General features: G+C 36.5%; 1 protein-coding gene across 2 annotated transcripts; it reads right to left on the minus strand.

Moving 5' to 3' along the window:
• Positions 1–2154: 2154 nt before the first annotated feature.
• On the minus strand, positions 2155–59582 carry MSR1 (macrophage scavenger receptor 1). Of its 2 annotated transcripts, XM_065899907.1 has the most exons (9): positions 59478–59582; positions 57894–58007; positions 51676–52088; positions 47191–47377; positions 37911–37991; positions 34889–34978; positions 29535–29588; positions 12352–12540; positions 2155–2502 (listed from the first exon to the last, which is right to left on the minus strand). In XM_065899907.1, the coding sequence occupies exons 1-9, from the start codon at positions 59578–59580 to the stop codon at positions 2369–2371; spliced, it is 1365 nt and encodes a 454-aa protein (XP_065755979.1). In that variant the 5' UTR covers positions 59581–59582; the 3' UTR covers positions 2155–2368. The 2 variants fall into 2 exon arrangements, with proteins under 2 accessions (XP_065755979.1, XP_065755980.1); XM_065899908.1 differs by lacking the exons at positions 2155–2502; positions 12352–12540 and adding an exon at positions 25845–25855 and having other exon boundaries at positions 59478–59580.
• Between the last annotated feature and the right edge of the window lie 12507 nt (positions 59583–72089).

Consider the following 72089-nt stretch of genomic DNA (forward strand, 5'->3'; position numbering starts at 1 on the left):
TTCCTCCATCCCTCCCTCCCTCCCATCCTTTTCTCCTCCTTCTCCTTCTCCTTCTTCTCCTTTCTCTCTCTCTCATTCTCTGCTATTTCTGGGACTCCTATAATGCATATTTGGGCAACCTACAGGTACCTTACTTTTCTTCATGTTTTCTTCATCCTCAGACTCAATAACTTCAATTGTCCAATCTTCAAATTAGCTAATTCTTCTTCTTTTTTTTTTAAATGTATTGTTAAATCCCTCACGTGAAGTTTTCATTTTTGTAATTGTAATTTTCAGATCCAGAATTTCACTTTGGCTTTGTAAAAAAATTTCTCTTTACTGATATTCTGATTTTGTTAGTACACTGTTTTCAGTTTCCTTTAATTGTTTGTCTTTTTTTTTTTTTTTTTTAGCATACTTTAGCAGTTGTTTTAAAGACTTTGTCAAGTAAGCCCAACACCTAAATTCCTCAGTGACTTTTTCGGTCAAGTTATATTGTTCCTTTGAATGGGTCATACTTCCCTGTTTATTTATATGCCTTGTGATTTTTTTCTTTAACTGCTGTTGTTGGACACTGGACATAAGAATATTATAATGCAGTAATTGTGAAAAGCAGATTCTCCCCCTTCCCAAAGATCTGCTGGGGATTATTCTGTTTGTTTATTTGTTTGCTGAAGGCTGTAGAGTCTATTTGTAAAGTTACTTCCCTGAACAATTTTGCAAAGACTATGTTCCTTGTTGTGGGTAGTCACTGAAGACTCTGTTCTTTAGCTTGTGTTCAGCTAGTGTTTTTGAACGTTAGGAGCTAAAACAACAAACAAACAGAACCCTACAAAAAACCAAACATACCCAAACAAAAACAACAACAATAACAACAAAACCCACCTCTCCCAGCATTTGTAGATTGGCTCTGTGCTGAGGCAGTCCTTCAACACTTAATCACAAAAATACACCACTGGAGAAAATCACCTACGTTCAACAAGTAGAAGAATGTACCACAATAAATGCATTTTCAGCAGACCATTTCCAATAGTCCCAATTCCAAGGTAACAATTTTGCCTTTGCAAGTGAGAGGGCAGGGAGTCTATAATCTGGTTACTATCTGTGAGCTGAGACTTCAGGGTATGAGAAAATGCTTAAGCCCATGCTTTTGCTTATCACCATTAAGGAAAGAACAGTAGAGCCATTCTGTACTAGTACTATTTTCTAATCACGAGTTTCTCTGAGTTGGGCTTAGGAAACTTGAAAATTATGTTTTTCAGGGCTGAGATTAGATTTAGTTGAATTTCAATAGCAATCACTGGTCTTTCTGCCTGTACACCTAGACAGCAGGGCACAATCACCGGGTTCCAGGGTGAACTTGGCACTATTTTGGCATGCTCAGGGTCATCAACCCTTTAGGGTTGAAGATGCCTCTCTCTCTCTCTGGTTGTAAATATTGACTCACTTCATGAAAGACTAGAGAGGAGGGTTGTTGAAACCTCCTTCTGCACTCAAGGCATTGCATGCTGTTAGTTAAAATGGAATAAGTAAATATATTTACTGTTTAAACACAGTGTCCTAAGTTGTAACAAAGTAATTATTCATGGAGCAAACTGAGCTCCATGCTGAAAATGACATTTTTGATCCACTAATTAGCTGGACACATATAGCAATGGTGGGCCTGTGCCTTTTCCCATATGTCCTGCTTTCAACTAACTTTATAGTGCAGTTAAAAAAAAAAAACCTGTCAATACATGACCATGTCAAATAAACATATTGTTGTTAATGACCATGCTATTAGCCACGTTATTAATGACCATCTCAATATATGAGCATGTAAAACATGATGAGTTTTTCATCATGGCCAAAACATATCATGAACATTGCTATCTAACAGCTAAGTTATTGCACAGAGATCTTGAGAGCTGGATAAGATTCTTCCTTTAGAAATGTGTATGGATTAGAGATTTTGCCACCTTGGCACAAAAGAAGACTTTCCAACCCTCTCATTATTCAGAAAGTAATTACATTAAAATGAACTAAATAGATTACAAAGGAGACAAAAATTGTAATCTTGTGAAGATATAAATTGTAGCCAGTGATTGGGATGTGTTTCCATTATCACTGGCATTTGTAATCTAGAAGTTTTAAACTTCAATATATTCAATACATAAGTCATTATATTAGAAAATTCCATTTGAAAACTTAGAGAAGTTAGAATGGTTCAGATATAGACATATAGTAATTATGAAGGTATTTTATATGTTTATCCACTGATTTTTAAATATTCCTTTTCCGTGGACAAAATTCTTAATCTCTTAAATATTCATTAAGCTGATTTTAATGAAGCAAAGTAATAAAAATCATTTTGCAGCAATTTCATAAATGTGAATGAAAATATGGTGCATTATGTATTGCAAGTGACCCCAGCATCTTCAGCATGTGAACAGACTCTCACACCCCATTGTCTAATTTTACACTCTTCAATAGATGATTCTCTCCCAAAACAAAATACTTCATTCAGCCATATTGGACCAGTACCTGCAAAAATCAGATACAACTGTATTAATAAGTATAGTTTAGTGTTTATGTTTGAGTGGGAAAGAGCCATTAATTTATTCACCAATTTAACAAAAAAAATGTGTTGATCATTATCCATATACAAGTTCTGTGCTCTGTATTAAGATCCAAAAATTAACCCCCTGCCCCAGAAAATTTTATTTTCTGTCACTGTGTAACCAACTAAAATACTAAGTAATAAGAGGTGTAACAAAGGTGTATACAGAGTTCTATGAAATCATAGATTAAAGAACTATTGGTTTCCTCTAATGATTTAATAGTTTTATTTTTAAAAATAAGGAAGGAAATAAACTTTAATAATAATGGATATATGTAATGATTTAATGATCTATATGTATCTGTACAAGGCATATCTAGAACATAAGCAATCCTGGAGTTCTTTTCTTAGGTTCCAGTGTATTTCAGTTTGCATGTGTCTGGTTTACCAGACATGTTATCTATTTTTAATTAAACCAAGAGTAATATGATCAGCAAAGGGCTTATAAAATATCCTGCAAGAACATCATAGATTATTAAGTGCAAACGCAAGCAAACAACAAGAAAATGGCACAGCTAACACTTATTCTTTTTGTCCGAATTCTTCCTCAGACACATTAGAAGGAAAAATGGCCTGTCAGCATAGGCTACCTAGAAGACAATTAACTAAATAAACGTAACCGCCACTTTCAAGATAAGGACATTATTTTATCAATGAATAAGAAAACAACTGTTTTTCTGAAAGGAATTCATGGCAGGAAAAGATTACTTTAAAATGAGTGTTTGGAAATGTTTTTCTGCTATTCTCTAAAGATTTTTTAAGTGTATCACTATAAAAGTTTGTTCTTTTATACTTAAGACATTTGGGAGAGAACCTTTGAAAAACTTCTAAATGAATGATTTCATTGGGTTTTGTTAAACATGTAATATTGCAAACCTCCTAATGAATTTTCAAGAACATTTCATGTTGTCAAGAAACTGATGATTTAGCAGCAAAATTTCAATAAACACCTTTGCAAAACTGGTGGATGGTAAATAAATATCTTAATACTGTGAGCATAATCAACAACGCATTTTTTTCCATTTGAATCAATATGTTAAAAGGTTCTCTTTCAGTCACAAGAGCTATATAAAGCATATTTGGAAATGTCTTCAAGACTTAGAAACATACCTTTGTGTAGTTCTAAAAGTTAAATAAAGACTTGTTTTAAACAGAGGCATAAATAATGGCACATATAATTACATTACTCTTAACTGATTTTTCAAATATTATGTCAGTTCAAGAAATAAAAATTAACAACATGTGCATGGTTAATAATGTGCATAATTGTATAGCAGTATGTGCCTATAATATATGAATAAATTTCCAAGATATTGGAAATTTTGTAATCACAATGTGGATAACATTTGACTGAACCCTAAAAAATGGAGGTTTTCTGTGTATGGAAAAGAAGTCATGCCATATAGTGGGGGCAGCATGAAAATGCTTGATGTATTAGAACAGTTAATGGTCTCCTGGAATCTAAAACACAAAGTATATTAATGAGGGGAGGAGGACTCTTTGGGAAGGTTGGATAGAGAGCTGGGACCATGCTATAAACATTTTTGAATTTTATGTTGTGAGTCACCAAAAGAAATATCATCAGAACTATATTTTAGAATTGTATGTTTGGCAGAAATGTGGAAGCTGGATTGAAGAAGAAAAAATCTATAAGCTAAAAGAACAGTTAATAGGATGTTTATATAGATATTTTCTGTGAAGACATGTTTCTTTTTACCCTTAGAACTAGGAAATTTTGATTTCCACATAGAAAATAAATAGGTTCATTCACTTAGTTCTTGAATAATTTGTACCTTCACCAGAAATATCCAAATACAAGAAAAGTTATATTTAGGTTTACATTATCAAGGTAACTGGAAATACTGTATTTTTCATTTCACATAATAGTAATTAAATCAATAGAATCCAAACAATGTTTCTATTAGACAAGCAAAGGTTTTCCTGGGCTGACCAATTATAAGAGTAGTAACTTGGACAGCTCAAGTGTTTTCTGAAATGTTTATAAGAGTATTAAGACTTTTCAACTTGAAATTTTAAGGCAGATAAAAAGGAAAAGATTAGGAGAATATGATCTCAAAGTCAGAAACCTTGCCAGGAATACTTTTTGGTTTCCAAATTGCTCTTACTAGGCATATCATGGTCCCTTTTCTGTTTGTGTTTGTATGTATGAGCATGTTTGTGAATGTGTGTTTATTTTAAATATATAAAGTCTATCTGAACTTTTTGGAAGTTGCTCCAAAGGGCTATTCAAAAAACACAGGCAAGGACTTCCTTGGTGGCTCCGTGGTTAAGAATCAATCCACCTGCCAATGCAGAAGACATGGGTTTGAGCCCTGGTCCAGGAAAATCCCACATGCTGCGGAGCAACTAAGCCTGTGTGCCACACCTACTGACTCTGCACTCTAGAGCCCACGAATCACAACTACTGAGCCCATGTGCCACAACTACTTAAGCCTGCATGCCTAGAGCCTGTGCTCCACAACAAGAGAAGCCACCGCAGTGAGAAGCCTGTGTACCACAATGAAGAGCAGTCCCCACTCACCACAACTAGAGAAAGCCTGCGCACAGCAATGAAGACCCAACACAGCTAAATAAATAAATAAATAAATAAATAAATAAATAAATAAAACCTTCATAAAAAAACATAGGCAAATAATAACAATTGCACAAATAATAAAACTACTTCCATTTTAACATGTAAAGGAACCAAAACAGTGGGACATTTATGTATTATATTTATTGCATTTATGAACATTTATAAATTGTATAAATAAACATAAATAAAACTTTTGGTGAAAGCCAAAAATCTGTTGTGTTTGGGAGCATGAGAACAGTATGGTTCCATGGTTTCTGTACCCAGGGGACAGTGATGCTTTCACTCTACATTTTGTAGATCTAGTCACCAGATTTATGTCTCAGCAGTGCAGAATTTTTACAATCCAGGAAAAGAGAATTAAGGGTGACAATCCTCTCAATGTCTGAAGTATCCAGAGGGCATCCCCATAGGGGAAGCACAAGATAGATATTATTCAGTCAATGTGCTGACATGTGAGCACAAGTTTTTAGAAACCATAGTAGAGAAAACCATGAATATTAGAATACCAAAGCTGTAGTAATAACAATGAACATTTAAGCCCACTTTTTAAAGAATTTACTATGGGGCAGAAAATATTCAAAGTACTTTTGAGTTGTTATCTCACTGAATTCTCAAACAACCTTAAAAAGTTAATAAATGCTATTATAGTGTTGTTGAGGAAAGTGAAAATCAGAGAGAAAAAGTAACTCCACCCAAGGTCACATAGCTAATGCCTAATGGAGCCAGTATTCCCACCCTGGATCTGCCTAGTGTCAGTGCCTTTAATCAAAGATTTACTGCAATCTCCTGCATTATTAGATTTGGTCATTTAACAAATCTCTTTTGAGCGCCTATGTGAGTGAACAAAAATCAGAATCCATTCTCTCTTGGACTGACCTTCTAGTGAAGGCTTCTGTTTTAGATAAATGCAGCAACTGAGGTCACATGTGTAATTAGTGGCAAAGCTGATTCTTGTATTGAGAACCCCTAACTCATATTTCAGTGTTTTTCTCACCAAGAGCATATGGATGTGATAAATATATTGTATTATTCAGTAACTCTGGTCTTACGCTATGTGGAAAAGATTCAGACACAGTGAACACGCTAGGTCTTTTCACATATAATTTAAAAAATTTACTTCTAATAACTTTGTAAAATATTGGCAATTATTTCCATTTCACAGGTAAATAAACTGAGACTCAGAAAGGATGCATGACTTTCTCAAAACAACAGAGAGAATAGAGCCAAGCAAGAGAACATGATGACATTTAAAACTTAGAGCTATTCATTGACTACAAAGAAGCCCAGATAGTTATAAAAATAATTTTCAAGGATTTGCTGTTTTATTTTTATATTAATATATTTGGGACTATCAAGCCTAAGGAAAAAAATTATTTAATACTCATGTCCCATCTCCTTCCAAATTGTTTTCTGCATTAAAAATTAATGCCAAGGTAGCATAAAATGCCTAAAATTTTATCTTCATGTGCACCTCAAAGATTAAAAAAGAGATCTGTTTTTATTTCTTTAGGTAATAACTGTTACTCAAGGATATTTTTTCTTGCTGCTGTCATTGTTATTTTTTGCCTCTGAGTTATCCTTTCTACTAGTGGAAACCTATGCAAAATTGATGTATATATTTTAGAAATGTTTTTATTCTCTAGTCCTGTTTATCATCTATTTATCTATCTACCTAACCATCTATATATCTACGATCCCCTTTACAATTTGAAGGCTGCATAAGGAGGACAGATTGACCAACTTTGTGTTTCCAAAAGCAGACAACAATAACCGTGTTGTCCATGGCTTCTGGAATTTTATGAGCTTGGTTTGTGATGCTTAAGAGTATGCTTGACAGATGATACCATTTCCTCTTAATCTCTCTTTTAAAAAGACAAATATTGATATTTCTTTGAGGGATTTGAGTTTCCTTAATCTTCGGTAACACTGCTTTTATTTTAAAAAATAATCATATTTCAAACATCAGCCAGATATACATTGACACGATGAGATTTGAGATTAGCTCCTGAATGGATAAGTGGGGAAGCAAAAATCACTAATGGTTAAAGTCTCCGAATGAATTTTAATTACATCCAGTCAAGGCTGCGTGACGTGCATTTATATCACTTTAAAACTTCTAGTTGGGAACTGCTTTGTCAACAGTTTCTTCTTTGAGAAAGCATTCTGGGTTTTTGTTTTTGGATCAATGTTAAAAATGAAATGGGGGGGCTTCCCTGGTGGTGCAGTGGTTGAGAGTCCGCCTGACGATGCAGGGGACACGGGTTCGTGCCCCGGTCCAGGAAGATCCCACATGCCGCGGAGCGGCTAGGCCCGTGAACCATGGCCGCTGAGCCTGAGCGTCTGGAGCCTGTGCTCCGCAATGGGAGAGGCCACAATGGTGAGAGGCCCACGTACCGCAAAAAAAAAAAGAAAAAAGAAAAAAAAAATGAAATGGGAATCAGAATAGAGAATGGGTAAACTTAGACTATAGTTCTGGATTCTAGTTTTGTGGTTCTGGAGAAGCCACTCATTTTCCCTGTTTTATTATATATGCAGAATAGAGAGGTGGGGGGTCGAAAGAGCTTTAAGATTTCATTTCCCTTTAAAATTCTGTGATCCTAAGATTCTGAAGAAGCAACCTCTTTAGAAATGAAGTTTTTAAGGTTAAAGAACTTAGGACAGTCTGCTTAGTGGAGAGACAGGGTGAGGGATGGATGTTGAGTGCTCTCCCCACGACTGCCACAATAGCTATGTAAATGGGGCATGTTTTGTGACAGTTCTGTCAGCTTTACTTAATTTTATATGAAAAGTGGGGCTGTAATATCTATTTCTCACAGGCACTGTAAGCACTGCATGAGATCGTATAGTAAACACCTGATAAACAGTATTATTCAATACTTAGTATTTATTGCCTTTGTTACTGTAAGTAACAGAACAGACATGTTAAGAACCCTATTATAACTCTATATCAGGTTCCATAATACCCAACATCTAAACATTTACATTTCAAAACTTTCAGTGCGCAGGGAGCAGTACATAAGAATTAGAGTTCTGACCTATTGATACATTTTATTCATCTTTGAGATTGTTTTTACTTCCAATCACTAACGGATAGTTCAGAGATGCAGAGTTATATTCTTGATCTCCTTCAGTTTATTCTTGTAATTTTTAAAAAATTCCACTCAGAAAATTGATTGTGGAATGTGAAAGGGGTAATGAATAAAAGATAGCATTTATGTTTAGAATTTTCTTTTGTTTCTGCTTTTAAGTTCAGAGCTTCAGCACCAACTCCTTTAAATTTAGGAGAAGATGAGATAGCTGCTCCAGATCCAGCTCTTACCTCCTGCATCAGCTGACAGGCTCAGATATGCCTGGAACAAACTCCCGGACTACCACTGTCCTCTGACAAAGCTCATCCAAGTTTGCTTCAGGGAGACCACCAGGATGAGAGATTGGAAAGCTTGCATAGGGAGAGAAGAGTCTCCCTCTCCCTTCCCTGCCCCGTGCAATGGCAAGCACCAGAAGCTTCTCAGTGCTTCCTTAATTTAACCTTTTTGTCTACACAGGAAAAAGAAAGAACATTCCACTTTATGCAAATGGTGCAACCAGATGAAAGAACCCATTTAAAGGAGTGTGCTTTAAGCTTTGTTCCTATAATTCATTTTCTTTGTAACTGCAAAACTCATTGTTCTTAAAGCTAATAAGGATTATCTCTGATAAGCCAGGTTTGCTATTTTAAAATGAGAAGAAAGAAAAAAAAAAGGAGAGGGGGAAACTGTGTCCAGAAAATTGTATTCTTTCCTTAATGGGAGGAGAGATACAAAGGAGATAAATTTAAACTTTTATCTTCTTGTTTCAATTTTGATAATAATGCAAAATATAGTATTAATCTGATTCTTCTTACTTTCCTATGAGAATGACACATAATTAAAACTCTAGTGCATTCCTCCTCCTCTCTCTACCCCTCCACTCACATTTCTAGGTTTCCTTTCCAGTCTCTGTTCTGCATTCAAAATTACTTTTTCTTTTCCTCCTGAATAAAACTGCAAATTTAAGGTGGAGGAGTGGAAAAAGGAGGCGTTGAAACAGCTTTACATGAAAAGGTGGTTTACCATGACTAATCCAACATCAGTTTACGATGCAAGCCTGTTTCTTAAAATACAATGTACAATGAAGCAGATCATGAACTTTATTTATTAGATTCTTTTTCTCCAGAACAAATCACCTCAGTTCTATTCTTTCTCCCAGCTCATCTTGCTTTATTATTTTAAAATTCTCATCATCATTCTTCAATTTTGGGGGACTGAATATGCAGAGAGCTGAAACAGAGCTGGATGTGTGTGGAGCAGAGTGGGAAGATTAGAAGAGAAGGTTACACAGAATGCTTCTTAAATCACACCTCTGTACTGTGGGAAAGACCACATTCAACTTTACCACCCTTGGAACATCGTGAATATCGCTCTACAGTATAACATGGATCTGACTTTCCTACCATTCAACTAGGATTGCAAATAAACTTGTAATTATACAGTTGGCAGTGCTGCTACCAGTGATCTCTGTCACTCTTGAGCAATGCTATGAGTCCGGCTTCGTAATGGGCACTTTCTATACGCAGCTCATTTCAGATTAAAATAAATCTGCTGGGTTGTTATTATTATTCTCATTTTATTGGAAAGGAAACTGAAAGTCTGAGATGTATCAGAGCTAAGGTTTCAACTCCTATCTCCTTAGTTTATATTATAAAACTTCTAGTCTTTCCAGTTCAGTTTGGTAGGTATTTGAGAATGTGAGAGGAAAAACAAAATTCTGATATATCTCATTGTTTTATTATAATAAAACTCTAGTTTAATGTATAGGATCACCAGCTACCATAAATACAAAGCCTCACTGAAAATGGATACTCATCTTAGAGAAATAGTCTGTTACCTGAAGAAAACTTGAGAGAATCGTCTCCATATAGCCAAATGACTCATTTCACATGAGACTAAACTCTATTGTTTCTTATATAAATAATGAACTTTCTTCTTTTTGGCCAGTACTTCAGAATATGTATTTTATTCCTTTCTTACCAGTGTTTTAGACTAGAAATCCCTAGAGGTATAAGCAAGAATGAATAAAAGCTGTGGGGAAAAGAATATTTTACTTGTGAGACTAGGCCTGCAAGTTAATGGAATCTTGAGATAATAGTCTCCAATTGTGTGTTTACCATCTAGGTTTAGAACCTCAATTGAAGAACAGCTTTGAAATCTATGGCAAGGCTTCATATTCGTAAAAAGAACAGAGCTGGCATATAATGTCTTATTCACTTTCCCACCACAGATTGTATTTGAAATGTTTTATACAATTATGTATTTTAAATAAATGGCCTTTCATGCTATGGATCTTAGTTACCATAGAAATGGATTTTTTCCTCACGGAACATTGTAGAAACCCAGATTGGCAGTTTAGTCTTCCTAAACAATTCACTGATTCATTTGATTTTCTAGTGACTAAGAGTTAGGGATTTTTTTCTTTTCCCCTTCTGTGGGGGAAAAAAAAAAAATCCAGCTTATTGCTGTTTAAAACAATTCATTTAAGAGGTAAATTTTACAGCTGCAAGGATGATTTTGGTCTGACACTTTTCAAGATGGGGAAGAAGTTCTGAAAATGTAGTAGAAATGGAAAATTTGGAAATTCCAAAGATCTATTGGATGATGGCAAATTATGGATATTTGCCATTTCCTTTGTTTCTTCTATTCAAAACTCTAAGGCACAAATTAAAAACTGACAGCTGGAGGCTTGAACCTGGGTGCAGAAACTTTCAACATCATCACTCTCTTCCGTCTTGTGCTTAGCCTCTTTATGAAATTAAATAAAGTTTCTGGTCTCTAAAGACTTTAGAACCTGGATCCCTGCTAAAATTCATCTCTTGAATTTGATAAAATGAATTCTTTTCGTAAAGGAATAAAGGATATAATTGTGATCTTATTATCTTATCTTATTATTAATACTATTTATGTGTTTAGCACAATGCCTGACACATATTTATTACTCAATAAACTGTAGCATAATAGTACTTAACAATCTATTTTATGAATTTAAGAACTCTATCTTATCTTGTTTAGTCTTTTGACATACTCCACTATTTTATCATCATACACAAGATTATCTGGTAATACTGTTATTTTATCTCTATTATTTTGCATACAATTTCCTATTGCCCATATCTATCTAGGAGAATAACACAAACTCAAGATGGGCAAATCTTTTTTTTTTTTTTTTTTTTGGTCAACATGAACTTCAGAGATACCAATTATCTATCACATATGGACAGTAGAATAAATAAAGAGGAAATATTGACTATAAAATTCTAGTTTACCTATATATGGCTATTTTTTCCTAATCTTTCCTTCAGAATTGAAGCACATATATATGTTTAATTATATATAAAACCTATTATTAGGTGCCAATTTAGAAAAAAAAATGAGGTAATAAAAATATCATGGGTAAACATGCAAACATTTTGTCCCCAGCAAATTTTCTTCCTAGCTCTTTCCATACATTCACAGAACAAGTTACTGAGTCATCCAGATGAAAATATGCAGATACACATGCAGCAAAAAAATTATTCGATTCGACCTCAAACAGAGGGGAAAGTAACATTTCTCTTCCCTTATTTCTCATCAAGTTCCTTAAAGGAGAAGTCACAATTAGTAGGCATAGAGAACCCCGTAAAATCGCCTCTTTCTCTTTCATGGTTTTTCACTGTCCTTTCAGAATAGAGGTGCTCCATCGTGGACTAAGGTTTGGGAAGTAAATGCAGAAGCTGGTACCCACCACCCACCCTCCAGTTCCACAGAAGAGAAAATGGGGGAGCACGTGGACTTGCCCAGCTGCCCGCAAGACCCAGATATGTAAATGAGTTTCCCAGGAAGTCATGCCTTGTCTATATAGTTCACTGGCTCCTGTTGATCTGCTTTACCAGTAATTTTCCATATTTTCCTCTATTGTCCAACTAACTGATTGAGTCTAAACGAAATTTAGACATTAAATGTTGTCTGAGAGCATCTTTTTTTTTTTTTTATCTCTATCTTTTCATTTCTACTTTCTAGGAAAGGCCTTAAAAAAAGAATCCTGCTTCCTATTCTACATGTTCCTGTCTCTACTTGATTGTATGTACTGGAGAATGCCTACATTTCATTAAAAAAAAAAAAATTACCTTGTCCAAAATAAGCTCCCTTATGCACATTTCGAGCACCTTGGTATCCCAAACTCCTACAGATGACCTGTCCTCCACGCAATTCCCAGCGGTCGTCACAAACTGTACCCCACTGGCCATCATGGAAAATTTCCACTCTGCCTTCGTGAGGGCCGCTACCACCAACCAGTCGAACTGTCTTAGACGGTGCTGTCACAGAAACAAGCAGGGCTTAATTTTACATATATGTACATATTGCTTTATGCTTTAAAAAAAAAAAGCATTTGAGCGCATTTTTCCAGCAAGTTCAATTATTGGAATAAATATTAAACTTTCTAGCACCACCTATTGGTAAAGAGTTTAATTGCAAACATTGTACATATTGGTCAGATCTGAAAAGTAAATCTACTCTTGCTTTTTAATAAGTTACATCTATGAAAACACTGCAATGATTTTGTTCCAGTGACTTTAAAATTTTACAGCTACAAGTCTGTGAATGTTATAGAGATTTTTCATACTATTTTTAAAAATTTTAAGAAGTGATTGCTTTCTTGACGCACTAACACACAATCTGGAACATACATTCAGTGACTTTCAGTGATACAGGAGGTTGAGGAGAAGATATTTTATAATATCATAAACATAAAAATAGACCAAACATCCTGTTCTTTACCAAGAAAAACAAGGTAACTATAATGACAAAATCAATTCAGAAATAGCAAAGATATTCCTTGATATAAACTCCCTGGATTTTGTCCCAAGGTGTTTTTCTTGTTTTGAAAAAGGATTAATGAGATAGAAATCAGACAAGTTTCATTTATTTTGAGAAATCGCTAAATCGGTAAACTTTGGGAAGAAATATACCATGTTTACAACAAAGTAACTTTGTTCTGCAATGCCTAAGTAATCAAAATTGCCATATATACGGTAAACTTTTATAAAACTTTGATCATGTGCAGTGATTTACATAAATATGAAATGTCTCTTTCCCATTTTTAAAACCAACATACACATTTTGAACCTAAGAACAGATAAAGTGCGTAAATAGTATCACAAAAAATTTCACTTAGAGTTAGAAAATTTCTTTAAACAGCCTGAACTACTCTAGTAAGTATTTGTTAAAAAATCATTTGGCTGAAGAACAGAAAAAGGCAAAGACAGAAAATAATGTTTAAAATTTGCTTAGTGCTAAATAAAATAAAAAATTCTCTAATAATTAGAAAAGCCAATGAATAAACACAGTTCTATTTAAATATATCTTTTCAAATATGAGTTTGAAGAACACCATAATATAAAAAAGCAAGATGCAATTCTTACAACAGAAATATCTCTGTAATGTGAAAATGGAGTTTTAGTGTATGGGTTTTCAGAACTCAGTTAACTAAAGAAATAGTAACTTTTGTTTTCTAATTTGAGCAAATTTTGTTGGAACAGTAATCCAACAATACGTAAACAAAATAAACAATTTCCTACAAGCCTGACTGAGCCACTCAGAAACATGAAAAGCAAACATTAACATGTAGTATTACAATTATAATTATTTTCTTGATTCGTCCAAAATATAATTCAGTGCTAAATACTGAATTAATGTAATAATGTCCAGGTGCATAAGCCCTTCCTCACTTAATAAACATGAGTTACAAACATTAAAAACATTTTTAAAAAGGAAAATAATTTGTTATTGCAGTAGTCAAACTTCCAATTACTAAGTAAAATACCTGGGTGACCCAATCATTCACTGTAAATGCCTAAGAAAATAGGAAATAATAATCCAGGAATAGATTGTGTAGTTTTAAAACATTACAGTCATGTAATAGTAACTAGTGCCACTCCCAATTATTTTACAGAAGTCAAAAATAAATCTCCCTGTGCTATGCTGCTACTTCCCATCAGCCAACTATTTTACATTCGGTAGTGTATATATGTGGATGCTACTCTCACTTTGCCCCAGCTTCGCCCTCCCACCCCGTATCCTCAAGTCCATTTTCTATGCCTACCTCTTTATTCCTGTCCTGCCCCTAGGTTCTTCAGAACCATTTTTTTTTTTTAGATTCCATATATATGCATTAGCATACAGTATTTATTTTTCTCTTTCTGACTTACTTTACTCTGTATGACAGACTCTAGGTCCATCCACCTCACTACAAATAACTCAATTTTATTTCTTTTTATGGCTGAGTAATATTCCATTGTATATATGTGCCACATCTTCTTTATGCATTCATTTGTTGATGGACATTTTGGTTGGTTCCACGTCCTGGCTATTGTAAATAGAGGACACAACCTTTAAAAGAATGACATAGCCATAGGACATGACATAAACTGGTTAGAACCAACTAGGTCTGAGATGGCAGACGAGCCTTCCACTGGACCTTGAGCCTCTGTATACGCTCACTGTAACACATCAGCATGCTAAATGACACACCCACAGGCTCGCTGACAGTTCCAAGGCTGACCATAAAAGGTCTACAAGTGGGTGGTGGCCCAGTTCCTGGAAATCCCCACCCTTTCCCCAAAATAGCTGGATCACTGTTCCCACTCATTAGCCTAAGAAATCACACCACGCCCCCCATAAAAACTGACAACCCTGTACCCTGGTGCTGCTCTCACCTTCTGAGATGGCCCACACTCTGTCTGTGGAGTGTGTTTCTCTCTAAATAAATCCACTTCTTACCTATCACTTTGTCTCTCACAGAATTCTTTCTGTGATGAGACATCAGGAACCTGAGCTTCATTAAGTTCTGAGACCAGGTGTGTGGTATCAGTTAAAAGACTGTGGGTTCAAGTCCCAAGCTGAGATGCACGGTTTAAGTTAGTCACCTGGAGCAGCTGAATCACCACTTGAATCTGCTCAGGATTCTCTCTCCAAATTTTATCCAAGAGCCTCTCTGTTAAGTTGCTTCATTCTTTCCTTTGATTGCAAGCTGGACATCTTTGTTCCCCAGTGAACATGTCTATTAACAACTCCTAAATTTATGTTTTACAGTCTCTTTCTCAGAGTCAGTTCTAAAATATCCAAGGAAGTCCTCCTATGACCTAGTTTGGGCGAGATGCCCATCTATGGACTAAACAGCTTGGGCCAAAGACAGGGTCAGTTACATTCACATGCCATTCCTGGAATGGGGGGAGGGGAGAGGCATTTCCTTGTTGAAGGTGAGTTTTGAGCAAAGACAGTAAGCCCAGTTCATCAGACATTTTAATAATCTTCGTGTATTTATGAATATTTATTATACTATATGTTTAGCCTGGTGTTCTTTTAATATCCCTGACTGTAGAATATAACTGAAATTAAAAATCCACGAGTTAGATAATCTGGGTTTTACTTATTCCTCTGACACTGTTTATGTGAGCTTATTAAACTATTCAATCTCTCTAGGACCAAATTTCCCAACTGTTAAAAAAGAGAAAATGATATTTGCTCTCAGTTAAAGCATCTAAACACAACTTCTCTGTGCCAGGCATTTTCCTTGGTTTCAGAAATTATTTGAATAAAGCATGTATCCTGCCCTCAAGATTCAAGTATTTCTGAGGTTATTTTGAAGGTTAAATAGTTAATTCTTTAAAATGAAGTACAAATGTAAAGGTTTTACTTTTACAAGTTTTGAAAACTTTGAGGTTTACGTTTTGTGGAGAAAGCATTAGAATGAATATATTATCTTGATATTAATCACCTTATTAATTTTTTAACTACTTTCCTATTTAATACTTATCCTTCTCAAAGAGGAGATCTTAACCAAGTAGGATGACATTTTACAGATAGACAAAACCTACCCTATGGTTTCAGATGTGAGTGTATTTGACCTTTGTTATTTCCAAACATGATAAATCTTGAAGAGACTCTTGGAGACCAGTAATGAGTAAATTATGGCCTTAAGCCAATCTCAGTTTGCTATCTATTTTGTAAATAAAGTTTTGGTGGAATGCAGCCATGCCCATTAGTTTACATACTGTGTAGGGCTGCTTTCAGGCTACACAGCAGAGTTGAATAGTGTGACAGAGACCTTCTGGCATGCAAACCAAAAATATTTACTAGCTGGTCCTTTTCTGAAAAAGCTTGCCAACCCCTGATATAATTGAAAACACAAGACTAGTATGATAGAGAATTTCAGTAGGGAAAATCCTGCCATGTGACCCCTGGAACAAATAAGGTCATGATTAATCTCTACTTACTTCTCCAGTTTAACCCTTTGAAAACCTCTCCACCCCCTCTCCTTGCTCCCTTTAGTTCAATTATATAATTACTCACATTCCCAAATAAGCCTTGCTCTCCTTTATTTCTGGGGCTTTTGTTCCTCAATTCCCCCCCACCCTTTCCTCCCCTCCCCACCACTGGCACCTCCCATTTCTTCACCCTCAGCCCCCAGTTTGGATTGGTATCCCTTCTCAGGCTCTCATAGCACTACTGCCCTACAAAGCACCGTAAACTAGGTAATTTTCTCTCCCAGGCTGAGGTCCTTCCCATTATCTTTTCAATACCTGACCAAATATCACTTGATGAAGTCACTTGATGAAGAGTTTATGGTGTGAATGAATGAATTTTGACCTCTTCTTGATACGCCATCTCTATTACCTGAGTGGATTAAATTGGAAAATGCTTCAAACAGTAGTATTAGAAGTAGAATTTAGTATGTCACCAGTCTCTAGAGAGAATATAGTTTCTATGTGTAGAAGCAGTAAAGGAAGTTGTGAAGGAGAGGTTGATTTAAACATGAGTCTATTATAGGAAAAAACCATGTGTCTGTCCACGAAGAGCCCTCCAAGGTGGACCGGTCTGGTGGCAGGGTCTGATCAGAAACCTCACATATTCCAAAACCTGATTATTTGTAGGTTTAGAGGATTTATCTCTTAGTGGCAGACTAATGTTAAACAGACTCTCGGGACTAAATGTCAATTCAATTTACAACCAGAAAAGTAGTTGCCTCAAAAACGGGAATATTTTTAACTACTTGACAAGGCCATTTTCTCTCTGTGGGCAATCTGCACAAGAAGTCAAATCACAATCAGTGAATTACTCGTTTAGTTAATTTATTAATTTACAATGAGACACGGCTGTGAGATTTTGCCTCTGGGTTTGGCCAGCGCTCTTTACTTAACACGTTCTCTTTATATACGTTAATATATTCCATCAGGTTAGGTGGTTGGACATACCTCTGCTCTGATTCACTGCAGTTTAACTTTCTAAAGGCAATCTTACTCTTATTCCCTAGATTTGGAGGAAAGTGTAGAGTACGGATAATTTCTATATATTTTTAAAAGCCTGTGTGTAATATTAAAATATATAAAATATTTATTACACAAATAGCTCATTCATATTTTTATAAGATACCAGACAAAAAATAAATAATAGAGTAGATAATTTACAAAGGTTTTCTAATCTAATCTGAGAAAATAACTTCAAATATAGTGAAAGTTAACAAGTTCACTAGTTATTATTGTTTTGTTTATTGAAGGCTTATTTTTAAAGGAGGAAGTAAAACATATATTAATGTCAGAATAGAGGAATAGCTAAATTAATTATAGTATACATTAGATGGATAGTTTTAGACTCATTAAACATTCCTGTCAAAAGAATCATACAGAAAATAGAGAAAAATTATAATATAAAATTTAAGTGACTATATTAACATTAATGTTTCATTTTAATATGCCAAAAAAATTGATATATAAAAAGATTAGAAGGAAGTATCCAAGCATATTGACAGTAATTTTGTACAGGGGACAGAAATTGAATATAAAATCTTTTTATTATTTTATGAAATTATACTATTTTTAAAACTAAGATTAATTTAATTAAAATAAGTGGTGGCCAGATAGTCACTGATGTCCTTACTGTTTTAAAGGGTCTATGATTCAAGTTAAGCTGAAATTCATAAAATTGAGGGAAAGAACAAGCTCAGAATGAGAGATATAGTATAATGTCCTTTATATAAAACACAGAAAATAATACCATCTATCATTTATGCAAACATACATATGTAGTAAATATATAAAAACACGAATAGAAAGACACATGTAAACTCCATGATAGAAGTTTAACCTGGAAAAGCAAGGGAGGCAGGTATAAATGGGGCTTCATCTGTGCTAGTTAACATGACATTTCTTAAAAGAGAAATATGTGTAGTCCGTATGGTAAAAGGACAACACCTCTAAAATGCGGGTGGTGTGTACATGACTATGTATTAGCTATTTGTTGTAAATGTTCTTCCTTCTTTTCTTTATATTTGAAATCTATTTTATTTAAAGAAGAAATCTATTTTATTTAAAGTCCCATGTTCATGGGGACATTGATGGAGCCATCTATGAGCCCAAAATAAATTATAAAAATGCTTCATATACAAGTCTTTTCTTGAAAGTTAGGAAAAAATATTATGAACCTACTATGTTTGAGACAGGAAGGGGTCAGGGCACAACCCTTAAAAGAATGACATAGCCATTGAAGACACAACAAACTGGTTAGAACAACTAGGTCCAAGATGGCGGACAAGTTGACTTCTACTAGACCTTGAGCCTCATTATACACTCATTGTAATCCATCAGCATACTAAATGACATACCCACAGGCACCATGACGGTTCTGAGGCCAACCATAAAAGGCCAACCATAAAAGGCCAAAAAGTAGGCGATGACCCAATTCCTGGAAATCTCCGCTCCGTCCCCAAAACAGTTGGAATAATCCTCCCACTCATTAGCCTATGAAATTGCCCAGCCTATAAAAACTAACCACCCATATTTTGGGGACTCTTGCCTTCTGAGATGCCCCATACCCTGTCTATGAAGCGTGTATCTCCCTGAATAAAACTCCTTTTACTTTACTATGGCTCGCTCTTGCATTCTTTCCTGCGCAAAGCCAAGAACCCACACTTGGCGGTAGTCCCACGGACTCACGCGAGACCTGGGACGTGACCATCCTCTCGTGCCCCACTTTCTTTCTTGCAACAAGCTCTAGTAGACAAAATTTTAATTTGAAAGGTGAAGTCAGGAAGAATGTGGACTATGGGGTGTCTTTGCATTGTGCCCATCACTGCTACTTGAGTGGAAGTAAAGAACTGAGGTTAAAATGTAAAATGACTTTTGAGGAGTGTAGCCATTTCATTTCAATTATTATCATATTGTTTACCTCACGGTCATGCTTTCTTTTTTTTGTATCATTTATTGGAATTAGGATTTAGGGTTAAATTTATTACTCAATAGTAATTATTATATTTGAGTTTCAAATGTAACAAACATTTTTTTAAAAGTCTGGTTGCAAGTTGACCCAGAAGTCCTTGCAATATGGCAAAATTCCTCTAGAAAGGGAATTGATTTTTAAATTTAAGATAATTAGCTTAATGAGGTATTTAACTATGAAAGGCACATCCTGGTGTGAAATAAAACTCATTTTATGGCAAGACAAGAAAAATTTAAACATAAAAAAATTTTCTCTGCCCTTTGGATTCCACTCTCCCTTCTACTGTGCATTGTGTATCTGACTTATGCATCGACCAGACCTCCCCCATCAGCAGAAATACCTGCTCAACCATAAAGAACAACATTCTCCTAGCATTAGCAAGACAACTCCTTCAAAGATAACATTCCTTCTTGATCATGTACGGGATCACATGACTTACCACGATGACCCTTAGATCTGGATTATGTAAACCGTCAATAATACATCATTTGATGTACAGCCCTCTGCCTCAAAAAACTTATATAACTGTGCCTTGACTTCTAATGGGCAGAACAGTTCTCAGACCTGAGATGCTCTTGCTGAGTTATAATCCTCCAATTTGGCCCAAATAAAATTTTCCATTTCTTTCTTAGATTGACTGATTATTATTATTTTTTTACACTGGATATCAGATGTTTGGAGAAATAGGCTGAATTTCTTGGAAAAATAATTTAACAGATTTTGAATCTTACTCCAGCAGTCAAAGAAAACAAGTATTCTGTAAGCCCCCAAACAGGGTAAAGAGGAGAAACCAGAGGGAGAAGATTTCAGTGGAGCGCGAGTACACACAGTATTTTGATGGCAGGGGAGAGACCGAGGAGAGTAGCCAGTGAGGAAAATATGGAGTCTAATCTAGCCAGGAATTTTGACAAAGTAAAGTCTAAGGTTCAACTTGAAAGTTGTAGACTCTTCTGCTCACTTTTTCCTGTTATGAATAAGTCTTCAGTAAAATTCTCTTAGATGCCCAGGTGGACCTAGGGAACATCCTGAAATGAAGGGAGAGGTGTGGTGCTGTGCTGGAATGAGTGATGTGGGGGAAAGGAGCGATCACAGATGCACAGGCATGTGAGTTTCCTAGGGCTACGATATTAAATGGTCACAATTTATGCAGCAAATTAAAACAACAGAAATTTATTCTCACAGTTCTGGAGATCAGAAGTCTGAAATCAAGATGTCTGCAGGGCTGTTTTCTCTTTGAAGGCTCTGGGGAGAAATCCTTCCTTGCCTTGTCTCAGGTTCTCATGACTCCAGCCAGTCTCAGTGTTCTTTGGCTTGTAACCGACTCACTCTAATCCCTGCCTCTGTCTCCAGCTTTTCACCATGTCTCTGTGGCCTCCTCTTATAAAAACGCCAGTTGTTAGCTTTAGGGACCACCTGAATCCAACATGACCTCATCTTAGCCTAACTATACCTGCAAAGACCCTACTTCCAAATAAGGTCACATCCTGAGGTTTCAGGAGCACATGAACTTCTAGAAACCCTACTAAACCCACTATCACAGCCGTGGCAGGGATTTGAATGAGGAGACATGGGGAATATAATTTTTCCATATTTTCGTCAATCTACTTCAGACAGGAGGCACTGGAATTGCCTTAGAATGTGAGGTTGGTGCTCAAACAATTTTATTTCAATATTAAAGAACTGACCCCCAAGATTTGAGGACTGCAGAATAGCTGGGTAGTAGACATTTGGTTACACTGGAAATTAGTGACTTAGCAAAGTTAACCATGATGACACTGAACACCCATAGTTCAGCGACTTGAATAATTAAAAGACTGAGAATGTGTTGCATCAAAATAAACTGTACTAAACCTCAGATGATATTGAGTAAATCTATTATAACTTAAAAGTTCTTACTTCACAGTGGATTAAGCAGGATATGAGTGACAATTCAGGTGAAGCAGGGGATGAAAATAACTGTAGTACCCCAGGAAAGGGTCAGGACCTGTAGGTTAAGCCACAGTGGGAGATATTTCTGGGACACTTCATGTGCAAGCAAGTAACTGCTGTTCTAGGGAATCTCGTCTTGAGACTCACATTGTAGGGCAATGCATGGCCAGAGAAGCCAGGTTAAGGGAGCAAATGATAGGTTGTGAACTGGGAATACTTTGGTGGTCCAGTGGTTAGGACTCCATGCACTCACTGCCGAGGGCCCGGGTTCAATCCCTGGTCAGGGAACTAAGGTCCCACAAGTCACCTGGTGTGGCCAAAAAAAAGGCTGGAACCTATAACCTATGTTCGGAAAGTGCTTGAATTGGAACAAAAGAAACAATCTTGTATTAGTGTAAGACTACATGTACTGCAGAACAGGAAGCCAGGACCTGGTTCTCTGAAAAAAGCCATTTGGTCCTCCGAGGTCATGGAGGCATGGGGAGTGGCGTGTTGGGTCTCTCTACTCTATCTGAATTCCGGCACATAACTGAAGGAATTTCAAATTTTGCTAATGCAAAAGACCTGGCTGGAATCGTATTGTTTTTTTTTTTTTCTTCTATCTCATTAGCTCTTGTGAGAATCAGGCTGTAAGTCAGCTGGGATAACTCTTAACCAGGACCAGTGCTAACCACTGGATTCACTGCTGATTTAAATCTCTATTTCAATTTACAAGACATATTAGTTATACGTACTACAAAGGAACACATGTACTGTGTTAATGGAATACTATATGTTTTTAGTGCCCATTTATGGAATCAGATAAAGCTTGAAACACCACATAACTGTCAGGAATGAGCAGCATTTGTCTAAGTGAGCTGGAGACATCACTGCTCAGACACACTCCGCTCTGCTGAAGCCTAGCTGGGCTACTGAGAAAAGGACAGTGCAGTTAAACAAGAGACACAATAAAAGAAGAGGACATCGAAGCAATCACATTATATTGGAAAAAAATGTTCAAATTGACCCAGTTACTGAAATAAAGGTAGAATATTAGCAGGTAGCTTCTTCCCCTTGTGCATATGAGTAGTTCTCAATACAATAATGGAGGCTAGGCAAGCATTCTAGAAAGACTATGTTTCTGAGTTAATATACTTGGGGGAAGAGACTGGAGGCAATGGCTGGAATGGGATATGAAGGAAGAAACATAAACTAACAGAGATTAATTGAGAATATTTTTGGGGAATTTGACCTAATGGAGTTCATATTGTAAGAACACTTATGTTAAGGTCTTTCAATGATGAGGCTCATTCTAGAAAACCAAATTGCTCTTTACAAATCTCTTTCTCTCCCTTCCTTCTTTCTCTCTCCACACCTTCCGTATGACATATTTGTGGTATTTATATACAAAAAATACATAAAGCTAGCTGTGGGAGTGTTGAATGGAGTCACAGTTACAAATAGGGACTTTGGAGATCAATACACCAGGCTTTGTGATTCTGTTCTACCACTTAGTGGTGAGCTTCAGTTTCTAATCTATAAAATGGAAATGATGATAGGACTTACCTCAAAGGCTCTTCTGAAGATCAGATGAGATAACGCATTAAAGTCCCTGCATTAGAGAGTAAATATTTTCTAAAAGCTCATTATTATACTTATTTCATGTTTGGAAGAGAAGCCTTTACTTTGGTCAACTGAATGCTTAGAGAAAGACCAGAATTCATTTAAGGTTGCGCTGAGTCCTCAGCAGAGATTCAATGAAAGACACACAGATATTTCGTATCATTGTATGAGTTTCAAAATAAGACATTTACTCTAAATTCACATCCTAATTACAGTCTTATTGGGTAAAAAGCACAGTAGAAAACACTAACAAATGACACATTAGTAATTGGTATATTGAGGACAGAACCTCATACAAAGTGTTTCATTGTATGGCTGGAATTCTGTTTGCTTGAAACACATACACGTTCAAGTTAGGGTGAGAACACAGCAAACTATTAGGACAAGCTTTAGAACTTGGTGCAGACTTGTTTTCTTTTTATTGTATGTTATTAAATTTGGTGTAATTTGTGCATTTGAACTGGGCAATTCAGCCTCTACTTCTGTCTAAAGAAAAAAGCCTTTCTCCCCTAATTTGGAAAGTTCAGGTTCGTATTTGACACACTTAAGAATCCCTTTGCAGTCTGGGGTGTCAGATAACTGGTGAACCGAACCCCCTGGCATTGTCCCCCAGGGTCCCTGGGATCAGGGCCGTCAGTGGCAAGTGTGGACCAAATACTGCTGCAGAAGAAGAGGGCTCCCAGGTGCTGCCTGTTCCCCGGTACAGAATGGGGTAGGAAGTCCTACCCAATTAAACCACAGGCAAAAAGATACAACTCATCTTCAGATGTTTGCTTTAACTGGCTCGTCATCGTTGCCAGTATGCTCCTACTGAGGATGATCTGATTCCTCTCTGCCCCTTTTTTTCCTGGAGACTTTGGTGTCAAGCCAGCACAGACCCAGAGTACCACTGACAACTTTAATTTGTTTCAACACTTCTCGGAGCTTTTTCATCAACAGCGTCTTGGGCTCACACTTTGTTCCTCAGAGCCTGGAATTCCCGTTTTATTAGCCTGACATTTTGTTCTGACCTCTGTTGACAGCTTCTGGCCTCTGGCGTGCACTCTGTTTAGTCACTCCTTCTATTTATAACTTATGCTCTTTTGCTTGGCTCAGACTCATTGATTTGTGATCTGGTCACACTTGCGTTGCTCTATCTAATGTAAAATCTTATCTGATTCTCCAGCACCTCTTTTTGTCCATGACATTTATTTAGCTTCTTGCATTTTCATTCGGCTCTCACTCCTGTCCCGATTACAGATTTTAAATGTCTGCATTATACCAGTGAGGAAGAGCAGCTCCAGTTCAGAGAGACCACGACCACTGAGAACTATGCCTTATGAGTGTAAAGCACTTTATAGTATTACAGAGCATCTGCATACACACAATATCTTATGTGACCCTCACAACAATCCAGTGAGGCAGGCAATACGATGCCCATTTCACTGGGGAATGAATGGAAGTGGGGAGACACACATAGGGACACTACTGAGAATTCTACTAGAACATTAATGTTGTGAATCCTGGGACTATGTGTTAAACCCTGAAGGAAGGGAGAGTTGAGAAAATTCAATCTGTTGATTAATAGAGAGACATTCAAAACTAACATGGAATCCCACGTTTTTCCTTTTTTTAGTTTGCCTTTTCTTACGTTTTCTCCTTTCTCACTGTCAGCCCTTTCTTCACCTACACAAAATATCTCCAGTTCTACTGAAATATTTATTTTTCTCCAGGATCTATACTGGATATTTAAAGCATGAAGTACAATGAGTTGTGTTTAAAAAAATTTTTTTTTACAGTTTTTATTCAATAACGTAACTAGCACACTTAGGAACTTTGTTTTTTACACGTGCTTTTACCAAGGATACTAAATGCAGCAGGCTGGTGAAAAGATCTTTTTAGACTAAAACAATTTCATCATTTTTTTCAGCATTTTTTTTTTATGATCAAAATATTGTTGCTTGAAACAGCTTGGTATTTTAAGGAAACAAGTTTTGTTTTTTGGTTCAAAAATGTTGAATGAACTGCCCCAGCTCCACTAGACCTCACTATAAAACTTGAAAACAAATATGCCATAAATTGGAGAATAAGAAGACATAAATGCAAACTAAGCAAATCAAAGTCAATTTACCTTTTTAAAATTCTAAGGAATTAAAAAATCTTGACCTACTCTGAACACCTATGGAGCCCTGTTCCTTCCCACCATATACCTCTGCTCTATTATATAACTGCCTGTTTCCATGTCTATGTCTTCCTGGGACGATTAGTTCAGGAAGTCCAGGGACAATAGCTATCTTATAAGCAGTTTAGTCCAGCTCCAGGAGGTACACAATAAACATATGCTGAATGAACAAACGGATTATTTTTAGGGCATCCCTATCTCTGGTTGAGACTGGTATTTTTGAGGGTAGAGAATGCACATATAATCGGTATCCATGAGATTTCTCCTGGAACCCGATGGGTTCAGAAGACACTAGATGAGTGGGTGGCAGAGGGCTCCTGGCCTAGCTCTGAGGAAGGTAGGAACAGCCCGCCAGTCAGTACCTGGGAGGCGTCCCAGCTCAGGATGGCGGTGATGGTGGGGTGCTAGAGTGGGTAGAGGTATGAGCAAGGGAGCAGAGACCCAAACAGTACCAAGGACCAGGAGAGGAAGGCATGCGGAAGCCAGGCACCATTCGGGAACCAGGGTTGTTTGGAGGAGCCACAAAGGGATCTTGGAATCAGTTGTGCTGTGACTTGTCCAGAGGTGAAGGTCCTTTTAGTGAGATGGTAGCACAGGGTGTCCCGCCCAACCCACCTGATCTTCAAAGGGGCCTGCCCTAATATGATCAGGGAGTTATGCTGGTCCTGACACATATGTAAAAGAGGAAATAAGAATGAAATTAGAACATTCTCTAACACCATACACAAAAATAAACTCAAAATGGATTAAAGACCTAAATGTAAGACTAGATACGATAAAACTCTTAGAGGAAATCACAGGGAGAACATTCTCTGACATAAATCACAGCAAGATGTGATAGATCTTTTCTGATCCACCTCCCAGAGTAATGAAAATAAAAACAAAAATAAACAAATGGGACCTAATTAAACTTAAAAGCTTTTGCACAGCAAAGGCACCCATAAACAAAATGAAAAGAAAACCCACAGAAGGGGAGAAAATATTTGCAAACGAAGTGACCAACAAGGGATTAATCTCCAAAATATACAAACAGCTCATGCAGCTCAATATCAAAAAAACAAACAACCCAATCAAAAACTGGGTGGAAGATCTAAATAAACATTTCTCCAAAGAGGACATACAGATGGCCAAGAGGCACATGAAAAGATGCTCAACATCGCTAATTATTAGAGAAATGCAAATCAAAACTATAATGAGGTATCACCTCACACCAGTCAGAATGGCCATCATTAAAAAATCTACAAACAATAAATGCTGTAGAGGGTGTGGAGAAAAGGGAACCCTCCTATACTGTTGGTAGGAATGTAAATTTGTACAGCCACTATGGAGAACAGTATGGAGGTTCCTTTAAAAACTAAAAATAGAGCTACCATATGATCCAGCAATCCCACTCCTGGGCATATACCCAGAGAAAACCATAATTCGAAAAGATACATGTACCCCGATGTTCATTGCAGCACTATTTACAATAGCCAGGACATAGAAGCAACCTAAAGGTCCACCGACAGAGGAATGGATAAAGAAGGTGTGGTATATATTTACAATAAAATATTAGTCAGCCATAAAAAAGAATGAAATAATGCCATTTGCAGTGACATGGACTGACCTAGAGATTGTCATACTGAGTGAAGTAAGTCAGACAGAGAAAGACAAAGACCATATGATATTGCTTATATGTGGAATCTTAAAAAATGGTACAAATGAACCTATTTACAAAACAGAAATAGAGTCAGAGATGTAGAAAACAAAGTTGTGGTTACCAAGGGGGAAGGGGGGGCATAAATTTCAAGATTGGGATTGACATATACACACTATTATATATAAAATAGATAACTAATAATAACTTACTGTATAGCACAGGGAATTCTACTCAGTACTCTGTAATGACCTATATGGGAATAGAATCTAAAAAAGAGTGGATATATGTATATGTGTAACTAGTTCACTTTGCTGTACAGCAGAAACCAATACAATATTGTAAATCAACTACACTCTAATAAAAATTAATTTTAAAAAGCTGAACCAAAAAACAAATAAAAGAGGAAATCAATGATTATTTTTGTTACATTTAAATCATGCTTGAAAAATATTTTCTAAAAGTACAGCAAAATAATTCAATATAAATTTTCATATACCAGAATTAATTGAATATGTGGGGAATCATGCACTTTCACAGGGAACAAATTGGTACAACCTTTTGGGAGCCATTTGTAAGAATCCGTCAAATTGTAAAATGCATGTCACCTTTGAACTATTGATTCTACTGCTAGCAAATTCTCTATTAAAAAATATTCCCACAAAATCACATAAAAGAGTGCTGAATGTAGCATTGTTTCTTAAACCCAAGCTAAAGCAAAGAAAAATCATCAAGTGTTCATGACTAGGGAACTGAATGATACATTATGCTAATTATGGTAGTGCTATATAATGGAATAGTGTGTAGCCACTGAGAGAAAAGAGCCACATACACTGCCATAGCAGATGACTGGCATATTAACTTAAATAAGGAGAAAACAAAACACACTGTATAGATGTTTCTGTATTTGATTCTTTCTGTCTTTTTGAAACATTATGGAATTATATACTCTCCATGAGGGGCTGGGTACATGGAGAGGAATCTGGAGGCTATGTACACACACACACATTTATACACAGAAATCTCTCTTAATACTTCCTCAAAGAAAGCAAGCACGTAAACTTCAAAACAGCCATGAAAATATCTGTAACTGAAAACATATCTGAAAAAAAAAAATTCAAAGCATTTGATAACCTCAGGTAACAAAAGACAGTGTGGGTGTTAGATTAACAGGCTACAAAATAAAGGTGTCCCTTATTTGCCAAGCTTAACCAGAGTCAAGGTTAAGAAGCTCAGAGAAAGTCTCAGGAAAAGGAGAAAAGGAGATAAAGAAGAATCAAAGATAAAGGTAGAGATAAAGATAGAAATAAACACGCAGATAGGGAAGAGTTACACAGGAGTTCAGTGAAAATAAATGGAGTGACAAGGAGAAAGGAGAAGAAATGGAATAAAAAGTAAAACAACAGATCAAAGTGATCACATCAAAGAATAAATGGACACAAAGGAGAATTTTTCCTATTGTTTCTATTATCTTAATATAATAATAACAACAATAATAATCATTGACTAACACTAAAGCACTTTGAGGAGACACACAATACTCAGTGTTGTTCAATTTAGGGGAAAACACACTTCAACAATGCAACAATCATGAAAACAACTGTAGAAAGCATCACGTGGTTAAACCATACTTAAATGGCTGGCATTCACAATGGTGACCCCAAGTTGCCTAAATGTGGCATCAACACAGTGTATGAGGTAAAAATAATTATTTTTACTAAGTCAGAGAAACTGGGACTGCATTTTTTAAACAATAATTACAACTGAAAACTGCTAGATTTGGGGATCCATTAAAGGATTTGTGAAAATCTGTCTAAATCAGACCCTTGATGGGTAAAGATTATGATAGCTGTGTGTGTATCACTTATTCTCTCTCTCTCTCTCTCTCTCTCTCTCTCTCACACACACACACACACACACACACACACACACACACACACACTACATGCAGCTCCAACTGGGAACACAGAGGAAGAACCCTTGGTTTCTGAGAAATCAAGTGTGGATTCCTCATTCCCTTTCAAAATCCTTTCATTATATCTGGTAGATTTGGCCTAGACACACAACCATTGACTTATGGCACTGTGACTACTGAAGATATCTTATCTAATATCTAGTTTTCAAGATCCAATGTACAGATTCTCTACATTGGAACATGAGGTCAGCATTCCACCCACAGAGATCCCTGTTGTGAAATCTATTCTGTTGCAGTTTTGAAGGTCTGGGATATCGAATACCACTTTTCAAGTTTTTATCAAAACAAAACAAAACAAAACACACAAAAATACCCCAGCTGTCAGAGAATTAGCCTGTTCTTAGATTGTTCAAATTCCTATATGTAACACTTCAGTTATTTCAGTTAGTAGGTAGGGAGGCTGTATTGTTTCTATTCATAAGCTTGATTCTCTTTCAGCAGATTGAAATTGGCTTGAAAATTGAACAATTTTCTATGTGAAATTTTTAGAAAATTACACTCATCACAAAAACTAAATACAAATGGGTAATGAGATTTAGAGTAGTATAATTTAATCTATTTGTTTTACACCAGTTAGCACAGTTTATTTGTAGAGAGCTGTGGCTGACTTCCAGAGAATCCCCATGGATCAACACTGAAGTTCTCAACTTCTGCCTCAAGCCCAGACTACCACTATCACAAGCTTGTTTATTACAAAGGCACACACAAAAAAACCAAGAAACTATAAACTTACTTAGCACGCTTCCACTCCCTTTTTCCCCCTTCTGGCCTTTTTGTCCAGAATTTCCTTTAAAAAAATAAATAAAAGGAAAAAAACTTTTTTTAATTTAGGCAATTCACAGTGCTTGAAATGGAGACAGCAACACAAGGTCATCTAGAATAACAACGTATGACAACCTACAGATTTTCAGACATAATAATGTTGATGATGATGATGATGATGATAATAATAGCTATCATTTTAGAAACCCTCTTATGAACTTAGCATTTTATGGGTAGGTCCTTTACATACATTATCTCAGATTACTTACCAGGACATTAAATGTTCCATTTTCCTAAAGCAGGCAAAACTGAGGTGTAAGCAGTTTGTTTGGGATTATTCACGCTCCTTTTTCTCCTCCTTCTTTGTGTCTTCCTCCCTCTCCCAGAAAGCCTGGTATCCTCCATCTCATCCCAAACCTTGTTTTTCCGTTCCCATTACAATTTGTCTGTCTTGTTTTCTATTTCTTTTATGTGAAGCCTAGCAAAGATGGAGCTGTGAATGAATTTCTGGGAGTGGTGAGATCCCAATTACCTCAGTCTTGGGGGAAGCTGGGAAGGTCTGAGGGGTGTCTAAACCTCTAGATAGTTACTTTTGGCTTCAAGAAACCTCATTCACGTACTTTAGAGGTGTGTTACAGACCTTATATGGAAACATTGTTAAGACCCTGCTCTTTGCTAATGGGTTGCTATTTCACCTAAGGTTCCTAAAGCTATATCCAGAGGTTAAGCCCTTAGTACCAAGAGAATTCAACGATGACAATTGCATCTCACTAGAGGGTGCTGTTCTCACATATCAATTCTTCTTCCAAGAGTCGTCAGATATGTCTTGTAAGTAATCACCTTCCTGGCATAAATGCAGGACTGACCATAGAGCCATCTATCTCTAAGTCAAAATCTTCATTAATGTTCTTGATTTCCTCCAGAAAAATCAAGGACTGTTCTCTTTTCATCCAAGAGCTCAAAGGGCATAGTTCAAAGATCATGAGCTTTGGAATAATAACAATAATTTTAAATTCTCTTGTGTTGAATTATTTTACTCTGCCACTTATTAGGTATGTGGCTCAGAACAAGTCTTTAAACCTTTCTGAGCTGAAGTTTATTCTTCTTTCAAATGAAAAAATAGTACCCTCCATTGCAAGCTTGCCTTGAAAATTAGCAATGTTTATAAAGGGCCTTGCTCTTAAGAGATGCATGTAAGAGATGGTAGCTCTTATTTGTTTTACAACATCACCTAGCTAATTTTATTTTCAGTGAATGAGAGGATTTTTTCATTTCATTTCACTTTTTTATGGCACAATTATTTTACAGTTTTAATCATTATTTTGTTGTTTTTTTTGGTCTGTTTCTCTAGCTTACTTTGCCTTATCCATGCTTTGTTTTCGAACACTTGTCCTTATTCACCTCTTAGAGAAGACTATTTTGATCTCCAATTTACCAGATTAAAAAATATACAAAATAACGTGTGATGAGTAACATGAAAATTGAGATTTAGCACTTAAAAATTGAAGCTATTTCCAATTAAAATTTTATTTTGAAATGCCAACCATTCCTTATCATGGTATAATAGTCTCTAATTGCTTTGCATATATGATTACACTGTACATCATTAAATTCATTTTTTAATTGTGATTCAGTCATTTCAGGTAATATTAAATTGACAAGAATCATTAATTTAGCACAAAGTACCTAAAACCTTTTCTATTTTTTTTTTTGACAGTAGGCTTTTATAAGATATAATACCAAAGTTTTAGATTTCCTCAAAAGGAAAAATCTAAGATATTAAATAAAAATTGGGGGAGGGGGGTTAAAATGGTGTAACTGATCAGTTCTAATTCTTTTCAGAGAAGATAATATAATAAGCTTAATTTTATCATTCTAGCGTTATTTTCAGAATTAGAAAATAATTGTAAAATTACTCTGGGAAGTCTTTTCATGCTGTAGTTTGTCTTGGGTATTTTATTTTTAAAATAAATTTATTTATTTATTTTTTGGCTGAGTTGGGTCTTTGTTGCTGCGTGCGGGCTTCCTCTAGTTGCGGCGAGCGGGGTCTACTCTTCGTTGCGGTGCGTGGGCTTCTCATTGTGGTGGCTTCTCTTGTTGCGGTGCATGGGCTCTAGGCATGTGGGCTTCAGTAGTTGTGGCACGTGGGCTCCGTAGTTGTGGCTCTCGGGCTCTAGAGTACAGGCTCAGTAGTTGTGGCGCACGGGCTTAGTTGCTCCACAGCATGTGGGATCTTCCGGGACCAGGGCTCAAACCCGTGTCCCCTGCATTGGCAGGCGGATTCTTAACCACTGCGCCACCAGGGAAGTCCCTGTCTTAGGTATTTTAACGATACCTTGATCTCTGTTCAAGCCAGAAAGTTGAACAAATGACCCACTTTTCTTCTTATAAATTAAAAAAAAAATGTTTTATGTCATTTTAGCATGATTCAGAGATTTCCTCACATATGACACTTGGAAATCTTTTCTCACACTTGAACACATTAAAAACATCCTTTCTAGAGAACAGGGATTCCTCCCTCCTTTATAATGACATCTTAGGCTAAAAACGAGCCCAAGGGCTTTGTCAAAACCTGGAGTTAACCACCTCCTGTCAGATATGTCACTCTTCTGTCATAAATAAAGAACTAATATTTCTGATTAGTACATATTCTGGTATGTAATATACCGCCACTCTAACTTTAAATATCAATATAAGAGGAGGTATTTTCAATAGCATCATTGTGACTTCAAGCATTTTCAGAGCCCCTGCCATGAGCTAGGCACTGGGTTCCTCATTTTCACACACAGGCACGCTTAGCCCAGCCCAGCTCTTTTCACCTACTTCAATTCAGATGTGACATCTTCCCTCCTCTGCCTAATGCTTCTATTTCCTGAATTCTTCACCTTCAACCTTCTTCTTAACCTTCCACAATCTTTTTAACCCTTCTTTCCTCTGTATCTTCAACAACTTCTCTATTTTACCTTGCTGTCAGCATTTAAATAGTATTCAAATTCACTTTCAAAGAAAAAACAAAATCCAATGAAAAAACCGATCTCTTCCTCCCCCTCTGAAAAGCCAGACTGCTCTACCCCGCTGTCTACCAGCCTCATCACCAGGCACCCCTGGGCATTCCCCAATCTGGCTTCCACCCCACTCCACTCAGCCCCACCAAAACTGCTCTCAATAAAGGCAACATCCTCACAGCAACAAATGGAAAAAGCTTTCTGTTGACTGCATCTCACTTGACCAACTTTTGAAACTCCTTTGGTTTTTTTTCACACCACCTTCTCTGGGTTTTCTTCCTCACTCCGGCTGCTTTGCTCTTTCTGCTCAGTCTGTACGTCTGGAACCACTCAAGGCTTTATCCTAGGCCCTTTCTCTTCTCACTGTTGCCTACCCATAAAATATTACTAAAATCAATGATTATTAAAATTCACTGACTTCAGTGAACATTTATATGAGCATAGCTACAACTTTGTCTTTCTACCTCTGGCTTCCCCTCTGAGTTCCAAACCCACATATTCGACTATAAATATCTCCATGAATGGCACAGAGTGTTCAATAGCTGTTTGTCAAATAAATAAAGGAATTCATTGTGGTCTATAATTTTAGACATTCCTAAGAAAGACCATAACTCACCCTTAGAATCAGACTTTGAATGGACTCCAAGAGTCTAACTGGAGAGAAGCACATTATTTACATTGCTGGAAAACCTCGTTCATTTAATGAGGTTCTATTCAGGGTACTCTAGGGATTTTGAAGATATGTAAGGTTACACTTCAATTAAATCCTCCGAGCTCTCTGCAGTAAATCTGTCCGATGGTAAATGCTCTATAGGTCTGCCATGGATCAAGAAGAAAGTCTTCCCTTTCTCTTCTTATATTTGTATACTTTATCAGTTAAGGACTGTGTCTTATTTACTTCTCATTTCCCTGTACCAAGCATTGTCCCTTGTATATATATATTGAGTACTTAATACATGTGGAAGGAAGAGGGCAGGGTGGGGAAGAAAAGGAGAGCAGGAGAGAAAATAGAAAATAAATAGGGCTGCTCTTTCTTAATCTTTTTGCTTTGAAATCACTTTGCTTTGATATCACTCAGATAGTCCAGGCTGTGTCATTAATTAGAAAATGACAATTAGTAGATTTTATTTCTAATTTTATTACCCGCTTTGGACTCTTGTAGAGGAAGAATGCATTCACTGTTTTAATCTGCAGTAGAACTAAACTAGTACCAGGCACTGCTGCTCATATTTCTACCAAATTTGAGTCTTTTAATAAGGAAGTAATATCCGGAGAATATCTTTTGTCAAGGGATTTATTACCTCTACCCCTGCTTTTATTTTTACAGTCTCTCTTTCTCCAGTTTTCTTCACCTGAAGATGTGGTTCTCAAAGTGTGGTCCCTGATCAGCATCATCACTGTCACCAGGAAACTTGTGAGGAGTAAACGTTCCCCAGGGAGCCCAATCCCTAAACTATTGTATCAGAAAGTCCTCTGGAGGTGGAGCCCAGTAAGCTGTTTTAACAGGCCCTACAGGTAATTCTAATGTCTGCTCAAGTTTGAGAACCACAGATGTAAAGAAATTCTGTACATCCTTAGGCCAGCTCTAACACGACTTTCTTTGTAACATCTTGTCTTGCTGTACAGAGTTAATCACTCTACTTTCTACTTCCACAGCTTCCAGCTTCCATTACTTTTGTCCCACTTTACAAATGTTTTATTACTTACCACTTGGTAATACAGCTAATTGTTTCTGCATTTTTCTGTCCCCTGCTCTCTTCTAAAATTTCTGTGTACAGTTCACAATTCAAGCTTAGGCTAGCGGCATAAGGAGTAGAAATAATATCATCATGTATGTAAACTGTAAAGGGCCCGAACATGGTGATTATTAAGTACTAATATACAGTAGCAGGCAGGTTATCTTGTAAAGGATAGGATTTCAGGTCTGCTTGTATTTTGCTAACTGTAACTTAACAGGATTTGGTGGTTTTGGTTAAAGGGATGTTAATACTTTGCTTGTTTGTTTTTCTCTACCAGTCTTTCCACTCTCTTTATTCTAAGATAGATACCATTCTTCATGGTGATTTATAGTGGTGTGGAGTTGACAGATCCTCTGTTGTGATTTTATACGGAACTGTTTTCCTTCTGGACATAGAAACTTTCCTCAGGTGGACAGAAATCAGTTTCAGAATGTTTCAGATCAGAAAATAAACTGCATGTGAGTGCTGCTTTTCATACTATGATGACCATTGTTTTTGTTATCTAAGAAGTTGAAAGGAATATCTATGATCTGGTGTTTATTTTACATATTCTGTGAAGAAAATATGCATTATCATAATACCTGGCCTCCCGGTCTTCCCCGCTGATCCTGGGAATCCTCGACTTCCAGGAAAGCCAATGGATCCTCGATCACCTTTAAGACCTGGAGGACCTATATGGTAAATGAAGAAAAAAAACAAACAAACCCAAAACAGTGGTAATAATTCATTTTGCATAAAGATTTGAGAGAATAATGAAACAATCTAATTTCACTAATGGATATGAAGGAGGTGAATCTCCAAATGGAGGAACAATGTCTTTCCTAAACTTTCATGTGTAAAAACTGATAGACAACAATAACAGTAAGTAGAAACATTAGTGCATTTAGTACACTGTAGATATTCAATATGTAACAGATTGTCACTACAAATAAAAACACACAAGAAAAAAAAATCTTAGAGTTTTAACTCGAAGCCTTATATATAGTCTAATCAGGAATCTTCAAATGGCAGAATTTTGCTATAGCTGAAATGATAACTTTGAAATGTAAGCTAAAAATTGGACTTTTAAGATTTGTCCCAGAAAAATTACAAGTCAAGCAATGAGAAATATCAAACAATATTTATTAAAAGAATACTGAGGCCCTAGTGCAGGAATATATTACTCTATCTCTCATGCTTTTGTTTTCACATACTCCATTGTAATCCCAAACAATAATGTAGCCATATGTATGTGTGTGTGTGTGTGTGTGTGTGTGTGTGTCCCAGGCACAGGGAAAGTATTCAGTAAACATTTTTTTAAAGTAAAAGGTCATAGGTAATTCTCCTTGGCATGCTTCCAAGGAAATGGCAGGCTGAAATGAATTTCTATTATATTATTTTGAGATAAAGCACAGTTTAACATAATATCCACCCCAGTACATGAGTAACAATTGTAATATATTTAATGTACTGATTATTTAATACTACTAAGCACGTATATCTTCTCAGATTTTCATATCATGGTTTCGAGTCAAGCTGAGTTTAGTGGGCTCAATTGCATGTATAGGTATTTTTTGTTTGTTTGTTTTTGTTTTGTTTTGTTGGTACAGGGTTTCTTTTGTCTTTTCTTTAAACACTCCCATTGTAATATTTATTTATTTATTTGTTTGTCTGCACCAGGTCTTAGTTGCGGCACATGGGATCTTTTAGTTGTGGCACGTGGGATCTTTAGTTAAGGCACGTGAACTCTTGGTTGCAGCATGTGGGATCTAGTTCCGTGACCAGTGATCAAACCTGGGCCCCCTGCATTGGGAGCACGGAGTCTTAGCCACTGGACCACCAGGGAAGTCCCTACAGGTGGGATTTTAGTAAGCTTGCTTAAATCAGGAAGTAGAATTATCAAGACAGTCCATCATATACTTTTAACTTCCTGATTCCCTACCAAACGTGGGGCAAATAGGCCATCTGGCAAAGAACAAAACATTGCAGCAATCAGGTGGGAAAGATGCCTAGTAACTTGAATATTTTTGTTGCAGTGCACCAACTCAAATGGCAACCTAAAAATCTAAAAGAGTCAATTTATCACTCCAACAATGAAATCTACCTCTCTTTTTTGATGGGCCAGATAATGCCTATTTGTGTATATGAGCAATACCAACAGCAGCAGACTAAACCCTCACTTAAAGAATCAAAGCAGCTTTGCAACGGTATCTGTCTAGGGTGGTAACAAAAGCGGAAACTTTAAAATCCCTCTTTCTATTTGATTCCGAAACAGCTACAAAAGATGTTCCCAAGATGAAGCTTTGGAAGGCAAGTTGTAGCCCAGACTGAACTTTTATGGTTGAGTTATAAAGCTTTGATAATTGCAATTTGTAATGGAGGAGTTGACAGACCTTTGACAATAGCCGCTCTGGCAGATAATATAACACTGGTTACTTCCCCTGCTTATGACATTAATGCACCATTGCTAAGATCTGCTGGGTGCCAGTCAAGTAGAAAGACTTTTCTGAACAAAGAATCTTACCTGGTATTACTTTCAAAGGCAAACCAACAATTGATATATATATATATATATATATATATATATATATATATATAAAATTCTAAAAGCTTTTTTTTTTTTAAGGTAAACTTTATATATTGGCTTTTTAAGCACTATGATGTAAAGGGCTGGCATGTGTCAAATTCATGCTTTTCATTTTTAAAAATTGTTTTTCTGATGTAACCTGGGCTGGTTGATACATTGATCAGAAAGAAGAACAGTTTATATAATCAAAACACAGAAAAATAAGATCAAGTCCCTGGTGGTTAGACATTTCTTTGGCAGCACAAACTATTCTAGTTATCATTAGACGGAGCAGTATACTCCCCACCTTCAGAAAGCACGCAGGCATTTGATTTCTAGCCATGAATAACATGGTGATCATGTTACTGTTATTATCTTTATTTTTTTGAAAGCAAAGAAAATTCATGCTCTTTCTCTTTTTCTGTCTTCTATTATTGTCTTTCAAAATATTGCTTTCAGGATTACAGAAGAAAATAATTTGAAAAATTTTGCTCTAAGTAAGATACAGAGAGTGGCTGACAGCAAAGGGAAAAGTCATCTGTATTCTAGTCAATATTTACATTGAGATTGCATAGGTTTAAGCAGATAAATTCCAGTTAAGGACCATATAAGGAGTATAATCCAATTTGCCTTTGATTTACATTAGTTGTTTTTTTTTTTTTTTGTATCTTAAAAACCAGATATATATTCAATGTGAAGATGGTTTTCATATTTTCCTTCACATGTGACCTAAAACTAGGTTGGCCAAATACTGTTTGCAGTCAGTGATATGGACAGCACTCTCTAGACTTATGAACAACCCCACGTTGTTAAAGCACTTAACTTTCTTTAAAAATCAAGAGTCACTGCTTACCATTCAGAACATGATGGTGATTAGGCTACCAAAACATTTGATATCCTCTCAACACACACAAACATACACACGCAGGCAGACACACACACACACACACACACACACACGCCACACAGGGAACCAGTCAAATAACTGATTCCCCCTACACACATACACAGATGTACATTACCTAGCCCTGCAGTATATGATGGAGTAGTTACCATACCTACTGGACCTGGAATGCCTTGTGGACCAACTTCTCCAGTGGGACCTCTATCTCCTTTTTCACCTGGAGGTCCAGGAGGACCTTTAAAAAATAAATGACAATTACTGATCATAGGCTTAAAGCATAGGTAACATAGATTTGTCATTTGTCAAGACAGTTACGTAGGTAAATCCAAAGCCTTTTATTTGTTGCACAATTACACAGAATGAATGAGACTAACCTTCCTGAATGGAAGCGTACCCTACTCCTGAGTAGTGCAATGAGATAGCTCTAAGTTAGACGACCTAATTATGGACTAAATACTTCTGTGTGCCAAGCAGTGTACTAGGTTCTCAGATGCTGGGGGCAGAGAAAGACAGTGAGTCAATGACGGCACAAATCCACATTAGTATTGTGTACCTACTGGGTACGAAACCCAGTGCCCCTAAAACTGAGCTCCCTTGCCAAGTTTATGATTAACCTCTCTATCCACAATTTTATTCCCCTTCTTGACCTACTCCTGTTCCCCTCAGGACTGAGGAATATCAAAGAAAAGGGGGATTGAAACCAAGCAGGATCCTGCAGGGCCTTCCTGGTACAAAACCCCTCCAGGTGCCCTGTTTCTTGTTTGCAGAAAAAAGGCTTTAGTTTCCTAGGCCTTACCTGAGCCCCAAAGAGCAGGCACAAGGAGTTAACAATGAGAGAAGTGAGGGGATGCAGAAACAAAGGAGAAGCAGTCAAGCAAGGTAGCTAGAATGATAGTTTGGAGTCCTAGTTCCTCCTCAATGGATATACATAACAATCTGACACATATCTTTGAGTTGGTCTGTAGAAACTAAGCCCTTCACCCATGTGGAGGATGGTGACTACATGCTGACCACTAGTATGTAGACCCCACACTGGTTGGAACCAGAAGGTTGATGATTAAGCTTCTGGGAACATCACCCTGTTACCTCACCACCAGGCAGATTTCACTATATTAATTTAGATGCTCTGTGGGAAATGTATAAGTCAAGTAATGTGTGACACCCTCAAGGGAAAAAACATCCACACAAAGTAGACAACCAAAAACCCTATCATTGAAAATGATACCCTCGGATATTAGAAAAATGCAGATCAGCAAGAGGAGCAGTGGTTGAAAAGACTTAATTGAGGAGGTAGGATGTGAAGGGGATTTTGAAGAATGGGTAGAATGAGAAGAAAGAGAATGCTGGGTAAGTAGGAAAGATGCGGGGAATGGCAGGAAAGTGAAAATGAGTAAAGGAATAACTTTTCAAGTAAAATATTATGTAGAATCCCTAGATAGATATAGACATTATAAAATAAGTTGGAGAGGCTGCAGGGAAAATTTTGACTACCTGGCATGGCAATTACCAAGGTGTCCCCCTAGTACTGAGTTTGATCAACACTGATTTAGTCATTTGAATTTTCTGTGCCCAGCAAAACAGATATCTAGTGATCACCTCTTTAGAATGATGGCACTGAGTATGTCCCTCTTCTACATGGAGTGCCACAGGACAAGTGTTATTCCTTTCCTTTAAAGCAGTACACTTAGCAATTTCTTTTCAATTCCAAAAGGAAGAAATGAACCTGGACATACCATAGAATAATCAAATAGTGATGTTTTAAAAGTGTCATTTTCAATTTCCGTGGTTCAAGGACAGCAAGGATAACACACAACTCTGTTTAGCATCACTGGTTAGAGAGCACTTGTTTACAAATTTTAATCAGGTGGGGAGATATGATACTTGAAAAATTCTAAGAAGGGGCTCCATAAATAATGATAATCTTATGAGTAAATACATTCTGTCCATTTTCTTTGCTTCTTTTGAAATCCTTGTCCCTTGCCTCTCTCCATTTTTCTGATCTGTTTCTGATTTTTCAAGGTCCAACTTGGGTTTTAGCACCTTCCTTCCCTGGTGACTTAATTTTCCAGATATCATTGCTCTTCTCAATGGCACATCATTCACTTCCCTTCATACACACCACTGGGCTGTAAGGTTTTATTGCATTTTCATTACAATAGTAACTACGTATTATAGGAAATATAAAAGCCTAGAAAAAGTGAGGAAAATATAATACATAATTCTATCATCTTAAGAGAATAATCACTGACATTTATTTTCTGTTTTTGTTGTATATTTTTTGTTTTTTGTTTTTAACATAATCATCATGCAAACTGCATACTACTGGGCATTAAGTAGTTGCAGTAACAACTAGCAAATTCTCCTAAGCTATAGCTTAATGTTGGAAACATATATTAAGGTGTCCACAAGAGATGTCATGGTTCTACATCAATGGGAATCTACGCATCTTCTATTCCTGCAGAATGTAGTTTCTCCCAACAAAGGGGTTTTAATTCCCACAACCGTGAACACAGCTGCAGTTCATTCATCTCTGCACAGTGACGATGGAGGGGGCAAGCAGGACAGAAAGACTCAATTTGCAGCTTGAATTTTGCTGAGCCAATTAGAGGGAAGCAAATCCACAGTACTCCAGGATGGCATTTTGAAAAGAAATTGCACACGAAAAGACTGTGATTCAGTGATTAGGGCTCTAAAGCAAGACAGACATTCCAGGAAAAACTAGAAGGTGTGAGACAAGAAACAAGGGACACAGATTAGCTCTGGGCTCTCAGCCTCTGAGATCAAGAGTTTTCACCATTTCTTTAATAAGTAAGAAATGGAACTCACTATCTTTTCAATTATTTTGCATGTAACTATGTATAGTAACTGTACACAGCTCAAATGCTGGAGCATTAACTCAATCATAACAAATACATCTATGCTATTTTATAAAATTCGGAGTTAAAGATCCCTCTTTGTCTATTTCTATATAAAAATGCTGATACCAGGTACTTGAATCCCAGAGTAAGAAAACGAGGTAAAGTCTTTCCTTCAAGAGTTCTAACTGAGTGTGTTGGATGTTACGTTTTTATTGTTATCTTAGTCTTCATGTAACATTAATCTCACCCATTACATTCTGTTTAAATTCTATAATTTGTTATGTGTCTTCTACTGCCTAGAACAAAATGTGGAAAGTATCTCAATGGTTTAAGTGTCTTTTCGATATTTTGGAGGGATGGAAGTACACAGATCATATACTACTTTCTCTTAGCTTCTTATGTATAACTTTCGAGAACATTATCAACATAATGCTCTCATCTACCTTCCAAAACTGGTCTCTCCAATCCTGCTGTTGCTCACATCCTTATCATACTGCAGTTGGACTAATCTAGAGGGTTTTTTATTAAAATCTGGTGTGAATATATTTTGTCTATTCCACCCTCATTCACTCATTTATTTCAGCTTAAAAACAAATGTCTGCATCAACTGTAAAGAAATGTAGCCATTTATTCTGCCACGTTATGGAAAAAAAGAATGAAGAACTTTAAGTCTGAGACTTCGAGTCTATTGTAGTCACCTTCTTGGTTCTGAGTTACTATTTAACCTTTCAAAATTCTGTCCCATAATCACATCAACAACCACCTCTGTGCATCAATAATGGACACAATGCTTCCTGGCAGCTCTCTTGCTAACATATGTCAAAGGACACTAGATTAATATTGTTCGAAACATCTGATCTGCCCTAGATCAAGAAGCCATAAGAATCACACTATTTTTCATCATCTTTAGTACCATCTAACTGCAAAGTTAGAGGGATAATTCATAAATGCTATAGCACTAATTTGCCATGAACAATTCCCTCTATAAAACACACCACCAAATCCGCTATTAGCAGTCTCCCTATGATTTTTTTTTTAAGGAAAACTAAGATATCTACTTAGCCACAGAGATGTACTGATTTAAAATACTCAGTAATTAAAAAATATCATAGATCAAAATTACCCAATTTACTGGGAAAGAAAACCCAGGAACATCACATCATTTAAAATCCTCAGATGATAACATAGCGCTAATAATATCTGCTAAAATTTCCAGAGCTATGCTTCTCCATGTCGTGTTCATTATGATCATAAATTTCCTACTTTGTTCTCAATCTTGCCTCACATGTAGATCACCATAAAAATATGCCAAGTCTTCGAGGCTGCTGCTATTTAAACCTCTTTATTTTTTTCTTTTTTCTTCCAGTTTTCACGCTCACTGACTTAGAGATGTTTAATCTGGACGAAGCCTTAAAGCTTGCTTAGTCAAACATAATTATAGAGGTCTGAGAGAGTGAATTCCCAAGGTCTTAAAGCCAGTTGGGTAAAATCAGAACTAGAATACTTCTTTCCTGATGTTCTAGGCTATACTTTTTCAAAATCAATTGATTTCATTTTGGGCATCTGTTCTTTCATTATTCCTGAGATGAATTTTTCTTTTACATAGTGGTTAAAGACACGATTCATTTCTTAAATCCCAATAATTAATTACACAAATCTCCAAATTCAAATTCTATCAATCCCTTCTCCTTCTTCATCATGACAATTGATCAATTGATATATTTTTTTCTCTTTTTGGTGCTTTTAGTTTCTGGAAAAAAAATATGCTTAAAATTTTTCCACATAACCACTGCTTTCAGCAATGAGTCATATTTTATTTCTCTTAATTTCTCTTAACTTCCTTCCTCAAATGTTTAACAACTTTGTCTTTTTAAATCATGTTATCCCCCACTCCCCACCAAATTCTGCTTCACCATTTCAACAATGAAATTTCATTTAGTCCTTTAGACTTTAATTGCTATAATTACTTGAGAAATATACTAAAATATCTTTACCTCTTTAATCTTCATAAATATTTAGTAATTGCTAACATAAAAGAGGAGGGACACAAAGTAATGACACTGATCCTATAACCAACATTAGATAAAGCACTCATTAATTAATACAATGTCTCTCTTGGGTTATAGTTTAATAAATATTTGTTAAAAATTATGACTAGATGCTGTAGAGGATATAAAAAATAGCTGTAATTTTAATGAACTTACTGTTTCCAGTAAGAGACAACATTTCGATAGAAGACAGTATGAGATATTTTTAGATATGACAATCATATTAGGAATTATCTTGTGAAAGAATACTTAATGTTCAAAAGTAAGCAAGATATAAATGTCAGCAAGAGTATTACTATGGTGGGACCAGAGAAAGCTTCATGGAAGAGGTTGCATGTATGTCATCTATGGACATTAATTACAGATAAGGTATTTTCAGATACAAATAGAAGAGGAAAGATATTCTTTCAAGTGAAGGAAAAGCCACGAGGCAGGATGTAAAAAGTATTGGGCATGTCAGAATCACAGTAAAATCAATTGAAATATTTGGTGTCAAAAAGGGAAAAGACAGGGAATGAGGCATTCAAAAGTAGTTAAGAGAAGCACTATAGAAGAACTTGAGTGCTGCAGAGAAAAGTGTATGTGTAATAAGGGGGTGATAGAGAGTCTCTTTGCAATCTAGGGTGTCCCTCTAGGAAGGCTGCATTCTGACAAGAGTGTAGAAAGGATTGTAGTCTGAAAGACTGGGCAGGAAATGATTGCGAGACTATTTCAATAGTCTGGCAGAGTAATGATAAGAATAGTTTACACAGAATATAAAGGAGTGTCAAGGGGTTAGAGAATGTGGAACATAAGAAGTAATGGTATTCTGGGAGAAAATAACAACAACAATTAAAATTTCTACCTTGTAAATCTGGAAGAATGACATTGCTATTACAAAGTGTAACTTCATAAAAGGGAAGTGCTACTTTTACTTATTCCTTTAGGGCATATACATTTGCTCACCCACCATATACCAGGCACTCTAACAGGTGCTGTGTATGGAGAGATAGACAAGAGAGACAAGACCCAACCTCATGGAACTCGCATTTTATTCGAGAAGATCTGTGATAAACAAATAAGCAAATGTATATATGAAACAGTATCATGTAGTTTTAAATACTATGAGGAAGTTAAAGCACACCATGATATAGAGAGATAATAAGAATGGGGAGGGAGAAATTATCACTAAAAAGGTAACTTTGAGTGGATCTAAGGAGAACGGAAAGCTAAGAGAACATTTAAAGGGAGGGAGAGCTGTCAATGCACATTATGACAGCAAGAAGTGAAACCAGCACTTCCTCCTTGTTAACTTATACTGTTCAATGGCACTTTCATTCTTCCAGCTCTTCCAAGCTAGACAGAGGGAAAAGTAGAAAAGAGGGCAGATAAGTAGGTGGGTGCCAGATCAGGTAGGAGTTCAGATTTTATTCCAAGTTCAATGGGAAGATATTGGAGGGTTTTAAGAGATAAAAGATCTAATCATATGTTATTATTATTATTTCAATAACACTCTTTTGCTCTCTGTAGAATGGATTAAGAGTAGAATCAGGGAGAACAATTGGGAAGCTGATGTAGTACACCAGGCTGTAATATAGTTGCTTGAATTACAGTCATAGCGAGGAGACAGTGAGAAGGAGTTTTATCATATGGAAGAAGAGTTAACAGGACTCATATATGGATTGGATACAGGGAGTGAGAGAAAGAGAGAAATCAAAGCTTGCTTCCAAGATCTTGGAGTGAGTTACTAGTTGGACAATGACTCAATTGACAGATAAGACTAGGAAACCAACAGATTTGAGGGGTGGATGAGGGTAGGTGCTCTCAAGAACTAAGGGCTTGGTGCAGGTTCGATCCCTGGTCAGGGAACTAAGATCCCACATGCTGTGTGGCATGGCCAAAAAAAAAGAGAGAGAGAGAGAGAGAGAAACAGAACTATGGGTTTGGGTGTGGATTTGTAAAGTTGGGGATATTTAATTGAAATCCCAAGTGGAATTCGAAATCCCAACTGGAATGTCCAATTGTTAGAGTGAAAGCTGATTAATTCAATTTTTCTTTATCATTGGTTTCAATGTAATACTTAAAGAAAACATGCAGTAGAGGCTTCCCTGGTGGTGCAGTGGTTAAGAATCCAACTGCCAATGCAGGGGACAAGGGTTCAAGCCCTGGTCCAGGAAGATCCCACATGCCGCACTGCAACTAAGCCCATGCGCCACAACTACTGAGCCTGCCCTCTAGAGCCTGCGAGCCACAACTATTGAGCCCGTGTGCCACAACTACTAAAGCCCGCACGCCTAGAGCCTGTGCTCCACAACAAGAGAAGCCAATGCAATGAGAAGGCCATGCACCACAAAGAAGAGTAGCCCCGCTAGCCGCAACTAGAGAAAGCCTGCACGCAGCAACAAAGACCCAACTGAAAGAAAGAAAGAAAGAAAGAAAGAGAGAGAGAGAAAGAGAAAGAAGGAAAGACAGAACGAAAGAGAAAAAAAGGGAAAGAAAGAAAGAGAGAAAGAAAGAAATTTATTAAAAAAAGAATACATGCAATATATTCTATACCACTTAGCTATAAACATAATAATAAATATACCTGCAACATTACAACCCAACAAACAGCTATCTATTTAGCCGCTTTCCCATCTCGCTCATCTTCTTCCTTTTCAAAAACCATCATTAACCTGAGTTTTGTGTTTCTCATTTTCTTACATTTTAAAAACAACCATTCTCATTAAATGTGTATGTGTGAATATACATTATTTACTTTTACTAAATCATGAGCATTAGAAACAAAAATCGTACTGTAAATAGTCTCTGGGACTTATTTTTTTAATTTTTCTTTTCTTGTAAAAATTTGGATATTAAGAGTTCTCAATTATCCTAAACTAGTGTTATGTAAGATGAAAATCACATGGGTTTCTGTTTCTCTTGTTCTAATAAGAATTAACAATTGAAAGTGTAAAGTAGAGCTTAACAGACATGGTAGCTAGAATAAGAAGATCCAACATGAATTTAACTAGTGTTACAGAGGAAAGGATAGAGAGGATTGTGAAGAGGCAATATTCAAAGAGACTGAAGCTGATGATGTTCCCAAATTTATGATAGACTTAATCCACAAATATAAGTGGATTTAGGAAGAAAATGAAGTAAAACAAATGCCACATGGAAAAACTGTCAATATAAAAAACACAGACTAGTGAAATTGTAGGTATTAAAGACAAAGATAATGGCAAGCAATGTGGTCATAATCATTTAAAAAGCAATAAGAAAGGCCATAAACCAGAAGAAAATACGAATAAAAATAATAACTGTTACCCTAAGAAATATGTATGTGGTAAAACAATTTTAAGGATCAAGGACAAAATAGAAAAAATGAAATCAAAACATCTCACCACCAATGGACTTTCACTAAACAAATCTCCAAATAATACTTCAGGAAGAAAAAAATGATCCCAGAAGAGATGTCACAGATACATTTAGGAGGAGGAAAAACTGGCAAACTCATGGGCTAATCTATATAAATACTGTCTGTATCATGTAAGAAAAACAATCTTGACTTAATTCTTGGTTTAAAAAATACATAAAATAGAAATGAGCTATACTCAAAGACAGCAGGAAACCAGGGAAGAGGGTCATCAGAGCATTTTAAGTTCCTTGTATATTTGAGGATGAAGGTGAAGATACTGATCAACTTGTGACTTTAAGATAAACTTTAAGGATGACTATCAGCAAAATAAAAATAAATATAAGGTTTCCAAAATCTTTTTGGTGCCCTTGATAGAGAGAAAAGTTTAATGAGAAAAATTTCAAATAATCCTAAAGTTGACATGGAAGGAAAGCAAAAGGAACATGGGACTGGACAGAAATGGAGCATAAAATGACAGTAGAAATAAATATGGTGAAAAGAGATGGCTAGATTGCATAGTAAATTTTAAGAACTATTCTTTACAAGAGACAAGTCTAATACAAAGGATAACAAAGGTTGAAAGTAAAATATGAAAAAAAAGTTAAAATGTAAATAATGACTAAAACCTAGTATAGAAATATATATGATATATATACTAATTTAGAAGTCAGTAAGATTCAATTCACCTTGTTTTACTCACAGGAACTAAAGAAGAAATTGACAAACTCATTGTTTTTTTGGAGAATTCAAAAGACCTATCTAATTAATAATACAATTGATCAGGTAAGAAGAAAAAATCTGTAAGTTTATAAAAACAGAATTAACAAGCTTGATTTACAGACAGGTAGAGAACTTTGTGCCTCACAGAAAACTTGTATTTGTACATATGAGAAATTCTGAACAATAATTCATTAAACCGTAAGAGCAATTTCATTTGTTTTGTGCTTTTTTTAAAATCACCATTTAAAGGATACCAAGATACTGCCATTTTAACATGTCTTGATATGATCTCAAGGCTCCTTCCTCTGGATCTTTGTGGTAAAATTTGTAGTAAACTATTTTAAAACCAGAGAATTTCCAATATCAAATTTCTGCATATATCAGTGCATTTTAGTACATCATCATCTGGAGAATGAGAGGATATTTTACCTTGAATTAAAGTGATATTTTTCAGTGTCTGAGAATGTTCCCAATCCTTCAGCCTGAGATCATTAGTGATGTTACTCAACAGTTTCACTTCTCCTTTTATTTCCTGTTCCAAATGCACTTGTTTTTCTTCCAGAGACTTAATTTCTGCTGATGTATTGTACACACGCTCCTCTAATTTACTCATCTCCTGTGAAACATAAGCAAACGTCCGCAATTTTTGTTACACACATAATTATCAAATATATAAGTTTAAGAAGCTCTACAAGTCAGGTTTTTAAAAAATGTAAAATATTACAGTAATATTATGGAATAAGAAAATAGAAATTAGAGAACAATTTTAAAATAGTAATTCTTTGGTTTTGAAGCATTCCTCTTTTAACTGAATGGCTGAATTTTCACACCCTCTGCCAGAAAAAAATTGGTTAAATATATATCTAAGGTATGCTTCTATTCCCAAATATATACATGCCAAAATGCTAAAAATAAAATTAAAAACTTGTCATATGTTTTTTAATTTATCTGAAGTGAAATTCTTTACACTGTACTTAATTACAGTTCCTTAAATTAAATAGATTTGTATATTAAACTGCTTTATAGCAATAACGAAGTTTAATGTCATAATTCTCAGTGGTAATGAACATTAAGGATAGCTTTTCAGATTCAATAAAAACTCAACTAGCATTAACAATACCCTATGTTCAGCTTTTTTATTGCCTCTGCATTGAGATTTCATTATTATTTTACGGTTTCAAATGCATATATATTTTGTGCGCATTTACATACGTGCGTGCAGATCTGGAGACCGAGCAAGACAGATTGTACTACATTCTGGATTATGCTTTTATTTTTCACTCAATAATATAAGAATATTTACCTATTAAAATACTTAGAGACTGCCTTATTTTCTATAATTTAGTGGAATTGTATTGCATCATTTTTCATAATTTATTTGATATCTATTGATAGAGTTTTGAGCTGCATGTAAATAATGCTGAAATGAACACCATTTTATATATATCTACATATTTATACAAGCACTTCTATAGGACAGCTTCCTGGAAGTGGATCTGATCAAAGGGACTAAATATTAAAATTTTGTTCACTACTGCCACACCACCCTCCAAATATATGGGACCATTTTTTAAATCTTTCTCAGTGTACATGAATGCTTACTTTTGCACTCAAATCCTAGGCATTCATCAATATATTTAACTTTGTAGAGTAAGAGTAAACATAATAAAACCTTGTTTAATTTGCTTTTCAAATTAAGTATCTAGTCATAAAGTTTTTGACAATGTTTTTCTTTATTGCCTTTCCTTTCAAGTCTTTTGCTTGGTTTTCCTTTGGGTGCTGGGCTTTCTCTTTCCAGTGTACCTAACCTTCTCATCTATCCTGGTAATGTTTTCTGTCTCTCTGTTCTTTTATTGCATCCTCTGTTTCCATGGTATGCTCTATACTTTTCTAAGGACTTCTAGGTTTAACTGTTGATAGATTCTCATCTCCCATTTGCACAAAGCAATAAACCAGTGGTTGTTAATTAATCCAGGTATGAAGAGAAAATTTCACCTCCCTTCACTGGACTGGACAAGTTGAAGTGAGAGGATCAAGAGAGTCAAGTAAAACCTTTGGAAAGAAATGAACATGTACCAGATCTGCCTCTACAATAGCAGTGTACTCAAGCAGAGAGACATCCATTTTTACTGCTCCAATGGCTTTCCCCATCCAAAACCTTGTTCTAGATTAGAATTTCTCTACCCTCTACCGCCTCCCTCCCTATTTGGCATTTTCCGTACACTATGGTATAAAGGTGGGATAGTGAACATGGATGTTTGCAGAGTGCAGCAACATGGTAAATATGCTCGATGTCATTTAGGTGGCTGCAAATTGCTCCAGCTGTCAGGTAGTTCCTGATATCCACAGAGCAAAAGTCAGGGGACTAGCTGGTGATTTTGCTACCTAAGCCCTGGGAGCCGCCGATGTTTTTCATACCTAAAGCTGCGGCTGCCTTTTTTTCCCTCCTTTGAAAACTGCATGTGGTGCTCACATTACCCATATTTCACTTGAAATAAGTTTTATTAGGAAGAGAGAAAATGCATTTGATATATTTTTTAAAGTGCTATACAGCACCTACACACACGGTCCACAGTCTATCACCAGTGGCACTGCTAGAAACAGGCATTTATTTTTGCATTCTTACAGTCCTTTGTACGTACAATGGAGAGGATAAATCCCACATCTCTCTTTGATTTTGTGTCAGTGTTCTCTTTTCTTTCAAATTAATGCTTGGTCTGTCCTTGCTAAACATTACGCTGCTATTACTTATAAGCCTTTTCCTCAAACAGCATTTACTGATTGAGGCATTCATTTAATTTACTTATTCCTGCATTGGGCTAAAGATTCAAAGATGAATACAGTTGTTTTAAGCGACGAGAATGAGATTCCAAATATTGTTTTCAGTGAGTAAGCACACACACTAGCACTGACCTAGATTCCAAATCTCCACAGATGACTACTGTCTTAGAAAAAAAGAAAGCTTTGAAAAAATAATTAACTTTGGAAGTTCCTCCTTTCCCTTGTACCTCCACATGTAATACTGTGACCCCTTCCAAAATGTAAGTGCAATCTGTCCGAATAGCTCACTGATCACCAGAGTTTGGTTATTTCTATTAAGTATCACTTCAAACAGGTTCAGGACTTCTACTGCCTTCCAAATGGTTTCCACTTTGGTTTCAATTCCTCATTTACATGGGTTCACAGATATTCTATAATCTCTAATGAGTTGGGGATATTACTAATATCAAATATATTATTTTTTCATCGTGTCCATCTTCGTTTTCTCCACACCCTGTCTCACTGTTCCTCTGATCCTGTTTCCACACAAAGTAATATTTCTTCTCCCTTCCTCTTTCCTTCCAATTTAATCAGTTTCTACTCCCATAGCTGACATTTTACTTTCCTCTGTTCCTCAGCCCTGGGGACAGTTGCTTCTTTGAGAATTTTCTCTAACTCCTCCATAGCTTGAGTCCTTGATATTCCAATAGCATCTGATATGCTTGGGTACTTATTAACCGTGTGGGAAACACTAACAGTCAGATTTTGGAAGATGTGACAAGGATCAGAGAGAGAATATCAAGGTTGGTGTTAGGATGAGGTTCACCAACAGTCTCCATATTTAAATAGCAATGTCACTGTCTTCTCAGTGATTGCATCTTACAAAAACTAAACATGTAGGGTGTTCTTTCTTAACCTGTTTAGTCTATTCTCTAGTCAATAATTTAGCTGGTTGCCACCTGATGTTACAACTTCAGAGGCTTCCCTTTGCTCTCTATAAGGGACATCCATTTTTAACAATCACTATGGCATAACACTGTATCTATACAGAAAACAACCTCATTAATTAAGAAGTGGTCTATTCAAGTAAAACCTTCTACAAAGATGCCAGCCTTGCTGAGCTAATGGTGGAAAATTTATAGATTTTAGTACTGAAGATTGTAGTAGTATGAAGATTATTTTTTTACATGAGTAATGAAGTTTTATCCATATGCTTATTTTTTCATGGAATGGAACAATTATAATTACCCAACAACAAAAAATAATTCAATATTGAACTAAACAACTTGCTTCTTAATTTCTTTCTCATCAAAACAAAGTGACCCAGAGGGTTGGCCACAGAATAGTTTAGAGCAAAGGTAAGAAAATTATGATTCATGGGTCAAAGTCTTTTTCTGAAAAGAAAGATTTCTTGGATCACATTTTCACTCATCTGTCCATGTGCTGTCTACGACTGCTTTTGTGCTACAGTGGCAGAGTTAAGAAGTTGCAAAAGAGACCATGTGGCCCCCAAAGCCTAAGGGTTGTACCTGGGCCTTTGAAAAGAAACTTTTGCTAGCAACTGGTCTGGAAGATGCTTTGCTCTCTTGTCTTGTGTATTTGATCCTGTGATGGTAATAAGATGTTGTACACATTATTCAAACTTTAATTCTTTAATTATAGTTACCTTTACACATAAAAACTTATGGATGCTTCTTGGGAGTGACAAACTATTTTAAAATTTAGATTTTGTACTTCGCCCATGTAAATAAGGTTTTCATTCCTTTGATGATGAAGAAAGTTTGGGTTTTGTATAAAATTTGCAAATGCAGAGTATCTATCTTTCCAAATTGGCTAAGATAATCTAACAACTATAATTGGTTTCAAGAGTCTCAAGAGGCATTCTAACAGTATTTATAAAATTAAAATACACTAAGAGAGTCTATATTCAATGAAAAACAAACAAACAAACAAATTTCCCCTTTTGCTGGGAATCTGGAGAAGGCAGTGGGTAAATCCATTTGAAACTTTCTGGTAAGATTGCAAGAGGAATCAGGGTTAAGTAGAATGGTGTTGAAACAGGGTTCGTAACTTTTCTCTTCCGTGGACTACCTGAGGAGATAGGATCTAGATGGATTCAATCCCAGGTATGACCTTCCAATACAAACCTCTTACCTCTTGTTGTTTAAATGCATTCTCTTGGACTTTGGCATTCAGTGTTGCAATACTGAGCTGCAAATCAAGCAGTGTGGTGTTCAGACTTATTAATGACTTGGAGACTTCACCTATTACATTTCCATGTCCCTGGATGAAGGAAAGTAAGGAACTTAGCTGGAAAAGAACGTCATTAAACCTTTGATCGGTTGTTACACTGAAATTTTGGAAATTCTTGGCATCTATGAGATTGGCTTCATTATCTGAAAGATATTGGATTCTCTTCTCCACGTTGCTCATGTGTTCCATAACGACTTCTCGAAATCTCATTGCATCTTCACTGTCATTTCCTTTTCCTGCGAGACTTGGAGATATATCATTTGCATTAACTGAACCAACTGTGCAATTCTTCATTTCCCATTTCAGGAGTTGAGCTGCGTATTTAAGTAAAAATAAACAGAGTCACGCCCTGTAACCTTCAATGCATCCACCATTCCATTCCACAACACTTCATCCCATTCTAACGTTCTGCATGCTATCCTAAATCAGGTATGTATTTTAAATATACAAAGTATGAACCAAGGTAGGCATACTGCTGAGAGGGAAACTGTCTCCTTTTCCCACTTTACATTAGAGTTTATCCCACAGTTAAGTCACGCTTTCTGAACTGCTGCTTAGATGAATCTTCTGGGTCATGGCACACGGCTCTGAGAGTAAGAGTAAATTCTAGAGATCATGAAGTATACTGTATGCTGGTCCTCAGGTGTGCTGTTAGAGTGAAACGAGATAATGCTTAACACAGTGTCTGAAGTAAACATGTTGAGTAGGTTAGTTATTATGAAGACAAATGATAATGTGACAGAAACAATACGTGGTATCAATAAAGGTAGAAATATTAGTGTTATCCACTGTACGAACAAAGTGTTGGCTCATCTTCCTTATCCTGTCACTAAGCTAGCAGAGAGTTATCATTTTCAGTTTCCACAGAACTAATTTACTGTTGGTAGAGCAGGAAACTGGATAAAAGAAGTTTTTTTCACTTTAAAAAATATTGTTTTTATAAGACTCCTCTTTACTTATTATAAAGCATATATTTATAGCAGAAAATTTAGAAAAGACAAGGAATAAGGAAAAATAATTTACCATTAGTCTCACCGTCCTGAATTAAGTGCTAACATTTTGGTATATGCCTATCAAATTTCTGTTCCCACTATCATATTATCATCACAAAAGCCAGATTTTATATACAATCTGGAAACTAGCTTTTAATTAGTACTCTATCATAGACTTTTGCATATTATCTAATATTGTTTTACAAAAATAATTGGAATAACTACATTGTATTCTATGTGTGATTCTACCAGATTTATTTAACAAAACTCCAACCTTTACTTTGCCTCTGTTTCTACTAATATATTGAACACTTTGATGAACAATCTTATAAGTAATTATTTACTGAATAAAAAAATTCTACTAAATGGTATTTGGAGGCATACGGAAGTGCTGATATATATTTCCAAATGGGCGTATGTTCTTTAAACAAGCTAATTATCCTTCTGAAAGGGTATAGAGAAATATGTTTATAGTTTCAAAAACTGAAAAGCATAAACATTACTTTTGCAGATAAAAATAATATATAATTATACACAATGAAGAAAATGTTAAACACCATTTTATATAATCAGTGGCGGTTAAGATTTTATTGTTTCTTTCATCTCTCTTTATATATCTATATTGTTTATACCTTTTAGCTATGTATATATCAGTCTGATCCATATTAATTTGAGTGCATAAGATTTTCCATATTTGACCATTACTGAGCAATAAAGAGTAACTTAATATTGTTTAAAAGTATATCTACATAAACAGTGATATCTGATCTGTCAGTTTTCTTAATAAAATGATATGGCAATAGTATCAGCTTTATAGGTTTTTGAGACTTAAATGAGATTACACATGAAAAACATTATATTCCACCCTGAGCTCAGGGTACCTGTTACACAAATAAGAGCTTGATATTTGCACGGGAACAAGCTGCCTGGTTCTGGAATCTAGTTACATTCCTCCATTACTAGCTGGATTACTCAGAAAATTATTTGTCTTTTCCTTGATTAGGTTTCCCCAGTGATCTAAAGGTAATAACTATCTTACAGTGGTGCTGAGGATGAATGTGATAGGGCATGTAAATCAAGTAGCACACAGATGGCACGTGTGAAAACTCTACACAAATTAAGGTGCCTTATCCTTGAAAGATCTTATCTTAGTTACAGAGTCTTCACCACCTTTACTTAAAGAAGCTGTTTGATGATGGCTGTCATTGTAGCTATGATTATATTAAGTATTAAACTACATATGCAATTAAATCCCAATTAAAAATAAAACACATTATATCATATTTTCCTAGTTACATTCTCTTTAAAATTAGCTTATTTGAATTAATAAAATATGTAACTACATTTTGATATAATCCACAACCGAGACCATATTGCATGTACATTATTTTACATTTCTAAATTTATCAATAAATTATACAAAATAGTATACTTCTTACTTGGATCTCATCACATTTATTAAATTAAGTGTAGGGAGCAAGTTTTGGATTGACAGCCTCATTCATGGAGTCATCAATTCTATGATTTATTTATTAAGCACCTACTATATATAAAGCACTGCTTGAGCGACTCTGGGAATAGAAAATGACTGGGAATGGATTTTGACTTTAACAATAAGAAATCTAAACTAACAATATTTGCAAAATTATCTCAAACTTGTCCCTTAAAAATTTTTCTTTTGTGATAATTACTGCTTTTTTAGGTAGCAGTTAATAATCTAAGTTCTGGAGGAGAGCTGCCTGGACTAGTGATTCTTGCTTTTTCCTTTATAAGCTGTGCCTTTGAGCAAATTAATTGGTTTATGCTTCCATTTCACTATCTGTATAAATGGGATACTACTAGTCAGTGTTTAAGTAATTAAATGAGCTGATATATGCAAAGTGCTTAGATCTTTTCCTGGCACATAATACACATTTGATACTTTTCAATATTTTAATTATTATTAATATTTCAGATTCAATATCTGTATGCCCAATACTGATAACAAGGGGAATTAATGTGTAATATAAAAAAATTGGGAGGACGTTGAGTATCCCATGACAAAGGTAGTATCTGTGCTTTATTTATTTTTTATTGGAGTATAGTTGCTTTGCACTGCTGTGTCAGTTTCTGCTGTACAGCAAAGTGAATCAGCCATACGTATACATATATCCCCTCTTTTTTGGATTTCCTTCCCATTTAGGTCACCATAGAGCACTGGGTAGAGTTCCCTATGCTATACAGTAGGTTCTCATTAGTTATCTATTTTATACATAGTAGTATATATATGTCAATCCCAAAAGAGAAAAACAAATATCATATATTAATGCACATATGTGCTTTAACAGACATATTGATCTAATTACTCAACCATATAATTTTTACTTTCACTGAAAATAGTTTTTATTTCATATGGGTAAAGCAAAACTTCTTCACAGTATAGAAAGGGAAGACTTGATTTAACAAAATGTCATGTAACCAAGGATTTTTCTTTAATACGAAGTTCAACATGAACTGACAATAAAGGCTATTTTTTGCTTATAGATTTAAAAACACAATATTGCTTATTTTCCCAAATCTTGAATGAAAACTAATTTAATCCTTACTTTCTTTAAAAAATTTAATACTGTATCAGAAATCTAGGTAAAGAATGACAGAGTTCATATTTTCAAATGTTCATTTCTTTCATTATCATCAGAGAGATGCCATTTTGTGACTTTTCTATTTTACATTTGAAAGGAGACAAATTTTATGGCTTGTGCAAAGACCTAGGGAGAGAGTTATATTTGATTTTACAGATCACATTTGCTCTTTCATGTTGGCAAAACCTTCTTCTACCAAAAATTTATATTATTTTGAGCTAAAGGATCTTCAATGTATCAGTAACAATTTATATACATTAATCTTAGATTATATCTTATTCTTCAGAGACATTATTCTATGTCCCTGTACTGTGATAGTGATCTAGTAGCTTCTTGAAGAAAAGGTAGCACATGGAGAAGATTTTATAATTAAGAAATATCTTTCAATGTATAAGACACTTTAAATAGAGTTTTCATGTTTAACACTTTATTTTATCTACTGATTTACATTTGCCAAAACAGAGTAATTTCTATCATTTCAGGGATACATTTTGTCTATATTTGAAAGTTTTGGATATCAAGTAGAGATATGTATTGCATTTTACTTTTCTTTTGGAAAATATTCTGACCTACAACTTACAGCTGTAAATGGATTGTCAGTGTTTATATTCAAGTATGATAGACACAGGGAGATCTGTTTCAAATTCTGGTGAATTTGGGTGCTAATCTGAACTTATAAGATTTGAACAGTTTTAGCTTTTTGTCAGTCGTAATAGGTACACGCTACAGCTTTAGGAAACAAAGCTACTTCAAATCAATCATTGTCAACCATAGAAAAAATGTGTTGACTTGGTAGTATTTTCTAATAGCCCAGAGATTTTTGAACTTGGTTAGAACCCTGAAGTCTTTCCGGACTTCAGTTCGTATTCTGCCTGGGCCTAGTAGAAAGAAGCTGCACTCCCTGAGGTTGGCTCTGTAGGCCACGGTTTGTATAAAAGTGATGAAATGTACCAAATTCTAACTGGCTGATAGCTAATGATCCCTAACAATGACACATCTTTCAGTTATGCATTTCAAACTACAGATAAGCATATACATAAACAGCACACAGATAATCTCAGTTCATTAGGAAGTTAGTTGTTTAATGACAAACATATCAGGTTCTTTTACTTAGATGGCTGTGGTTGGTTTGACAGGCTGATTGGTTCCGTTTGTTGTGGTTGGCTAATGTTTTTGTTTCAAAATAGGAGTTGATTTTTACATATGCAAAATATTTTCCTGTTTTGTTTTGGTTTTTTATTGGCCAACCATATTTTGTTCTAAAACCCCGATTGCACTGGGAGATAACAGACCACAGAAGTTAGGAGTCAGGAGCCATGGGTGGGAACTCCAACTCCATTGTTGAACAGTTTCCTTTTGTGGATGAGGGTAAGCATACATCTGCTCAAGGGTAACTGTAAGGTGTATTGAGATAATCTGTGGGAAATGTATAGCCTAGTGCCTGAACATAGTACATGCTCAGAAGCATTACAAAAATGTTACAGTTATTGTTGTTTTCATTATCATTTCTTTCTTAGTAGAATTTTTGGCTTTCTCTTGGAACATTCTTCAGGTTGTCTCTTGGTGGAGGTTTGGCCTTTATTAGGAGAATCTTCTTATTAGTCTGATTAGTACGCACATAAAAATACATCTTCCTCCCAGCCTATCTCTTGTTCGAGCATATGTCCATTTTGCCACTCACAAAGAGGAGAGCTACAAGGCATATAAATTCAAATGCCAATCAAATCCCTCAAAAATGCTCCTGAGGAAAATAATATTTACATATTTACTTGAGTTATATGCAAGCCATCCACCTCTGCAGAAATCCTCAAATTTATCCCCAATTAAAGCCAAACTCTCCAAAAAAAAAAAAAAAAATGTACCTGAAAAACATCATGTAGAACCCAAGCAAAGTGTTCTATTTTTCTTTTTCTTTGAAAGGATGCTAGCAGGTTACTTTCAGAGATGTTTTAAATAATACCCTTAAGAAATATGTGGCCATATAAACTGTTTGAATATTACTGAGGGATAGGCCATTATTTTACGAGGTTTCCTCTGTTTGAAGACTCACAGGAATACTTCCTGCTCTCAATACTAGGAGTAGAAGTGTATTTCTTGAAAAACTGGCTTATTTTTATATTTTAGGCATCATTAATGTAAATGATTATGTTTATATCCTCACATTGGCAACTAGAATACTTACCATGAAATTTATGATGCACCATTAGAAATATATAGGACTTCAGGGGGTAATATTTTTGAAGTGGTCTAATTCTTTCCATCTTACCTTTCCATATCTATATTTTTATCTCAAACTTGCATTTTCTATACTATTTAAAAGCATTTTATTTTACTTAATAACTTTGCAGAATCTATTTTTTCACGAAATAACTCTGAGGAACACTTTGTGATGTGAAGTCACCCTTATAAATCTCCCATATACAAAAGACTGAATGCTTCTTTTTCCTCCTGCAATAATTAATTCACAAGATGAGTTGCTGAGTTTCAGAACTCTAGAATACTGTACCTGCCACTATTCCGATGATAGGTACAAGAACTACAAACACAAGGAGATAAAGGGCAATCAGTGCAGCTCTGAAAGACTTCATTTTCTCTTGAAGAGTTGGGCCATTTTTAGGATCTGAAAAACAAAAGCCCAACCTACTGTTAGAAAACTTACTCTTCTTACTTAAAATTTTTGAAATCTCCAATTATATTGCTAGTATCAAACCTATTGGAATAAAAAGGGAACAAAAAAATAGGTTCTTATTTATTCAGTAGAAAGCAAAAGGGACAGTCACAGAAAAAGCCAATACAGGCATCAGTATGGACATTTGATTGCCTTATCCATTAACTAATCATCCAGGACAAAGTTACTATTCTCTGCAAGTTGTACTTGTCTCATTTGGGGGCACTAGCTGGAAAACTTTAGTATTGATACCATATCAACATACGTGCAAACCTAAATTTCATTCTTCTATTTCACATGGGAATATATTCTGGGTGAAAATAAAATTCTTCATGCAACTATGTAATTATACCATTTTTTCATATTTTAAGTGAGATAAGAGAAACATTATTGTGAATAATAATTATGCAAATTGTCTCTCCTAATTCCAGCTCAATAGTTTTGTATTTGGATGCTTCTTATGATTTGAATATAATGTGAAAAAAATGAAATAAAATGACTCACATTTTGATTAAACTTTGGAATGGATCAATGAAGCCCATTCTCTGGATATTTCAGAACACAGTAATATTTTAGTATTATTTGTTTATATGGAACACCAATTCACATAATGGGATGTTAACTGTAGAAAAGATAACTCAATGTAGAGGGGAAACTTACTAGCAAAGGAAGATATTTCTCTGATTAAGTGAATACAAATTTCTTTCCTATGGCCATTGTTTTTATTGTTTAATAAAAAAGAAGGAAATTTTGTTTTCAGGTTGTAAACTCCTAAATTAAAACAAAAGTTTAGACATTGTTCAATAACGTTCTATGAGGGATTGAACAAAAAAGGAGAAAAGAATTAAGTAAAGAGAAGAAAACAATAAAGAAAAGGGGGAAAATTGAAGGAAAAAAGAGAAGGAGTGGGGCTTCCCTGGTGGCACAGTGGTTGAGAGTCCGCCTGCCAATGCAGGGGACATGGGTTCAAGCCCCGGTCTAGGAGGATCCCACATGCCGCAGAGCAACTAAGCCTGTGGGCCACAACTACTGAGCCTGCGAGCCACAACTACTAAAGCCTGCATGCCTAGAGCCCATGCTCCACAACAAGAGAAGCCACCACAATGAGAAGCCTGCGCACCACATCAAAGAGTGGCCCCTGCTCGCCGCAACTGGAGAAAGCCCATGCGCAACAAGGAAGACCCAACGCAGCCAAAAATGGATGAATAAATAAATAGATAAATAAATAAATTTTTTTAAAAGAGAAGAAGCAACCACACTATAAGCAAGATGGGATATTCCATCTGTCAGGTGACTAAATTTGAAATCCAACCTGGCAGATGGAATATACACATTTAGGGTAAGTCTCAAGACCATAATTTTACATAGTGTCACTAACTCTAAGGACAATCTCCACGAGCACCCCACTCTTATTCTACTTACTCGGAGGAAGCAAAGCGGTCATTGAGTGAGCATCAAACTTCACAGATTCTGTACAGCTATCAGTGTCCTTCTGTTGATTGGGAAAGCTCTCCCACAGTTCCATACTTCTATCAAACACGTGGAAAAATATGATAATTACACATGGAACTGCTAAGGCTCTTTGGCAAAAAGTTTCAAATTGACATTTATAATTAAAATCCAATTTTAGCAAGGGAACAAGTATAATTAGTTAGTTAAATTTACATATCTGCCCTATATAGCAACATATTATACTTACCCATAAGTTTTAATTTTAACATTAAAAGACAGATTTACATGAACCCACTCATGTATCTTTCTATGTACAAATGTGTACCTGTGATTGTAGATGTGTGTTTTTTGAGTGAGAGGTAACTTTGCTCTCTTAGCCAAAAAAACAAAACAAAAAAAAAAACAAAAAAAACCCAACTGGCAGAAAACAACCATTTAGTTGAAAAGAAAAAAAAGAATTTCCCTTAGAACAAACAGTAGCTGAAAAGTTGAAGGAAATATTTCCTGTGATCTTTTATCAGAGGTTCCAGATAGAGCAAACAGTTATGCAAAATTTGGAACAAATGTTTCCTGTGATCTTTTATCAGAGCTTCATGAGCCAAGTTTTCTTTTGCCAAGGCGTCAGCTTTATTCCTTTAGAAAGATTTAACAAAGTCTAGTCACAAGATTAGGAGCCAGCATTTTTCTTTTCCTTTGTCTTCCTTTGCTTCCCTTTGCTTCCCTTCGCTTCCCTTCCCTTTCCTTTCTCTTCCCTTCCCTTCCTTTTTTTCTTTTCTTTCTCACATATTTTTCTTTCCCGGCTTCCTTCACTATATACATTGGCAGCATCTCAAATGTGTGCTTGTATCTTTTTAAGCACAATCTATTATATTTTATGACCCAGTCTATGTCTATGTCTCTTTAAGGTGCATCAGAATCATTTGAAGGGCTTCCTTTAAAACACATTGAGGGGCCCCACCCCCAGGGTTTCTGATATTTAGGGTAGGGGTAAAGAATTTGCAATCCCAACAAGTTTTCTAGTGATGCTGTTGCTGCCCACCTGCGGACTGCATTTTAAGAACATTTGCCATGAAGAGAAATTGTATGACTTTTTCAGTTCATTTGATTGATAAATTTAGCCTAAAGCCAACATCTTCTGATCATTATTTATTTTCTCTAATGATGAGTTATGGATTTAGCACAGCTGAAGTTGTAACTGAGTGCACTGGCAGCTCCAGGACATCAAACTCATGTCTCCTCCAGAAACTGAAGGACAATCATTCATATGCAAAAGTTCATCCTACTTTGGGAAGAGGTACTGACAAGTAAGGACGTGACTCAACTCCTGTCAATATATTTTTAAAAATATTACCAAGGAGATTCTTTATTTTGCAGTTTGTACCTGTATCATTCCGTAACCTGGTCTTAGTTTTTTGTAAATCCTATTGATCTGACCAAGGGGTGTGTTCTTTAAATGCTTCAGCCACTCTGGAGGAAGCAGGCAGAGGGGGAATTTATAGAACCTACATTTTCTTTTCTTAGGCAGAGGTGAAGCTAAAAAAATGATTATCTGGGAACATTCACTATTGTAGGAAACTAAATTGATTAATTCAGGTCCAGACTCTCCTGCCATTTCCCCCCTTTTAATTCACTCTATTATTTGATTTGGATGACAGTTTTTTACTTGCCATGGAAAACAAATGAACAAACAATTTTAAAAAATGAGACGACAATAAAACTTAGCTAAATGCATTTTAAAACTACAGTTCAAAGCAATTGTGGGACCTCCCTGGTGGTGCAGTGGTTAAGAATCCACCTGCCAATGCAGGGGACATGGGTTCAAGCCCTGGTCCAGGAAGATCCCACATGCCGTGGAGCAGCTAAGCCCGTGCGCTACAACTACTGAGCCTGCGCTCTAGACCCCGCAAGCCACAACTACTGAGCTGGCGCTCTAGAGCCCGTGCGCCACAACTACTGAAGCCCGCGTGCCTAGAGCCCGCGCTGTGCAACAAGAGAAGCCACCGCAATGCGAAGCCCACGCACCACAACAGAGTAGCCCCCGCTCGCCGCAACTAGAGAAAGCCCGAGTACAGCAATGAAGACCCAAGGCAGCCAAAAAAAAAAAAAAAAAAAGCAGTTAGGACTGTGGCAAAGCTTTTAAACTTTGATCTCAGTTTATAAAGGATGGGCTCACAAAGTATATACATTTAGACACCCCTGCTATGTACCTATAAATCTTTTCCTGTCAGTCTACCAGCCCCTTCTCCACGTGTTTGACTATGGTTTTGGCTCTAATAGTTGAGATATTATGACTCCATTTTCACCTATATACAAAGGAAACATCCTTGGGACTTCCCTGGCAGCCCAGTGGTTAAGAATCTGCCTTCCAATGCAGGGGACGTGGGTTCAATCCCTGGTCGGGGAACTAAGATCCCACGTGCCGCAGGGCAACTAAGCAACTAAGCAACTAAGCAGGCTTCTCATTGCAGTGGCTTCTCTTATTGCGGAGCACAGGCTCCAGTAGTTGCAGCATGTGGGCTCAGTAGTTGCGGCGGGCGGGCTCTAGCTTGCGCGGGCCTTAGTTGCTCTGCGGCATGTGGCATCTTCCTGGACCAGGGATTGAACCCGTGTCCCCTGCATTGGCAGGCGGATTCTTAACCACTGCACCACCAGGGAAGTCCTCAATTTTGTTTTTCTTTAGGCCTCTACACTTTGATCTATCTTTTATGGGCTTTAGATGATAATATACATCTTTTACATTACTGTATTTCAAACTGTGATTTCTTTGGGTAGATTTATTAAAACTGAAAAAGAAAACCCTCTAATAAATGCCTACAAGTGGATTAGACTAAATGACCATATCTGGGAATTCCCTGGCTGTCCAGTGGTTAGGACTCCACACTTCCACTCCAGAGGGCAAGGGTTCGATCCCTGGTCGGGGAACTAAGATCCCACATGCTGGGTGGTGCAGCCAACAAATAAATAAATAAATATCTGGGCTATAGAGGTATAGAGGGCTGAAAGGGAGATGAACACTAAAATCTGTTGAGTGGCATGATGAATGAAAAATATTTCCCTTTGGCTACTCCGGGTGCACCATGAGTTTTGTTTGTTTTCTGGAGCAGTGAATAACAAGGGTTAATCATGATCTGTATGAAATATCAGTATACTTTTTTCCATTAAAAAATAGATTAAGTTTATCATAGATGACGTTGTCATAAGATTGCTGGCATTTTCTGTTATTTCTTTCTTTTATTCTTAGTATCCATACTCGCTGAGAATCTCATCTATTTACATGGCAGAACCACTACCTGCGTCCTGACCAGGCCAATATATCCAGCTCAGATCTCATGTCTCAGAATCAGATTTTTTTTTTTTAATAATACAGCTAGCTACAATGGTGTACTTTCCACATCAACCTAACTTTTCTTTTTCCAGGATTTTTAATGTTGGCATGTCACCCATTTATATCATCTGTTTATTATTATAATCATTCATTTTTTTTTACTACTTTTTACTCTTTTTTGTGTAGCAAGGCATACATGACATAATCAGGTGTATGGCAATACAGAATTAATATGGCAGTGCTAGAAAAGCATGGTCATTCAAACCAGAGGCCAGGACTTTATTCTAGATCACTCTCACCCAAAGACCCGTATCTGGTAGCATAGCAACTCCTCACTTCCTCAAAGCCATTCCTTCCACTCGATCCCAATTTTTAGATTTCAGTTCATTTTTATCTACCCAGCCAGGCATCTTAGATAGTAGCAGTGGGGTAGGCAATTGAGGGGCGAATCCAAGAGGCATTAAGGAGGAGGAGGAAATTCAAAAGAATTGATGAACAAGCATCAAAATGTAGCACTTTATCAAAGACTAGGAGAAAAAAATCAAACAGTAGAAATTATTTTTCAGGGAAAAAATATGGCAGATACAAACAAACATATTTAGTAGGCTAGTAAAGAAAGAACGGCAGCACTAAAACTAAGGAAGAAACTCTGACACTACGGTAGAAAAGGAAGTCAGGGTCAGGGAAAAAAGAAAAGAATGTCAAGACGTGCAGGTCACCCATAACCTGCCACACGGAATTTGAGCTGTATTACTCATATGGTAGAGGCAGAAGCAGATGCTGAGAAATCTGCTGAGTAAATGTATAAAAATGAAATGCCTTGAGTGTATACTGGAAATCTAGTCATGTTCATGCTTTTCTGTTGAGAAGAGATGCTGAAGATAGTACTGAGGTAGTACATTGAGGACAGCGTTATTTTTTCCTGCTTGTTCTTCTCATCTCCCAAACTACTGACACTGGAGTGTGCCTGGTCTCAGTTCTTATCCTCTTTTTATCTTTATTCACTCCCTCAGTGAGCTCACTGGTCTCATTGCTTTAGATACAATCTATACGGCTGATGACTCTCCATCTTCATCTCCCACCCAGGCCACTCCTTTTAACTCCAGACCTGGATATGCATCTCCCTAACAACACCACCATCTGGATTTCTAATATGGCCCAAAACTAGGGGTCTCCTTGTCACCCACTTTCTGTCGTCCTCCGCATCCAATCTACCATCAGATCTTGCTGGGCTGATTTCAAACCCTAGGCAGAAACCGACTGCTTCTCGTCACCTCCCCACCTGCCATCCTGGCTTAAGCCCCACCATCTTCCTCACCTGGACGATTTTAATAGCTCCCTATGTGGTCTCTCAGCTTCATTCAGTTCCCTCCACTTTACTTTCCACACAGCCTCTAGAATGTTCCTCTGAAAAAAGTAAGTCAGATCATATCACTCCTCTGCTCAAAACATGTGAACACTCTCCCATCTCACGTGGGTCCTGACTAAAAGCTCACTAGCTCAGACAGACCATTCTCCAGCATCAGATTTAAAATGGCAACCAACCTCTTTCACTTCCTCTTCTCCTTCCTGCCTTGATTCCCAGCCCCAAACTTACCACCGTCTAACATGAAATACATTTCCCTTGTTTATCTTGTCTATTGTCTGTCTCTTTTTGCACAAGTTAGATCCATGACTCAGGAGTTTTTATCTCTTTGGTTCAATGACTAGAGAGTTCCTGCCACTTAGCATGTGTTCATCACTAGGAGAAATTCCATAAATAAATGAAAGACAAAATATTTTGCAAGATGACTGGATTTCAGACCTGGGGTTATGCCTCAAGAAAAGTCTGCATTTCACTAATGCAGAAATATAAAAACTTCTTCTGCTAGACTTTGGGAAATAAAAGGTTTTTCTCTGAATTGTGTGTAAATAGGAAACTGAAACAAAAAATCACACCCCCAAGGTTCCCACTTTTGACTCAAAGACATTCGTGAGACTTACCAGATTCCTTCAGTTCCTTACTCCACCAGTATACATTTTTTAGTAATGTTAGAGAATATACACATATGAGGCTTTGTTATCAGCCACTGAACAATTCACATAATCTAAGTGTGCCTTTAAATGCTTTTTCCAAAGTTAAGAAGAAAAGTAACTTCACATAAAGTTATTCCTAACAAATGTCAATGCACTGATAAAGAATTATGAAATCGTTTGAGTTTGTATAATCTACTGAAATCATGTTCTCATGAGAAGTGAAACACATCTCTGCAATATCAGCTTTTCATGAAATGGGTGAAAAGTTTAGAGAAGCTACAACAGGAAAAACAATGAAAGAATTTCAGTGTTTTTCTGTTTGAAAACACACTCTTCTTTTCTCCTGTTTTTATTACAAAAACATTATAACACTATTAAAGATAAGTTGGGACAAAACTTCTATCATCCCATCACCCTAACAGAAGAAAAGCATTGAATGTATACATGTTACAAATTGATACCATAGTGTACATTATCATTTGGTCTCACGCATTTCCCTTAAAATCATATCAATAACTTTATACTTTGAACTATTTTTTCAAATTTAAAATGATGGGCTATATAATAATTCATCAAATATATGTATCTTATTTATGCAGCCATTTTCCTATAATTCTTTTTAAAAAAATGTTCCCTGTTCTTTGGAGGGCCATGTTTAACTAATATAGATGATGATGCTGTAAATATTTTTATAACTTAGTTTTCTTCTTTTGAAATGTTTCTTTAGGATAATTCACTATATGTTGAACTACCAGGTGACAGGAAGACTATCTCAAACTTCTTAGTATCTACTGTCTGACTGCTCTTTAAAAAGATCGTACACATTTACAAAGATTCCAGTCACTTATGTTTTAAACCAAATTCACCACTATTCAGTAACAATGTTTATTTTAGAATTATTTAGATTTTAGTAAGAGTTAAATGATACCTTAAGGTGGCTTTCATTTGCATTTTTTTACTTTTAGTGTAGAAAGGCTATTTCCATGTAATTTTTTACTATTTATTTTTCTTCTTGAGTTTTTGTTTATTCATATCAATTGCTCATACATTCCCCAGGGTATCTTTCTTTACACAGATATGAAAAGAACCTTTCTTTACGTAATATAATTTAATGCACATTCTTTTTTTCTAAGACTATGTCTTATTTGAATTTATCTTCAAACTCTCAGTGTTAATTTCACTGTTAAGATTTGGGGTAAATAATAACTTTGTAATCTTATTATTTAAAAACAAAAGCTCTGATTTTATGAACAGTTAAAAACCCAAATGAAGTGAACATAAAATTAATATGTTTGTGAAACCAGTAGCTCTACACTTACAGAACACATCCATAAGAGGGATTAAGGTAAGGCCTGGAAGCATCCATGTTGTCCCTGATGCTACCCATATTCATCCTCTGTAGTGAAGGAGAAAGAGCATCAGTTCTTTAATGTGAGATCTAGATTTGAATGTTGGCTGTGTCCTTTCCTTGCTATGTGATCTTTGGCAAATATTTTAATTTATTTGATTGCAGTATATATATATACATGACTATCTATATATAACCATTTATATGGTTATAATATCAATTTAAAGACTATGAGAATTAAAAATAACTTTTGTAAATTGTCTAGTACACAGAGAACCACCATTATTTTAAAACACCAATTTTTTTTTTTTAACATGAACTTTTCTTATTTTATCCTCACTTCAGCACCATGAGGTATCTTCTCTATTTTACAGGTTGGGAAACCAAGAGCTAAAACATTGAAGTACCTAGTTAACGTAACACAGCTAGGGAGAGGGGGAGCTAGGGCCTGAAGGTCGGCAGTGTACTACCAGAACAACGGCTCCTAAACCCTGTGTAAAACATTTATAATCTCACTTTTATGACTTTTCTATCACTATTCTCACATTGCCAATGAGACGCCTAACCCCCATCTTTTATGTCGTGTAAATCTTAATCATTCTTCAAGGTGAACTTAAATTCTAACACCTCCATGAAGAGTTTTCTTTCTCCTCTTGAAGTAGGTTTGGCCCTCCTGTACCCCCACAGCAGTTATATAGAGCACTTTCGCACCTCTTACAGTGCTCAAATTATATTATGCCAATTTGCCTTAGGTCATGATCTTCTTGAAGACAGAGACTATATTTTATTTTTCGTGTCCTTTCCCTGTATCTAGTTCAGGGGAGTGCACATAACAGATGCCCAACCAAGATTTGCTATATGAGCAGTAAAGACAATATGAAGTACAAAGTCAAAAGTATCATGTAAAAACTAAGAAGATGAGACTAATTAAAATATATTCAGGGCTTCCCTGGTGGCGCAGTGGTTGAGAGTCCGCCTGCCGATGCAGGGGACACGGGTTCGTGCCCCGGTCCGGGAGGATCCCACATGCCGCGGAGCGGCTGGGCCCGTGAGCCATGGCCGCTGAGCCTGCGCGTCCGGAGCCTGTGCTCCGCAATGGGAGAGGCCACAACATTGAGAGGCCCGCGTAACGCAAAAAAAAAAAAAAAAAAAAAAAAAAAAAAAAATATATTCAGTCATATTTTGAATAAAGTCAATAATTTGTAATAAAATATACAAAATTATATGCCAAAAATCTCTTGCTAGTTCAGCACACATATACATTTTTCACCCACAGAAAATCTAGCAGAAATATCTATCACTGAAACAATCAAATCAAATAATTAGGGATAGGATAAAAAAATTCTACCACAAATTATTGATCCCATATGTATATATCTCTCACATATCACATACACACATACGTTTAGACACACACAAACACACAGAGTAGACACATACACTCAACAGAAGCAATTTGGGAAAAGCATAAGTAAACTTCTTTTACCGTGTCCTAAAGACGCAGCACTGATTTATCCACTTCCCTCTCTTAACAATTGAAACCTAAAACCTTTATCACATAATATTTCAGCAGGGCACATGAAAAAGGAAATGACACATTTGTATGTTGGAAATCTTTCTTAACAATGTATTTCAATAGTACTCTCCTCAGTGCACAAGTTTGCAAAATCTAAATTTGTCAGATAACTCATTCCTCTTCCCATCTAGGACTTCACAAAAGAAAAAGAGAAGTAAAATGAAAAAGAAATGGAGTTAATGTAACAGGGTACATAATGTATGGCAGACTGATCTTTTCCTTTTAATAAGATATGTCTGCCTTCTATAACATTCTCATTATTATTTATCTTCTATTAATCTCATTATCTTCCACTAATTCTCATGATCTCTTTCATACTATATAACCTTGAGGGAAGACTCCATGTTTAAGTGATTTGTTTTTCTTAATCCTTTTCCCTATATCCCTTATCTCTAGCTTCAAACACAAAACACAGGAGGAAAGGATTCCTACTAAGTAAAAGTAGTAATCCCATACTACTCACTTCAGCTCTGTCTATAGTGATGCTAGCATTATCTATCGATCTCTTTCGAGCACCTAAAAAGTTACTTATTTCCCCAAGAGTATAATAGAGGAAAGGGGTCTCAGGCATAGAATCAAAGGAATGACCTTCATCTTCTACCCCTGTCAGAGTTTTACACTTTTAATCTCATTTATTTAATCACTTCAAGTTCCAGTAGGACACGTATAATAAAAAACACACAACATTACACGAATGAGCTAATTTTTAGATCGATTCTTTTGGGGGAAGGTGTTTAATTTATATTCCATGGATACTTCTTGGTGCTCCAAACAGGGAGGGATCTACTTTCTACCAAAAGATGGTCAAAATGACCTTGCCTTGCCCATGGGCACCACAGAACACTACCTGCCCCCAGGAGATAACATGCCTGGTAGAGAGAATGCAGGAACAGTGCAAACTCACAGCTGAGTTCCGCTTACTTGGAGCAGAGCCGCTAGAATCCTAAACCAGCGAGAACACTTAAATTGTAATTTGCACCAATTGCTGGAGGCGGAGTGAGGGCCAGTGTGAGAGTGAGGGACTCCTGAGGCTGCAGTCTCAGGGAGGACCCCAAACTTCCTGGGCTCTATCCCCAGGAACCCCACCAGCTTCTTACAGCGAAGAGCCAAGAAAACTCAAAAGCTCAATTGGCGCCTCTGGCAGAGGGAGGGGAAAGTAAGCATTTTTAAATGTCCCGTGAAAGACTGGGATTTAATCAGTTATAGAACACTTCCCCTCCCCCATACCTTACCACCTCTTGGGCTCCAGTAGGATAAGAGTGGATTGCAGCGGAAAGACCTGCAAAAAGTTCTTTTTTAAGGGAAGTTTGTAGGGAAACCCCCAAACTACAGAGGAGACAGAAACAGACACTGGAGGAAATTTTAGCCTCCGACAGCTCCAGCTCCAGCAAATATTAAACACAGCCCAACTCCTAGTGAGGTTCCCATAAAACTTCACACTAACATACTGTTCACCTCAGTTCCTATACCTGACCTGACATATCAACTCCAGTTTTCAACAAAAGACATGCTGCAAGTCAAGAAAGTGTGTGACGGCCCTAAAAGTCACAGGTTCCTTGGATAGTTAGGGAAGTGGTGAGGGGTAAGGGTGGGTAGAGTATGTACAAAATACTAGTGACTAATTTCCCTCAAGCAACATTAACAAATCACCCCTTCCTCAAGAGACACAAAAATGCCAGGTAAGAAAAAAGTGATTGTGATATTTTTAAGTGATATTTTAAAAACATGAATGCCCTGAATTTAGGGAAGTTTGGCTTCAGAGGGACAGATCCATGTAGTTTAAATAAGCTTAAATGTGGTAAAAGTGTCAATTTAAGCTTGAGCAAAATTCATTAAGCAAATTCGTCCTCTTTTTTTTTTTTTTTTGCCACACCTCACGGCTGGTGGAATTTTAGTAACCAGGGATGAAACCTGGACCCTCAGCAGTGAGAGCCTGGAGTCCTAACCACTGGACCACCAGGGAATTCCCTCCTTAAGCAAATTCTTATCCAGAAGTCTCCTGGAATCATTATGAGATGTCAGGCTAGGGGCTCAAAAGAGAACAGAACTTTCTACCACAGCTAAGAGAATGGCAGCAAACTGAGTATCACTCATTTTATAGCAACTTCACATGTGCCATATTCTTTCCTACTCACAGCAAAAAAATTCTTCATTTTAAAATGAGAGAACTTAAAGACTCTTCAAAAAATTTATCTAGGGACCCCTGGCCAGTGACAGAGCATGAACTAGAATCTATATCCTATGATGTTTTTTCCACTATGCCACTTGGATCCTTAGTTTTCATGAACACACATAATTACTCATCTCTACATCTCCATTTTCTCCCATATCTTCAGAAGCTATGGCTGATGATTTCCAGGAGTGCTTCCAAAGCTCAGATCTGTCTTTTGCTGTTTGATCTGCCTCCATTAGCTTTCAGAGAATAAAGGGCTCTCTCTTTGACTTCCAGATCTCTTGAAAACACTACTCCTTAGCCGACTCTAACCAGGAATCGTATGGGGAAGGTGATTCTGAGCAATGTAGTTCCTGGCATCTCCCGTGGGGCACAGGAAAGATAGTAAAAGTGTAGTGAGGCAAAAAGCAATAGTGGATGTCTATGTAGTCTGACAACTCAGAAAAGGACACTTACCATCCAAAGAGGGAGTGGATACTGAATTGCTGAAAAGGGGGAAAGACTGCCTTGGGTGCAAAAAACAGTCATCCAAATGCCTGAAAAAGACAGGAACATGAAGAGTGTCAAAGACCAGAGCAAGGCCAACATGGCCGGGGTAAAAACGGAAAAAGTGGCAAGCAAGGTTCCAGCTAAGGCTGAGCGTTGGGTAGGTGGCCATGAACTGAGGAGTTTTTCTTTATCTTAAGAGCAGTGGAGGGACTTCCCTGGTGGTGTAGTGGCTAAGAATCTGCCTGCCAACGCAGGGGACACGGGTTCGAGCCCTGGTCCGGGAAGATCCCACATGCCGCGGAGCAACTAAGCCCGTGTACCACAACTACTGAGCCTGCATTCTAGAGCCCACAAGCCACAACTACTGAGTCCACGTCCCACAACTACTGAGCCTGCACTCTAGTGTCCGTGAGCCAAAACTACTGAGCCCACGTGCCACAACTACTGAAGCCCGCATGCCCTAGAGCCCATGCTCTGCAACAAGAGAAGCCAGCGCAATAAGAAGCCCACGCACCACATCGAGGAGTAGCCCCTGCTCGTCGCAACTAGAGAAAGCCCGCACGCAGCAACGAAGACCCAACGCAGCCAAAAAAAATAAATTAAAAAAACAGCAGTGGAAAGACATTAATGATTTTGAAGTGGGATAAATGAGCCATATTTGGGTTTTAAAAGTTGACTGAATGTCACGTGGAGAACAAATTGGATGTGGGCAGTGTGGTTGAGCGCAAGTCGACTAGTTAGGAAATTACTGCAATGGTGTCTGGGAAAGTTGATGGCAGCTTGGACTTGGGTGGTGTCAGTGGTAAAGGGGAGAAGTGGAGAAAGATATTAAAAGGTGAATTTAATGGGACTTGATAATGGATTTGATGGTGAGAGATGGTGGGCTTAAATTTTTCTCATTTACTACTCCAGATCCACTCTCCACCTTTCTCTACCCTTCTATTTTCCCCAAGAGCTTGACTTTTTGGGCTGAAACACATAGCTCTCTTGATCTCTGGCTTCTGATGAGGTCTGGCAAATGGCAGCCCAGCAGGAGATTTGTGAAAGGAAGGAGAGTTGGTTCTTCATGTTAATTGTCTAGAAATGAAATAAATACTTATTACCTGGGAATGTTGGTGGCCTCTTAAGGGCTACTTGACCTGTATAAGCAGAAAATTTCTGTTAGGCAGAAACCTCTTGTTACTGTGGAGATTTCAATATCATACCCATTTCCAGAACCGTGATGGCTAAAATATCCACTACCTTTTAAGAATAACCAATGGCTGGTGATAGGACTTAGGGTTGGCAGAATAATGTCCTCCCCCAGAAAGCTATCCACATCCTAATTCCCAGAAGAATGTTATGTTACAAGGCAAAGGGGAATTAAGTTTGTACGTGGATTTAAGGTTGCTAATCAGCTGACTTAGGGAAATTATTCTGGAATTATCTGAGTGGGTCCAAGGTAATAACCAGGATCCATAAAAGTAGGAGAGGGAGGCAGAAGAAGAGGGTCAGAGGAAAAAGTTTCCAGTTTTGATGATGGAGGAAAAAGGCCACAGGCTAAAGCCTGTGAGTGCCCTCTAGAGGCTGTAAAAGGCAAGAACATAGATGTTCCCCTAAAGTGCTGAGAAAGTAATGCAGCCCTGATGACAACTTAATTTTAGCCCAGTGAGATT

The sequence above is a fragment of the Phocoena phocoena genome, chromosome 21 (genome assembly GCF_963924675.1).
Source record: "Phocoena phocoena chromosome 21, mPhoPho1.1, whole genome shotgun sequence".
Classification (NCBI taxonomy): domain Eukaryota; kingdom Metazoa; phylum Chordata; class Mammalia; order Artiodactyla; family Phocoenidae; genus Phocoena; species Phocoena phocoena.

What these genes read in the sequence shown, in the direction of transcription:
- MSR1 (XM_065899907.1), bottom strand. Translation starts at nt 59,580, where the DNA reads ATGGAACTGTGGGAGAGCTTTCCCAATCAACAGAAGGACACTGATAGC. An exon ending in TATCATCGGAATAGTGGCAG is followed by an intron (nt 52,089 to 57,893) that starts GTACAGTATTCT and finishes TTAAATACGCAG; the next exon opens with CTCAACTCCTGAAATGGGAA. An exon ending in GGGAGCTTATTTTGGACAAG is followed by an intron (nt 2,503 to 12,351) that starts GTAATTTTTTTT and finishes TGATTTTTGCAG; the next exon opens with GTACTGGTCCAATATGGCTG.